We start from the raw sequence: 72,089 nt of genomic DNA, 5'->3' as shown, positions 1-72,089 counted from the left end.
AGACAAACTAACGGCTGTTGAATGTCTGCCTCTCAATCCCACCATCAAGAAGATCAAATCTCTCTTGGGAAACGCTTTGAACGGCATCGATCTGGTCCGAGTCTGGGTCACTTGGCGAGTACTTCCATTAAGCCGTTGTTCCGGCTTAATGTGTACCTATACAGACGAAAAGGATGACCCGTTACGCCATAGTCCTGAGGACTTACCAGATGATGTGGTGGAGGCTACGACCCAGTCACTGCTGAAGGAGGGCACTGTGACAAGTAACACCTTCGGCTTACTTCCCTTTTGCCAGAAAAACCCGGCCCCTGCAGTAAGTTATCAATCTTAATAAATACTCTTTGCTATGTTATACCTTCTTTGGTACTCATAATTCCTTATCCTTTCTCACAGGCCGATGATAACTTCTGGAAGGTCAAATATGACTATGAAGCTGCAAAACAAGCCAGGGCGACCAAGAAGGCCGAAAGAAAAGCCGCCAAGACGGGAACCTCAAAGAAGAAAAGACCCAGCGCCTCCGACTTATTCAAATTGGAGGATAGTTCTTCGGATGATGAAGAGGTAATCTTTAAATTTTCTTAATTCCCTTGTTATTACCTATCTGACATTCTATCCCTTCAGGAGGATACGGGGAACAGTCAAGAAGCCAATGAAGAGGTAACTATAATCTCCTCCGACTCAGAGCCTTTGCCAAAGCAAAAGATCCGAAGGGTGACCCGGAAAGTAAGATTTTCACATGCTCTTGCTTATCAAGATCCTCAATTTCTTTTGAAGCAACAACAACTTGAGAACCGGAGGCAGACCCGGAACAACAATGATGCGGAACTCTCCTCCGGCTTACCTGACGTAACCAGGAAGCGTCAGACTGAGGTTATCTCCGATTTACGTTCTGTTTTACCTTTAGCGGGCTTAATTCGTCATCCTCTCAATTCTTCTGACTCCAATTATCAGGATACCTCTCCTTCTTCCGGTGAATCCATGCAGTCAAACATGCCGGCTTTCAAAACTGCTCCTGGGTAATGTAACCTTATGTACCTTGAACTTTACTTTACCCATGCTTGCGTATTCATCCTCTTGCCTTTGTTAACAGCATGCAAGTGAAACCCAGCAAGAGGGCGAAGAAGAATAAGCCATCCCAAGACCCGATTGTAACTGAATCAGTGATTAATGCGTCTGCTCCAGACGGCTCTACCCATCAGCTGCCGCCTGATCCGGCTTCTGATATTCCAGTGCCAACCTTTGATCCATCTGTTGAGGATACCCTCAACACAAATGGCCCGGAGACTCCTAGCCCGGCCAAGACAAATGAACCTGAAGTTGAGATTGTGAGGTCTCAGTTTGTTAAACCAGGACGGCCTACCGTCCTTGCCAAATGTTCCGCCAAGGAAGAACTTGTTGAACGCCGAAAAGCCAAGCAGGACATTACTGATTAAACTCACTTAAGCATTGGTGATATAGTCTCGGGCTATCTGAATCAAGTGCATAATAGCCGTGACCTAGAAATTGATATGGTAAAACAAATACAACACAAATCTGAGGTATAACTTATACTTTTTACCTGAGTCTTACATACTGTACCAGCCCCCAAGTCTATCGCTTATGAATAAATATGTTGTAGACTTAGAAATCTGCTTTACTTATTAACTGAGCCGGTTCAAATAAAATATATTTAACCTGGTTATAACATGATAGTTGTAAAAGTGAAATATGCATTAGTCCCCAAGTGTCAAGTATGTTTACTTGTAAAGTACTTGGGACTTAATATGTGTGACCCGGTAAGATAAGTTTAAAATTCTTCAGCATACATTAGCCCCCAAGTGCCAAGTACCTTTACTTGTAAAGTGCTTGGGACTTAAATGTTACCTTACTATAATCCTTACCATAACCTTATGTCAATGCAGGCCATCATAAGTCAGTTTGAATCGGAACTTGCTGTCCTGAAGGGTCGTCTGGAAACTCAAGAACTTGATACTCAAAAGGCTAACTCCAAATTTTAATTCAGTGTCTCTGAAAATGAGAAGCTGAAGAAGAATTTTGAGTCGGAGAAGAAAGCTTGGGCTAATGAGAAGGCTTCACTGGTGACTCGGGCCGAGACAGCAGAAGCATCTCTTGCAGAGGCAACAACCGAGCTGTCTGACTTAAAACAGCAGATATCTCAAATGGTCTCAGCCATCTTCGGTAAGTTACTGTGCAAAACCTCAAACATTGTAACCTTTCAATGACTATTGTATTAATTACTTCCGGTTGACTATTATATTGGTATACATATAGGCCCCAGGAGTACCAACCTTAAACAAAACATGCCGATCAAGCTTAAAGCAGTTTATACTTTAGTGGAACAGTTGTACTCTGGGTCACAACGTGCCTTGTCCGTTGTAGCCTTATCAAGCCCTCCTCCCTGCCTTCTGCAAGACGTACTGAAGAGCCTCACTTTCCTGCCTCAGCGGCTCCAAGACTTAAGGTGGGCGTCCTCAAGAGCTGGGGCCGTAGCCGCATTGAGCCGGGCTAAAGCATGGCTCCCAGAACTAGTCCTGGCCGACCTTGCCCTTGGATACCCAAGTCTAAAGGAAGACAACACTGCGTTTGACGACCATGATTTCACCGCCTGTGTCAAAGCCATACGTCCCGTGGCGACCCTTGTTGGAAACGACACCGACCTTAGCAAGTATGCGCCGGCTTATGACAGTGAAAACCGGAGAATTCCAAACACTCCATATGATCAAATCAGCCTGATCCCTCCAATTCGTAAGCATAATTTTTCCCCTGAGGTGGACCCAGCCGGTTTAATAGATGATGAAGCTGAGTTTGAAGCTTTGAGCGGCATTGATTGGGCCTCGTCAACTTTCCAGGAGGAAACAGCCGACGGAGAAGCGGAGAAGGATAACCCGGAGACTTCAAGCCCGCCGAAGGAATGATCGCCAAGTGCTTTGCAAAAAACAATGCTTCATTTATTCAGACTCGGGGAGTCTTGTAATAGGGTAGAAAAAACTTTCCAATGTTTGTCATGCCTTCGCGCATGTTCCTAGCGCCTTAACACTTTCGTAAGCCGCCACTGCTATATATTTCTGACTTTGATGTCCTTGGCATGTTAATTTTGCTTGCCTGATCCTTGGATAATTTTTCCTGCTGATTTGATGCTCACCTAATACTTAACAACCTGGTGTGACCAATATTAAACCGGAAAGACAAAAAACATCTCATAATGTTTTCACAAGGTCTCAGGATAGTCAAAATAATTCACATGCTTCAGATTCGAATACGATCAGTAAACCGTTCCAAAGGGGTTAAGCTAAGATTCGGATACGATCATATAGCCCCAGTGGCTTGGCGATGCCGATCAAATGGGTATCGACAGCTATGTTCTCTTTGGTTCGAATACGACCTATGTTTGAACAGGAAGCCCCCAAGTGACCATAAGATTTGTTTAATGACGCTGATTCGTATACGATCCACGTCAGACCCAAAGGGGTTAAGCTATGATTCAAATATGATCAAGAAGCCCCCAAGTGGGTTTGGCAGTATGCCGATCAAGCGGGTATCGATAGCTATGTTCTCTTTGGTTCGAAGACGACCTATGTTTGAACAGGAAGCCCCCAAGTGATCATGAGATTTGTTTAATGATGCTGATTCGTATACGATCCACGTCAGACCCAAAGGGGTTAAGCTATGATTCAAATATGATCAAGAAGCCCCCAAGTGGGTTTGGCAGTATGCCGATCAAGCGGGTATCGACAACTATGTTCTCTTTGGTTCGAATACGACCTATGTTTGAACAGGAAGCCCCCAAGTGATCATGGCTAGATTCAGATATGATCATAAGCCGGTCCAAAGAGAAAGCCGGATTCAGATATGATCCGCTCCCTGTTGGTAGTGTCCATCACCTGATAAAGAAGACATAGAAACATTTGTTGTGGGAAAAAAGGACAGAGGTCCTGCTTTATTGCTTTATATAATATATACATCGTCAAAAGTATATACATCCTAAGAGCCGGTGGCTTAAGTATAATAAGGCCGAAGGTGGGCTATGTTCCACGGCCGGTGGGTCTCTTCCTCTGACTTACGTGAGTCTTTGTGTTCTCGGATATCAATGAGGTAATATGACCCGTTGTTCAGATTCTTGCTGACCACAAAGGGTCCTTCCCAAGGCGGAGATAGCTTGTGCATGTCAGATTGATCCTGGATGAGCCGGAGCACCAAATCACCTTCCTGAAAGGTTCTGCTCTTGACCCGGCGGCTGTGATAACGGCGCAGGTCTTGCTGGTAAATCGCCGAGCAGGCCATTGCCAAGTCTCGCTCCTCATCCAACAAGTCTAGTGCCTCCTGATGAGCCTTTTCGTTGTCCGCCTCAACATAAGCCGCCACACGGGGTGAGTCGTGTCGGATGTCACTTGGTAGAACTGCCTCTGCTCCGTAGACCATGAAAAAAGGTGTATAACCCATAGATCTGTTAGGCGTAGTATTGATGCTCCATAGTACAGAGGGTAACTCCTCTACCCAGCAACCCAGTGTCCGTTTTAAGGGGACTAAGAGCCGGGGTTTAATACCCTTCAGTATCTCTTGATTAGCTCTTTCTGCTTGACCATTGGATTGAGGATGAGCAACGGCTGAAACATCAAGCCGGATATGTTCTCGCTAACAGAACTCTTCCATGGCTCCCTTGGAAAGGTTAGTACCATTATTAGTTATAATGTTGTGTGGGAAACCAAAGCAAAAGATCACCTTTTTCATGAACTGAACCGCTGTGGCCGCATCACACTTACTGACTGGCTCCGCCTCCACCCACTTTGTAAACTTATCCACTGCCACCCGGAGATGTGTCTTTTTATCCTTAGACCTTTTGAAAGGTCCAACCATGTCAAGCCCCCAGACTGCGAACGGCCAGGTAATCGGGATCATCCTCAATTCCTGAGCTGACACATGAGTTCGTCGTGAGAACTTCTGACAACCGTCACATTTACTGACCAGATCCTCCGCATCGGCATGAGCCGTGAGCCAGTAGAAACCATGACGGAAAGCCTTGGCCACAAGAGATTTTGAGCCGGCATGATGACCACAATCTCCTTCATGAATCTCACGAAGTATTTCTTGTCCCTCTCCAGGTGACACCCAGCATTGAAACGCCCCTATCACATTGCAATGATGCAACTCACCATTAACAATCGTCATGGATTTAGATCGTCTGACAATTTGTCTTGCCAAAGTTTCATCCTCCGGTAACTCTCCCTGGGTCATATAGGCCAAATATGGCACGGTCCAATCCGGGATGACATGAAGAGCCACCACCAGCTGTGCCTTCCGGTCTGGCACCGCTAGTTCTTCCTCGGTAGGCACCTTGACAGAAAGGTTATGCAAAACATCAAGAAAGGTGTTAGGTGGCACCGACTTACGTTGAGATCCCAGCCGGCTTAAAGCATCAGCCGCCTCATTGTTCCTTCGATCAATGTGCTCCACTTGATAACCCTTGAAATGTCCAGCCACAGCGTCTACTTCCCGACGGTAAGCTGCCATAAGGGGATCTTTAGAATCCCACTTGCCTGAAACCTATTGAGCCACGAGATCTGAGTTGCCCAAACACCTTACCCGGCTCAAATTCATCTCTTTGGCCATCCGAAGACCATGGAGCAAGGCCTCGTATTCAGCTGCATTGTTAGTACAAGGAAACATGAGCCGGAGCACATAATGAAATTTGTCACCTCGAGGGGAAGTTAAAACAATGCCAGCCCCTGAGCCTTCTAACTGTCTGGACCCATCAAAGTGAATAGTCCAATACGTATTATCCGGCTTCTCCTCAGGTGCCTGCAGCTCTGTCCAATCATTGATAAAATCGACCAAGGCTTGAGATTTGATAGCAGTACGGGGCATATACTTCAAACCATAGGGCCCAAGCTCAATAGCCCACTTAGCGATCCGCCTTGTGGCCTCCCTGTTTTGAATGATGTCTCGCAGAGGGGCTGAACTTACCACCGTTATAGGATGACTTTGGAAGTATTGCTTCAGCTTCCGGTTTGCCATGAACACACCATAAACAAGTTTCTGCCAATGTGGATACCTTTGCTTAGACTCAATGAGCACCTCACTAATATAATAAACTGGTCGTTGAACCGGATGCTCCTTGCCAGCTTGTTTACGCTCCACCACGATGGCAACACTGACCGCTCATGAGTTAGCAGCCACGTACAACAACAACGGCTCTCTGTCAATGGGAGCCGCAAGAACCGGTGGCTCAGACAATTGTCTCTTCAAATCTTCAAAGGCAGTGTTAGCAACATCACTCCAGACGAAGGTGTCTGTTTTCTTCATCATCTGGTATAGCGGTAAGGCCTTCTCCCCGAACCGGCTTATGAACTGGCTTAAAGCGGCAACACGACCCGCCAGGCGCTGAACATCATTGATACACACCGGCTTAGCCAGAGAGGTAATCGCCATGATTTTCTCCGGATTAGCTTCAATGCCTCTGTTTGATACCAGAAAACCCAAGAGCTTGCACGCAGGTACACCAAACACACACTTGGCCGGGTTAAGCATCATCTTGTAAACCCGGAGATTGTCAAAGGTCTCTCTCAAGTTAGATATCAAGGTTTCCTTTTCTCTAGATTTCACCATGATGTCATCCACATAAGCATGAATATTACGCCCAATTTGATCGTGCAAACAGTTCTGTACACATCGCTGATAAGTCGCCTGGGCACTCTTGAGTCCAAACGGCATAGATACATAACAGAAGGCCCCAAACGGAGTGATGAAAGTTGTCTTCTCCTGGTCCTTATCTGTCATCTTTATCTGATGATAACCAGAGTAAGCATCCAAGAAGCTCAAACGTTCACAACCCGCCGTAGCATCAATTATTTGATCAATACGGGGGAGAGCAAAGGGATCAGCCAGACAAGCCTTGTTTAAGTCCGTGTAATCCACACACATCCGCCAAGTGTCATTCTTCTTGAGCACTAACACCGGGTTAGCCAACCACTCTGGGTGAAAAACTTCAACAATAATCGCGGCCGCCAAGAGCCGGGCGACCTCCTCCCCAATAGCTTTCCGTCTCTCTTCGTTGAACCGTCGGAGAAATTTCCTGACCGGCTTATACTTTGGATCAATATTGAGAGTGTGCTCAGCGAGTTCCCTCGGTACACCCCGCATGTCAGAAGGTTTCCATGCAAAGATGTCCCGGTTCTCACGGATGAACTCGATGAGCGCGCTTTCCTATTTGGGATCCAAGTTGGCACTGATACTGAACTGCTTAGAGGCGTCTCCTGGGGTAAAGTCAACAAGCTTTGTCTCATCGGCCGATTTAAACTTCAACGCCGGGTCATGCTCAGTAGTTGGTTTCTTAAGGGAGGTCATATCCGCCGGGTCAACATTGTCTTGATAAAATTTAAGCTCCTCCGCGGCACAGGCAGTCTCAGTGTAAGCCGCGTCGCCTTCTTCACATTCCAAGGCCACCTTCCGACTCCCATGCACAGTGATGGTGCCCTTGTAACCCGGCATCTTGAGTTGTAAGTAAACGTAACACGGTCGTGCCATGAACTTAGAATATCCTAAAGTACCTGAAAAGGACAAAGGACATGTTTCTCGTCTATGGAGGTGACAAAGAGCTCATCGTAAAGGGTTACATCGACGCTATCTTTGACACAGATCTGGATGACTCGAAGTCACAAACCGGATACGTGTATATTCTGAATGGTGGGGCAGTAAGCTGGTGCAGTTGCAAGCAAAGCGTCGTGGTGGGATGTACATGTGAAGCGGAGTACATGGCAACCTCGGAGGCAGCGCATGAAGCAATCTGGGTGAAGGAGTTCATCACCGACCTAGGAGTCATACCCAATGCGTCGGGGCCGATCAAACTCTTCTGTGAAAACACTAGAGCTATTGCACTTGCCAAGGAGCCCAGGTTTCACAAGAAGACCAAGCACATCAAGCGTCGCTTCAACTCCATTCGTGAAAATGTTCAAGATGGAGACATAGATATTTGTAAAGTACGTACGGACCTGAATGTGGCAGATCCGTTGACTAAACCTCTCCCTAGGGCAAAACATGATCAACACCAGAATTCCATGGGTGTTCGATTCATCACAATGTAACTAGATTATTGAACTCTAGTGCAAGTGGGAGACTGTTGGAAATATGCCCTAGAGGCAATAATAAAATGGTTATTATTATATTTCTTTGTTCATGATAATAGTCTATTATTCATGCTATAATTGTGTTATCCGGAAATCGTAATACACGTGTGAATACATAGACCACAACGTGTCCCTAGTGAGCCTCTAGTTGACTAGCTCGTTGATCAACAGATAGTCATGGTTTCCTGACTATGCACATTGGATGTCATTGATAACAGGATCACATCATTACGAGAATGATGTGATGGACAAGACCCAATCCTAAGCATAGTTCAAAGATCGTGTAGTTCATTTAGCTAGAGCTTTTTCCAAATGTCAAGTATCATTTCCTTAGACCATGAGATTGTGAAACTCCCGGATACCTTAGGAGTGCTTTGGGTGTACCAAACGTCACAACGTAACTGGGTGACTATAAAGGTGCACTACGGGTATCTCCGAAAGTGTCTGTTGGGTTGGCACGAATCGAGACTGGGATTTGTCACTCCGTATGACGGAGAGGTATCTCTGGGCCCACTCGGTAATGCATCATCATAATGAGCTCAATGTGACCAAGTGTCTGGTCACGGGATCATGCATTACGGTACGAGTAAAGTGAATTGCCGGTAACGAGATTAAACGAGGTATTGGGATATCGACGATCGAGTCTCGGGCAAGTAATGTACCGATTGACAAAGGGAATTGTATACGGGGTTGCTTAAATCCTCGACATCGTGGTTCATCCCATGAGATCATCGAGGAGCATGTGGGAGCCAACATGGGTATCCAGATCCCGCTGTTGGTTATTGACCGGAGAGGCGTCTCGGTCATGTCTGCGTGTCTCCCGAACCCGTAGGGTCTACACACTTAAGGTTTGGTGACGCTAGGGTTGTAGAGATATGAGTATGCAGTAAACCGAAAGTTGTTCGGAGTCCCGGATGAGATCCCGGACATCACGAGGAGTTCCGGAATGGTCCGGAGGTAAAGAATTATATATAGGAAGTGAAGTTTCGGCCATCGGGAAAGTTTTGGGGGTTATCGGTATTGTACCGGGACCACCGGAAGGGTCCCGGGGGTCCACCAGGTGGGGCCACCTGTCCCGGAGGGCCCCATGGGCTGAAGTGGGAGGGGAACCAGCCCCTGGTGGGCTGGTGCGCCCCCCCTTGGGTCCCCCCCTGCGCCTAGGGTTTGAAACCCTAGGGGTGGGGGCGCATCCACTTGCCTTGGGGGGCAAGGCACCCCCTTGGCCGCCGCCCCCCTAGGAGATCCCATCTCCTAGGGCTGGCGCCCCCCCCTAGGGGCCCTACATAAAGATGGGGGAGGGAGGGCAGCCGCACCCTTGCACTTGGCGCCTCTCTTCCCCCTTGCTACACCTCTCCCTCTCGCAGACGCTTGGCGAAGCCCTGCCATGATCCCTGCTGCATCCACCACCACGCCGTTGTGCTGCTGGATCTTCATCAACCTCTCCTTCCCCCTTGCTGGAACAAGAAGGAGGAGACGTCTCCCTGACCGTACGTGTGTTGAACGCGGAGGTGCCGTCCATTTGGCGCTAGGATCTCCGGTGATTTGGATCACGACGAGTACGACTCCCTCAACCCCGTTCTCTTGAATGCTTCCGCTCGATCTACAAGGGTATGTAGATGCACTCCTCTCTCTCGTTGCTAGATGAACTCATAGATTGATCTTGGTGAAACCGTAGGAAATTTTTTATTTTCTGCAACGTTCCCCAACATAATTCTCATATGGCTAATTGCTTGTGGAGTGACACTGATGGTGCCCACAAAATCCACCTAGCTAACTGGCCTTCTATCTGTATGAAGAAGGAGTTTGGGGGCATGGGGATGCCAAATCTCCAGGATATGAACCTTTGCCTCATTGGGTCTTGGGTTAAAAGGTACATAGCTGGAGAGGAGTCCATGTGGAGGAAGATTGTTGATAACAAATATAATACTAAAAGCCCAAATATCCTTTGCTGTCATGATCCAGATACTTCCCAGTTTTGGAAAAGCTTTATGTGGACTTTGCAAGCTGTGAAGGTGGGATTTAAATGGCAGATAGGTGATGGCAGTCTAGTTAGATTTTGGGAAGATACCTGGTATGTGAATGCTCCTTTAGCCACCCAATATTGGGATCTGTATGTTCTAGTGAACGAGAAGAACAAAACCATTGCAGAAATCTGGGATGGCCAGGAGCTCAAATGCACCTTTAGAAGGACCTTCTCAGATGAACTGATGTCACAATGGTTTGAGTTAGTGGATATTCTCTCTATGACTAAGTTTAGCCAGGAGAAAGACTCCTTGATCTAGAAGTATGAGTCTAATGGGATTTACTCTTCTAAATCTCTTTATGCTATTGTTAACTTTAGAGGTGTTCAACCAATTTATTTGCCTGTTGTCTGGAGTGTGAAAATACCACCTAGGGTGCAAGGCTTTCTTTGGCTTCTCTCTCAAAACAAGATTATGACTTGTGATAATCTTAGGAGAAGAGGCATTGCAAAGCCCCTCGAATGTGTCCTCTGTAAAGGAGATTGAAATTGTACATCATTTGTTTTTTGACTGTTTGGTAGCTAGGCTTATTTGGAATGAGGTGAAGACTATTTTCGATATTTCGGTTACTGGTTTTGAGTCTGTAGCTAAGTTCTGGCTATGTGCTAAAAAACACAAGCTGTTAAATATTGTGAGCTCTGCAGTCCTGTGGGGGCTATGGAACTTTAGAAATTCCATTGTCTTTAATAGATGTTCTTGGATTTCTCTGAAATAGGTGTTGGGGCTGGTGTATCGTTATCTCAGGGACTGGACCAAGCTGTTTCAAGATCTCCAGGGAGGAAAAATGCAAGAGTCTCAAGACCTGATTTGGGGACGACTGAGGAAACCCTTGATGCTGGAGCTGGGCTGATCTGTCACAAATGGTTTGAAGACTCATATGGAGAGGAAGGGCTATGGAGGAAGGCGGTGGGACAGGTTGCTCATGGAGGGAAGACTACCCTCGAATACCAACTGCGACACCCGGAGGAAGCTGACAGCATTCACGTGGTCAACGTCGGGTGGCAACCTCTTTCATGCTAGAGCAGTCATGCTGGTGTGCAGATGTGCCCCTGTGCTTCTCGCTTGTCATGAGTCCTTTCGAGCTGTCCTAATCAGCGGGCCTGAGTCTCTTTTTAGCTGGGTTGTAATAACTTGGAGTAGTAGTAGCTGGATAGGTGTTTCTCTTCTTGAACCTGGTTTGGGTTTTACTTTGGACCTGTTCGAACTTGTATGCTGATGGTTTCTTTCTATATGAAATGGAACCGGGGGAATCCCCTGATTATCGAAAAAACAGTTTGCCAAGGTAAAAAATGGACTCGGTCGACGAGTTCTTTTTTCACAATTTCCTTTGCGACTCTCACGATTAGCCGTCCAATGACAAGGAGGATTATTGGCTGTAGTGGTCCATCGCCACCTCAATAGCTAGCGGCTGTTGTCCCGTGGATCCATTCCGGGCCACCTTCCGGCGTTGAATCGCAATCGAGAGAGCAGGCATTTCCTTCTTTGGAAGAACTACTTTGATACAACAAATCCATTGTTCAAACATCAAAAATTCTGCCGTCGTTTCCGTATGAGTAGGCATCTTTTCAACCATATTAGAGAGGGGGTGGTTGGCTATGATGACTACTTCGAGTGCAAAGAGGATGCCGTTTGCAAGATTGGTTTTTCCTCCTATCAGAAATGCACTGCCGTCATCTGAATGCTTGCATGCGGAGTGCCCAGTGATCTCATTGACGAGTACGTCCGTATGAGCGAGTCTACTTGCCTAGAGTCCCTGTATAAGTTCTGCAAGGTTGTTATTGCCGTGTTTGGCCCTGAGTACTTGAGAGAGCCGACTGCTGAAGATACAACCCGTTTGTTGGCGATGAATGCCAGCAGGGGCTTCCTAGGGATGCTTGGTAGCATAGACTGCATGCATTGGGAGTGGAAGATCTGCCCTTCTGCTTGGCAAGGGCAATATAAGGGTCATGTCATGGTTTGCACTGTCATACTAGAGGTCGTGGCATCTCAAGATCTCTGGATCTGGCACTCTTTGTTTGGCATAATATGATCCTAGAAGACGAGTGCCCAAAACGTTTGTACGATCAAGGGTTTCGTTTCAGGGTGAGAATGTTGTGCCTGAGCATGGAGGAGCGGCAACGTTTGAACAGTTCACCTAATTTCATCAGGACATGCGTGATTGGGAAACTCACGTGCAACTGCAAAATGATTTGGTTGAGTATATGTGGGCTCATGTTGGCAACCAATAGATGTATCTTCTTTTATTCGTTTGAAAAACTATGTGAGACATTTTTATTTTTGTTCGGCTTGTAATAACTAGCTATTTTATTTGGTCCAAACTATGTTATTTGATTCAAACTATGCAAATTCATGCAAAATAGAGGGGCCAGCCGGCCACGCCGGCACATATGGGTCGGCGCGTTGGGCGCCCTGCCGACCCATATCTAAAACATGGCGGACACCGGGCGGACGGCTGACCCAAACGGACAAAAAGCGGACGAAATCGCCGTCCGTTTTGGTCGCCCCATTGGAGTTGCTCTAAATGTAACCAACATGGACGACTGCAGGAGCATGACTGATACATTTGAATTCGTATTCGAAAGAAGTTTTCAAAGGCATAATTTTTCAGGGAAATGATTTATGTATTATTGGTCTAATTTATGGTCAAAGTTAGATCTTGAAAAATGTGGACGCAGTACATTATGAAATGAAGGGTGTAAGGTACGGCTGTGTGCAAAAGAAATGTGTCTTAGGGAAGTTTGGTAAAAAACATAGCTCCTGCGCAGGATTTGTAAGAGCATCTCCACTCACTCCCCCTTCCCCCCTCCCCCCCAACAGGCCCTCCAAGGCCCTTTTTTATCGCCGGTGCTAAAAAAGGCCTAGTCGCCCCCCTCCAGAAGCCCACTTTTCGCCGGTTAGAGTTGAATTTGGTGCCGGCGGACCCAAGCCGAACCCGGCATGCTGGTCGGCGCCTGGGGACATCAGGGGAAACATTTTTGGCGCGAAAGCCTGGTGGACCCGTCGAGTCAGTGACCAGGCGCGCTCGTCGTCCTCATCGCCTCGGTTTCCCGTGGGGAATCAATGCCAAGGCTGTCGCCGGTCAGCCTTCCATAGATTACTCATGGGCGGCATAGTGAAGCCGCGCCAACGCACGTCCCACCCCCTCCCGCCACGCGTAAACACGCATGCCGCCCGCTCGCCACCCACCGGCCGCTATAAAAGCCGCCCTCCTCGCCGGTGGCCTCACACTCCCTCGCCATAGCCCATGATAGAGGCGGAGGGTCCCGATCTTTCAATGAGATGATAACTATCGATTTGGTGAAGATGACTTTGACGATCCGACTACAAACGTGCACGATGTTGCGCCTTAGCAATCGCTAAACCAACTCCGAGATGTTTTTTTTTTGACCGTGCCAACTCCGAGATGTTATTGACCACGCCGGAGCACAATCAACCTGACCACGAAGGTCTATTCGTGCAAGCAATCGAAGAACAAGCAAGAATATGATAAAAGCAATCTGAATATTGCGAGTATATATGAAGTATTGATAAAGGTGGGATCCGTAAGCGGTCTTGGTCTGGTCGTTGGACACAAACAAAGTACACGAAGTTGTAATGGCTAACTTTTAACTAAACACATCCCAAGGAAAAAGCTACTAGATGGATCTACTTACATAGGAGCAAGGGGTAGCGGCCAAGGAGGTGGGAGGACGTCCCAAGGCAGCCTAAAACCAACCCTAGGTCGTACAAGGCTCATGGGCCCAAGTGGAGGTGATGCAACACCTTTGGACTTGTTGTTTGACTCGGATTCTGCTGCAACGTCAGATTGTTTCGTTGATATCTCAATGCTCCGGATGAATTTGAAGGTGAATCCACTTGGGTTGGAAAGAGCACGAAATCTACTTTCCAACAAAAAAATAATCACCCAGTTTGGAGTCCGTATGAAAAAGTTGTTGGAGTTTTGAGTTAGGTATGTCTGTGCAGTCCGAATCTGAATCCAGAAGGTGAGAAACTTGGACTCTATCTTCTCTTGGCCCAAAGGTGACGTGAGAGGTCTTTTTGAACAGAACCTAAACTTCTCCTTTTCCCTTCATATGTGGATTGTACAAATGTCCCATACACCTGCAATTAGACAAAACACAAAAGTGTGTGAAGTATTTTTGTTCAAGATAACATAAATAGATTATTGAATAGTTTGCACTAGAAATCACCTGACAAATATGCATGTATGCAATGGTCATATCCAAGATAGTCATGTCCTCATCATCCTCCCCTTCTTGAAAACAAAGCCATCCTCGGCGTTGCTTTAATCTGAAATGTGGCTAACAAAAGAGACAAGGTGTACATGTTGTATATGTATATGTCATCCATTTTTACTTTCCTTGATTTTTGCACATATGACACATGTATACATGAGTAACTTTCATAGATCATAAAATATAAAGCCAAAATATTATCATAAGTAGAAGGCATGAAAATATTGCAACTCAGTTTGCACATATAAGAGAAGCTCTTATTCATATCAAAACATTGACAATATTCATCATTAAATCATCCCAACATTGATGAATAAACCTTACGTGCATCAAATTTACATGCTACAACATGCTTAAATAAGAAAACATACAATAAGTCATTTAACACATAATGATCACCAAGATTAGAGGTCATATCAAAATGATTAAACATTGGCACAATTATTTTAAAATGTATTTGATACAAATCTGATTTATTTCCTGATTCACATGGTTCTTTGACATCAACAGTTAATTCAATGGGCGCACTCAAAATTGTTGGTATTTCAGTTGTTTGATCACATGATGCATTCATGATAGTAACATGATTCTCTAAAATAGGTGGCGCGCTCAAATCAACAGGTAACTCAACACATGATGTATTTAAGTTAATTAGGCATGCATCATTCTCATCTGAAGTTATATCATCAATACCTTTATTGTTACCTTGTCTCAAAGATGTAGCTGATGTAGGTATGGACAATGATAATGTACCATACACTTGAGATAATGTCGCACGCACAATCTGAGGTGAGGCTGCTCTAGTAGGTTCAACAGTGGAGGAATCAACCGATGGTAGTGAGCATGAATTGGAATAATAGTTGTTGTAGTCACCCAATGCATCCTCCTACAACTGTCTCTCAAAGGTACAAGCACGCACATGATGCAGCGGAAGGGATAATGGTGCAGCGGCAGCATGACTAATGTAAACAGAACTCAAAACTCTAAAGGAACTAGACACTAAGACCAGCAACTCGACACGGTGATGCAACCGATAATTCAATAATGCAAACAATGAAAAGAAAATTAGAAAAGCTCAGACTAGCTAGGACAAAGGAGGAATAGATCTAACTTTTTTTTGTGGTTTTTTCTTGGACAATAGGTAAGAAAATAAATCGAATCTAGGGATAACTGGAAATTCTCACCGAGCAACGTGAAAACTGATACCACTTGATAGAGGCGGAGGGTCCCGATCTTTCGATGAGATGATAACTATCGATTTGGTGAAGATGACTTTAACGATCCGACTACAAACGTGCACGACGTTGCGCCTTAGCAATCGCTAAACCAACTCCGATAGGTTATTGACCACGCCGGAGCACAATCAACCTGACCACGAAGGTCTATTCGTGCAAGCAATCGAAGAACAAGCAAGAATATGATAAAAGCAATCTGGATATTGCGAGTATATATGAAGTATTGATAAAGGTGGGGATCCGTAAGCGGTCTTGGTCTGGTCGTTGGACACAAACGAAGTACACGAAGTTGCAATGGCTAACTTTTAACTAAACAAATCTCAAGGAAAAAAGCTACTAGATGGATCTACTTATATAGGATCAAGGGGTGGTGGCCAAGGAGGTGGGAGGACGTCCCAAGGCAGCCTAAAACCAACCCTAGGTCGTACAAGGCTCATGGGCCCAAGTGGAGGTGATGCAATACCTTTGGACTTGTTGTTTGACTCGGATCCTGCTGCAGCGTCAGATTGTTTCGTCGATATCTCAATGTTCCGGACGAATTTGAAGGTGAATCCACCTGGGTTGGAAAGAGCACGAAACCTACTTTCCAGCAAAAAATGAATCACACAATTTGGAGTCTGTATGAAAAAGTTGTTGAAGTTTTGAGTCAGGTATGTATGTGCAGTCCAAAACTGAATCCAGAACGTGAGAGACTTGGATTCTATCTTCTCTTGGCCCAAAAGTGACATGAGAGGACTTTTTGAACAGAACCTAAACTTCTCTTTTCCCTTGTCTTCATATGTGGATTGTACAAATGTCTCATACATCTGCAATTAGACAAAACACAAAAGCATGTGAAGTATTTTTGTTCAGGATAACATAAATAGATTATTGAATAGTTTGCACTAGAAATCACCTAACAAATATGCATGTATGCAATATTTTTGATCATATGCAAGGTAGTCATGTCCTCATAAGCCCATCTTTCCTTCTCGCCGCCGACGACCCTTTCCCCCTCTCCCCATGGCCGAGCGCTACCCCGACGACGGAGTGACATCCAACGGCTTCGACCGCTGCCACCTGCACGAGGATGAGGCCCGCCTCCTCTACGAGGCGAACTACCCGGCGCCACCGAACATGCGGGTGCGGGGCTCGTGGAAGCTAGGCGCCGCCCTCTGGAGAGGACTGGCGCGCCGAGATCACGGGTATTTGCTACGTCTAGAGCTTGCATTGGTTTTCCTTGAATAGGAAAGGGTGATGCAGCACAATACCATAAGTATTTTCCTCAGTTTTTGGTATCAATCCAGTAGGAGGCTCCTCACAAGTCCCATGCACCTACACAAACAAACAAAAAACTCGCAACCAAAGCGATAAAGGGGTTGTCAATCCCTTCACGGCCACTTGCGAAAGTGAGATCTGATAGAGATAATATGATAAGATAAATATATTTTTGGTATTTTATGATATAGATTGGAAAAGTAAAGATGCAAATAAAAGTAGATTGAAAGCTTAGATGATAAAAGATAGACCCGGGGGCCATAGGTTTTACTAGAGGCTTCTCTCAAGATAGCATAAGTATTACGGTGGGTGAACAAATTACTGTCGAGCAATTGATAGAAAAGTGAATAATTATGAGATTATCTAGGCATGATCATGTATATAGGCATCACGCCCGTGACAAGTAGACCAACTCCTGCATGCATCTACTACTATTACTCCACACATCGACCGCTATCCAGCATGCATCTAGAGTATTAAGTTCATAAGAACAGAGTAACGCTTTAAGAAAGATGACATGATGTAGAGGGATAAACTAATGCAATATGATATAAACCCCATCTTTTAATCCTCGATGGCAACAATACAATACGTGCCTTGCTGCCCCTGCTGTCACTGGGAAAGGACACCGCAAGATTAAACCCAAAGCTAAGCACTTCTCCCATGGCAAGAAAGATCAATCTAGTAGGCCAAACCAAACCGATAATTCGAAGAGACTTGCAAAGATAACTCAATCATACATAAAAGAGTTCAGAGGAGATTCAAATATTTCTCATAGAAAAACTTGATCATAAACCCACAATTCATTGGATCTCGACAAACACACCGCAAAAAGAGTTACATCGAATAGATCTCCAAGAAGAGGAAGGATAACATGGTATTGAGATCCAAAAAGAGAGAAGAAGCCATCTAGCTAATAACTATGGACCCGAAGGTCTATGGTAAACTACTCACAACTCATCGGAGAGGCCTTGGGGTTCATGTAGAGGCCCTCCATGGTGGATTCCCCCTCCGGTAGAGCGCCGGTGATGGCTCCAAGATGGGATCTCGCGAATACAGAAGGTTACAGTGGCGGAAATAGTTTTTCTGTTGCTCCCTTGATGGTTTCGGGGTATATGGGTATATATAGGAGGAAGAAGTACGTTGGTGGACGCCCGAGGGGCCCACGAGATAGGGGGTGTGCCCTGTGGGGGGGGCGCCCTCCACCTTCGTGGCCACCTCGGGAGCTTCTTGACTTGCACTCTAAGTCCTCTGGATCACGTTTGTTCCAAAAATCATGTTCCCGAAGGTTTCATTCCGTTTGGACTCCGTTTGATATTCCTTTTCTTCGAAACACTAAAATAGGCGAAAAAACAGCAATACGGGCTGGGCCTCCGGTTAGTAGGTTAGTCCCAAAAATGATACAAAAGTGTAAAGTAAAGCCCATAGACATCCAAAATAGGTAATATAATAGCATGGAACAATCAAAAATTATAGATACGTTGGAGACGTATCAAGCATCCCCAAGCTTAATTCCCGCTCATCCTCGAGTAGGTAAATGATAAAAACAGAATGTTTAATGTGGAATGCTACCTAGCATAATTCTCAATGTATTTCTCTTTATTGTGGCATGAATGTTCAAATCCAAATGATTCAAAATAAATGTTCATATTGACATAAGAAACAGTAATACTTTAAGCATACTAATCAAAGCAATCATGTCTTCTCAAAATAACATGGCTAAAGAAAGTTCATCCCTACAAAATCATATAGTTAGGCTATGCTTCATTTTTGTCGCACAAAAATGCTCCCATCTTATACACCCCCGATGACAAGCCAAGCAATTGTTTCGTACTTAAATAATCTCAAACTTTTCTAACTTTCATGCAATACATGAGAGTGAGCCATGGATATAGCACTATGGGTGGAATAGAATAATGATGGGGATTGTGTGGAGAAGACACAAAAAAGGAGAAAGTCTCACATTGACGAGGATAATCAACAGGCTATGAAGATGCCCATCGATTGATGTCAACATGAGGAGTAGGGATTGCCATGCAACGGATGCACTAGAGCTATAAATGTATGAAAGCTCAAAAAAAGAAACTAGTGGGTGTGCATCCAACTTGCTTGCTCACGAAGACATAGGGCATTTGAGGAAGCCCATCGTAGGAATATACAAGCCAAGTTATATAATGAAAAATTCCCACTAGTATATGAAAGTGACAACATATGAGACTCGCTATATGAAGAACATGGTGCTACTTTGAAGCACAAGTGTGGAAAAGCGATAGTAACATTGCCCCCTTTTTGTTTTTTTTCTTTGGCCTTTTTTTTGCCTTTCTTCTTTTTTTTGGCCTTTCTTTTTTTTCTTTGGCATTTCCTTTTTTTTCTTTTTTTAGGGACAATGCTCTAATAATGATGATCATCACACTTCTATATATTTACAACTCATGAATTACAACTCGAAACTAGAACAAGATATGACTCTATATGAATGCCTCCGGCGGTGTACCAGAATGGGCAATGAATCAAGAGTGACATGTATGAAAATTTATGCATGGTGGCTTTGCCACAAATACGATATATACTACATGATCATGCAAGGCAATATGACAATAGTAATGCATGTCATGATGAAAAACAGAACGGTGGAAAAGTTGCATGGCAATATATCTCGGAATGGCTATGGAAATTCCATAAATAGGTAGGTATGGTGGCTGTTTTGAGAAAGATATAAGGAGGTTTATGTGTGATAAAGTGTATCGTATCACGGGGTTTGGATGCACCGGTGAAGTTTGCACCAACTCTCAAGGTGAGAAAGGGCAATGCACGGTACCGAAGAGGCTAGCAATGATGGAAGGTGAGAGTGTGAATAATCCATGGACTCAACATTAGTCAAAAGAATTCATATACTTATTGCAAAAATCTACAAGTCATCAAAAACCAAGCACTACACGCATGCTCCTAGAGGGATAGATTGGTAGGAAAAGACCATCGCTCGTCCCTGACCGCCACTCATAAGGATGCACAATCTAAGAACACCTCATGTTTCAAATTTGTTACACAACTTTAACCATACGTGCATGCTAGGGGACTTTCTAACTTCAACACAAGCATTCTTTAAATTCATAATCACCCAACTAGCATGACTCTAATATCACTACCTCCATATCTCAACACAATTATCAAGTATCAAACTGATCATAGCATCCAATTCACTTCCTATGATAGTTTTTATTATACCCAACTTGGATGCCTACCATTCTAGGACCAATTTTATAACCATAGAAAATACCATGTTGTTCTAAGAGACTCTCAAAATAATATAAGTGAAGCATGAGAGATCAACAATTTCTTCAAAATTAAACCACCGCCATGCTCTAAAAGATATAAGTGAAGCACTAGAGCAAAAATTATCTAGCTCAAAAGATATAAATGAAGCACATAGAGTATTCTAATAAATTCCAATCAAGTGGGCTTCTCCCAAAAGGTGTATACAGCAAGGATGATTGTGGTAAACTAAAATGCAAAGACTAATATCATACACGACGCTCCAAGCAAAACACATATCATGTGGCGAATAAAATATAGCTCCAAGTAAAGTTACTAATGAACGAAGACGAAAGAGGGGATGCCTTCCCGGGGCATCCCCAAGCTTAGGACTTTGGCTATTCTTGAATATCCTGGGGTGACATGGGAATCCCCAAGCTTAGGCTCTTGCCACTCCTTATTCCATAGTCCATCAAATCTTTACCCAGAACTTGAAAACTTCACAACACAAAACTCAACAGGAAATCTCATAAGCTCCGTTAGTACAAAAAGAAAAACCACCACATAAGGTACTGTAATAAACTCATTCTTTGTTTATATTGGTGTTAAACCTACTGTATTCCAAGTTCTCTATGGTTCATACCCTTATATACTAGCCATAGATGCAGCAAAATAAGCAAACAACACACGAAAGGCAGAATCTGTCAAAAATAGAACAGTCTGTAGCAATCTGTAACTTTCGGTTACTTATGGAACTCCAAAAATCCTACCAAAATAGGACGTCATAGGAAATTTGTCTATTGATATACAGCAAAAACAATCAACACAAAAGCACGTTTCTGTGATTTATTGAATTTTTTCTCTTGAGCTCAAAGTTTTTGTTTTTCAGCAGAATCAAATTAGCTCATACCATAGGTTATCCTATAGGTTCTACTTGGCACAAATACTAAATAAAACATGAAAACAAAACTAAACAGAAAGTATATGCAAATTTTATTACTAAATAGGAACAAAAACAAAGAACACAAAGAAAATTGGGTTGCCTCCCAACTAGCGCTATCGTTTAACGCCCCTAGCTAGGCATAAAAGCGAAGATAGATCTAAGTAGTGCCATCTTTGATACTTGATTCATAAGTAGCTCGCATGATAGATTCATAAGGTAATTTAATCTTCTTTCTTGGAAAGTGCTTCATGCCTTTCCTTAATGGAAATTGGAACCTAATATTCCCTTCCTTCATATCAATAATCGCGCCGATAGTTCTAAGGAAAGGTCTACCAAGAATAATAGGGCAAGAACAATTGCAATCTATATCAAGAACGATAAAATCAATGGGCACCAAATTTATATTTTCAACAATGAGGACATCATTGATTCTTCCCATTGGCTTTTTAATGGTGTAATCCGCAAGGTGCAAATTTAAAGAGCAATCATCAAGATCATGGAAACCTAGAATATCACATAAAGTTTTCGGATCGTGGAAACACTAGCACCCAAATCACATAAAGCAAAACACTCACAATCTTTAATTTTAATCTTTATAGTAGGTTCCCACTCATCATTAAGTTTTTTAGGTATAGAAACTTCCAAATTAAGTTTTTCATCAAATGATTGCATCAAGGCATCAACAATATGTTTGGTAAAGGCTTTATTTTGACAATAAGCATGAGGAGAATTCAACACGGATTGCAACAAGGAAATACAATCTACTAAAGAACAATTATCATAATTAAATTCCTTGAAATCCAAGATAGTGGGTTCAATGCTATTTAAAGTCTTGACCTCTCCAATCCCACTTTTACCAATTTTAGCATCAAGATCTAAAAACTCCAAATTATTGGGACGCCTTTTAACTAAAGTTGACTCATCTCCAGTCCCATCATTATCAAGATTCCTATTGAAAAACAAAGATCTAATAGGGGACACATCAATAACTTTAAGATCTTCATCATTATTTTCATGGAAACTAGAAGAACACGCTTTAACAAAGTAATCTTTCTTAGCACGCAATCTAGCGGTTTTTTCTTTGCATTCGTTGGAACTTCTCATAGCTTTGAGAGACTCATTGATATCATGCTTAGGAGGAGTAGATCTAAGTTTCAAAGAATCAATTTCAAGAGAAAGTCTATCAACATTCCTAGCCAAATCATCAACTTTAAGCAATTTTTCTTCAAGCAAGGCATTAAAATTCTTTTGAGAGACCATAAATTCTTCACACTATTTTCAAAATCAGAGGGAATCTTATTAAAATTACCATAAGAATTATTGTAGGAATTTCCATAATTATTAGAGGAATTACTAGGGAACGGTCTAGGATTAAAGTTTCCTCTCTAAGCATTGTTGCCAAAATTATTCCTACCAACAAAGTTTACATCCATAGATTCATTATTATTCTCAATCAAGGTAGATAAAGGCATATCATTGGGATCAATAATAGCACTTTTAGTAGCGAACAATCTCATAAGCTCATCCATCTTTTCACTCAAAACATTAATTTCTTCTATAGCATGCACTTTTTTACTAGTAGATCGTTCGGTGTGCCATTGAGAATAATTAGCCAGGATATTATCAAGAAGTTTTGTAGCTTCTCCTAAGGTGATTTCCATGAACGTGCCTCCGGCGGCCGAATCTAAAAGATTTCTGGAAGCAAAATTCAAACCGGCATAAAAGTTTTGTATGATCATCCATAAATTCAAACCATGAGTAGGGCAATTGCGAATCATTAATTTCATTCTTTCCCAAGATTGGGCAACATGCTCATGATCAAGTTGTTTAAAATTCATAATATCGTTCCTAAGGGAGATGATCTCAGCGGGAGGAAAATACTTAGAGATAAAAGCATCTTTGCACTTGTTCCAAGAATCAATACTATTTTTAGGCAAAGACGAAAACCAAACTTTAGCACGATCTCTAAGTGAAAACGGAAATAACTTCAATTAACAATATTGTTATCCGTATCTTTTTTCTTTTGCATCTCACACAAATCAACAAAGTTGTTTAGATGGGTAGCGGCATCTTCACTAGGAAGGCCGGAGAATTGATCTTTCATAACAAGATTCAGCAAAGCAGCATTGATTTCACAAGACTCAACATCATTAAGAGGAGCAATCGGAGTACTAAGGAAATCATTATTATTGGTATTGGAGAAATCACACAATTTGGTATTATCTTGCGCCATGGCGACAAGTAATCCAACACACAAGCAAACAGAAAAAGGCAAGCGAAAGAGAGAGGAAGAAGAAGGCAAGCGGAAAAGAGAGGAGATTTGGAAAGAGAGGGCGAATAAAACGGCAAGGGTGAAGTGGGGGAGAGGAAAACGAGAGGCAAATGGCAAATAATGTAAATGTGAGGGAGATGAGTTTGTGATGGGTACTTGGTATGTCTTGACTTGAGCGAAGACCTCACCGGCAACGGCGCCAGAAATCCTTCTTGCTACGTCTTGAGCTTGCGTTGGTTTTCCTTGAAGAGGAAAGGGTGATGCAGCACAATAGCGTAAGTATTTCCCTCGGTTTTTGAGAACCAAGGTATCAATCCAGTAGGAGGCTCCTCACAAGTCCCACACACCTACACAAACAAACAAAGAACTCGCAACCAACGCGATAAAGGGGTTGTCAATCCCTTCACGGCCACTTGCGAAAGTGAGATCTGGTAGAGATAATATGATAAGATAAATATATTTTTGGTATTTTATGATATAGATTGGAAAAGTAAAGATGCAAATAAAAGTAGATTGAAAGCTTAGATGATAAAAGATAGACCCGGGGGCCATAGGTTTCACTAGAGGCTTCTCTCAAGATAGCATAAGTATTACGGTGGGTGAACAAATTACTGTCGAGCAATTGATAGAAAAACGAATAATTATGAGATTATCTAGGCATGATCATGTATATAGGCATCACGCCCGTGACAAGTAGACCGACTCCTGCCTGCATCTACTACTATTACTCCACACATCGACCGCTATCCAGCATGCATCTAGAGTATTAAGTTCATAAGAACAGAGTAACGCCTTAAGAAAGATGACATGATGTAGAGGGATAAACTAAAGCAATATGATATAAACCCCATCTTTTTATCCTCGATGGAAACAATACAATACGTGCCTTGCTGCCCCTGCTGTCACTGGGAAAGGACACCGCAAGATTGAACCCAAAGCTAAGCACTTCTCCCATGGCAAGAAAGATCAATCTAGTAGGCCAAACCAAACCGATAATTCAAAGAGACTTGCAAAGATAACTCAATCATACATAAAAGAATTCAGAGGAGATTCAAATATTTCTCATAGAAAACTTGATCATAAAACCACAATTCATTGGATCTCGACAAACACACCGCAAAAAGAGTTACATCGAATAGATCTCCAAGAAGAGGAAGGAGAACATGGTATTGAGATCCAAAAAGAGAGAAGAAGTCATCTAGCTAATAACTATGGACCCGAAGGTCTGTGGTAAACTACTCACAACTCATCAGAGAGGCCTTAGGGTTGATGTAGAGGCCCTCCATGGTGGATTCCCCCTCCGGCAGAGCGCCGGCGCCGGCTCCAAGATGGGATCTCACGGATACAGAAGGTTACGGTGGCGGAAATAGTTTTTCGGTTACTCCCTTGATGGTTTCGGGGTATATGGGTATATATATAGGAGGAAGAAGTACGTCGATGGACGCCCGAGGGGCCCACGAGATAGTGGGGCGCACCCTGTAGGGGGGGCACCCTCCACCCTCCTGGCCGCCTCGGGAGCTTCTTGACTTGCACTCCAAGTCCTCTGGATCACGTTTGTTTCAAAAACCACGTTCCCGAAGGTTTCCAAAAATCACGTTCCCGAAGGTTTCATTTCGTTTGGACTCCGTTTGATATTCCTTTTTTTCGAAACACTGAAATAGGCAAAAAAAACAGCAATACGGGCTGGGCCTTCGGTTAGTAGGTTAGTCCCAAAAATGATATAAAAGTATAAAGTAAAGCTCATAAACATCCAAAACAGGTAATATAATAGCATGGAACAATAAAAAATTATAGATACATTGAAGACGTATCAGTATCCACTCGCCGCTGCCGGAGAGCGCGTGGAATCAGCTGAGGTACGCCCCGACAGCAACACGTTGTGGACGACGTACTTCGTCCCCGCCACAAACAGCGTCGAGCCGCGCGGCCGCCTCAACTCCAACGGGTGTCGCCATTGGTGGGGCGTCCCCAGGCGCATGCTGGAAGCAATTCTCGAGCACATCGAAGCCGGCAACACGCCGTGTCTGGTGTACCCGGCGCCCCCCTCCTTCTCTCGCCGACGTGGCAGTTTTTGGACGCCGAGGCGCATGGAGACGGCCTCCTCCTCCTCGGGCTCCCGCTCCTCCTGGTCGCCGGCGCTCCTCCCCGTCAAGCCGGAGCCCCGAGAGACGCCGCTTGGGCGACGCACGCACGGTGGCGCCCTCGTCATCAACGAGGGTGGCGTCCCTTTTTCGCCGGCCTCCTCCTCTCGCCTCGTCAAGCCGAAGACCGAGCCGGGGCTCCTCGCCGTGAAGAAGGAGCACCTCGACATGGCCGCCGACGAGGAGACCGGCCTGAAATGGGCGCGGGACGACTACGTCCGACAGGAGATGGAGCGTCAGCGCCGCACCCTCGAGGAGATCGGCGCCCGGTGCCGAGGAGGTACCCGGGCCGTGCAGCCCCCCCCCCCCCCCCCCCCACGCATCGGCGACGCAGATCAGGGGTACAGCAAGGACGGCGGCGGTGACCACACCAACTTCTACAGGCTCCTCGACATGTAAAAGACGGCGCGGCGGGCGACAGCGGCAGCGGCGTCGGCGTAGTAGTAGTTTTTTAGTTTGTTTTTCAGTTATGTTTTTAATTTGTGCAAATATCAATGAACCGCCTAAACTTCCTTCAAATTTGTGTCGTGTTTGGCTGAACTTTGGTTTTTAAAAAAGGCATCTGGGGCGACCTTAGGGCGGCAGTTGGGAAAGCGACACCCCTATGCCGTTTTTTTTCGCCAGCGCTATTCCAAGCCCTGTGTGGTGTGTGTGGGGGTGGGGGGGGGGGGGGGCGAACGAGTGGAGATGTTGAAGAAACTGCCGAAGAGGGAGGGGGGGTGGGGGCGAAGGAGGTGGAGATGCTGAAGAAACTGCCGAAGAGGCTGAAGCAGACCTAGAATGCTCCAGCGATGGCGAACAGAGTGCACGCCTCAAGAGCACCACGCCAGACAATCCGCCGGCAGACAGACAAGGAGAGCAGAGCATAGCATACCATCAACCACGATCTTATTTACGCACGGAGTAACACGGTATAGCATCATCAAACTATTTATTTTCTGCTGTATTATTTCTAGGCATAGCACAAGCAACTGAAACAAATAAAACATATGCTACCACGGTTATTCAGCCAGTGGGGTGGGGTGAAGGATATGCGTAAAGTGAACATCAACAGGCTAACAGCAAGCAAAGCCGGCTGCTTAAACATGAAACCATGTAAACCAAGTGTAGTTTCTGACCACAGATCTATCAACATAGTATTACACAGCAAATCAGGGAAGTGTCTTCTTGAGTTTTTTCTTACAAATGAGCTGCTGTGCACCCGAATCAGATAGACTGAACCACCAACATGCGACGAAAACACTTGCACCGGGCATCTTGTCAGCATCTCCTTTTTTCTTACTTTCGCTTGATTCTCGTAACAGCGAATCTGACGGCCCAAAATTGGAACATAAAAGAGTCTAGCCGATGCTGAACTATAGACTAATCCGCAAGTGAACAGCGAAAGCCAATAACTATGACAGATTCTTGATTGATGTTACTAAGAGCGCAGCATTTTAACTTTGGGCGCCCCCTTCTTCATCTGCCGATTCCGCTCTTTCTCCTCTTTCTTCCGGAGTACCTCGGCGCTCAGTTTGGCCTCTGCCTCTTCCATGAGTTTTTTCTTTTCGGCCTTTTTCCTCAGCAGGGTTTCCTGCCTGACACCCTGAAGCTCCCTGAAGGCCTCCTGGGCAGCCTTTGTCCTAGCAGCATCAGTTTTCGAGCGCGCCTGCAGTTCAGCATGGATAGCAAGATTTAGAAAATATAACTGGAAATCCTGTGAACCAAGAGGAAGAAACAAAGTTGGTGCTTACATGTGAGCTCAGCTTGTAGCGTCCAACCAAATCAATGTAGAATGGCACAAGAGCAACTAATTTTGTCATATCAGCCATGTTGTTTGCATCTGGCAGCACAAACTTGAACGAGAGGACTTTCTTGTAAGAGCCTGCCAGTTGATCTGAAAAATGAAGTGAGATGAACCACTTCCCCATTTTCTCAAATGCTTTCTCACCAAGCACCTGAGGAAAAAAAAATTGTGAGAACATCAAATAGATGTAGGGCACTGTGTAACTTGCTCAATCATCATAAAGTCACACTAAATTCAATAACCTCGTAGTAGATTCCATTGATAATTTTCAGATTTTATGGCAGATCATTTAGGCAGGCTTATGCTCATGGCTAGGTGCTTACAACCAATATCAGGGGCCAAAAACTAGCTTGCTTTTTATAGTACCTGCTGTTTGAGATCAAATCTACTTTCTCAATAAAGCTGATCATACCAAGGCCAGCTTATACACACAAAAAACCCACACTAAGCTAAGCAAACTACAAAAACATCTGTTTCTCAAGCAGAATGGCTACAAAATGCACATAATTTTGTTCATGTATTAAAACTGAGGAGTTACTTCAGTCACAAAAGTTATGGTGTCTGGGGTACAGTTTTAGGCTTTAAGGCTCCAGCTATCCCCTTCCATATCCAAATGAGGCTTTATCATGCAGCACGACATCTGCATATGTGCAAAAGCTGCTCGAAAAAACCATTCCCAAGACAAATATGGCATGTCCAAAATAAATAAAACCTTACGTAAAAGACATTGCCATGATAGGCCAATACTTGCTAGCTTAAAAACCGGCAGTTTTTGTCATTACTTGATAATATAGCATCAATATAATATCTTACAAGATGCTACCCACGTGGAATATTAGTTGTAAACATGGGGAATTGTTTTATTCTAATTCTCTCTGGAAGTTAAAGCTCGATTCAGTAATTTATAAGTTATCTCACGCATAATCCAATATCTGTGATTAAGACATCACAATTCAAGAGAGTGTGTTGGGTTCTCAAATCAACCTTTCTCCTTCTGGGCTGTTCTTAAACAATTCAAAAGTTATACTAGCTCAATCCTAATTGAGATTACCTATGATGCTTTCATAAGGAAAGTCTAAATCAGCAGGACATCTGTTTCTGTTTAAACTATGTTACCACCAGTTACCCAATTCAGCCGTATCTATAAGATGCAAATTCTGAATGGAGGTAAGCAATTAAAGTCTCACCTGATCTAGCACAGCCTCAGTGATCATATCCCCAGCAACCTCCTTTGATTCGGCCACCACTGCAAGCTCATCTGCAATCCACTTCTTCCCAGCGGGTGCAGAAGCAAGAACAGAGGCAAACTTCTGCAGATCTCTCTCTTCCTTCTGCATCGCCTTGGCCGCCTTCTTCCTAGCCACAGCAACCATCACGTGGTCCATGGCATCCTCGTTCATCACCACCTCGAACGTGATGGTGTCCTTCCTGGGGAAGACCAGCTCCAGCAGCTTGGACAGCAGGTCGTGCCGCGCACGCATCTCCATGGTGGCGAGCACCCCCTGGCAGAAGCGCCTGCCGCTGGCGTAGAACTTGAACACGTCCTGCCCTTCCTTGAGCAGGAGTGGCGTATCCTTCCCGTCGCCGGTGCCAAGGAGGCTGAAGTTCTTGTCGAAGATGGAGTCTCTGGTGGCGAACTTGGTGGCCCAGGCCAGCGCGATCGCCTCGTTCTGCCGCTTCCCAGTGAAGTAGTTGAGCACGAAGCAGATCAGGAAGCTGACGCACGCGATCTCGACGGCGAACGCGCGGATGAGCTCCGCGGGGCCCCTTGGCGTGGCCGGCGCCGCCTCGGCCGCTTCCTCGGCGGAGGGATCTGACGGGGCGGACTCGGCCGGCGCGGAGGAGTCGCCGGAGGCTGCCGCTTCTGGAACGGGGATGCCCTCGAACTCGTCCTCGTCCCAGAAGTCGAGCGAGGGAGTGGGATTCGGGGGCGTGACCGTGGGGTTGGGGGTGAGGTTAGGGTTTGCGGCAGTGGTGGTGGTCACGGGAGGGGAAGGAGCGGAGACGGAGACGGTGATGGGCGGAGGGGGCGGGAGGTCGATGTCGAGGCCCTCGTCGTCATCGTCGGAGGACGCGACGCCGGCGGCGGCGGCGGAGGGCAGTTCGTCGGAGTCGAACCCCTCGAACTGGGCGGCGAGGGAGAGGGAGAGGTGGATGGCGAGCAGGAGCAGGATTATGGTGGCGCGCGGCAGCCGGATCCAGCTCGGCGCCGCCATGGATGGGGATGGGGAGGCGGAGGGAGAGATCCCTCTCCTCTCCTCTGCTGGTAGGTGTGACGGAGAAGATGATGGGGAGACCCCGGATGTGTTGCTGGCGCTGCTGCCGGCGTGTGAAAGATCGGGAGATAAAGGTCAGAGATCCGTGGAGCCGTGGGAGTTGTTGATCGTTGGATCTTGGATGCTTGGATCTGATCTGATAAACTGTGAATTGAACTAGACAATTATGCCCTCGTATCGTGAATCGCATTGCCCATCAAAAAAGAAGAGTGAAATGCATTGTATTTATATGTCCCTAAAGTATTTCAAGTGTCTCTCACATTATAACTTTGAAAAAACGCCGCAACGCCATTTCAATGTCTCATCTGACGCATTGATGTTGACACGGTGACACACCGTACATGGGTGGCTTGGCAACAAAAATGCTGCCAAATTCAGTTGATTTATATTTTGTAATAACCCCTTAGCTATATTATGCCCCCCTTAAATGAAGTCTCAGAATCATTTGTCTATGTTTCTTAGTTCTCCTACTCTTTGTTTTCTTTCTCCTCGAGGAATCGAGCTCGTGATTGGATTTGCTTTTTAGTTTGGAGTTTTAAAATTACGAGGATGGCGCAAACGACGAGTGGCACATGCGAGGAAGGACTACATCCTTGTCATAGCTTGAGTTTTAAAGCAAGGCGTTTTCCGGGCAACGCACGTTGTGGCGTCATCATCAAATGTGTTGCTCTGGAGCATGATAGGCTCGTTGGTGGGGAGCTTTTTTTGTGTCTACTCAAAGTGTAAAGCGTCATTGTGGTGGGGCTAGGCTATCGAGCTCGCGGACAATTTCAGGTGGATTCAAGCATGAGGGAGCAGGAGTTGAAGGGGGGGGGGCGTAGAACGACTAGTAGAGAGGTCGATGTAGTTGTGGCCGGAGCCTTGGAGTACAAGTAGGCCACCATGACGAGAATCAAGAACGCACCAAAGAGCGCAAGAGGCGTGCATCATCTTCAAGGACAAGGGTCGAGTAGCGGGTAATGGAGGTTGGAATCGCACCACACGACATTGGCCACCTCGAATTACAATATGCCCACATCTTACTCCAACCTCCAGACATCGCGTCTTTGTCTCCACAACCAAGCCAAAGAAGGAGCCACCTCTCATTGCTGCACACACCATCCTCTCCATCCTGACCAACTGGTACAGTCAAATTGCACCGGGTAGATCTGGACTTAAATGAGCTGGCTCACTATTTACACTTTCGTGCCATGAATGGCAATTATCAAAGTTCCAAGACCTACACGAGTCAACTCAAAATAGTTTTGGAACCTATGGTGCATTTCACTCTCATGTTAATCATATTATCACCAATGCACTTAACGTCATGATTATTTTCACTAGGTGAGGTGTGACCATAGAGAATTCTCGAGGAATATGTCTCAACATTTTGACATGTTGAGATTATATAACTCTCCCCTTCTTACCGTATATCATGGTCTTGTCTTCTCCCTCTCTCTCTCTCTCTCTCCTGACACATATCCTTATTCTCTTTGTTGAGTTTTGTAAGAGGAGGAGGAGTGGGGCTGGAACACCTTCACATTCATACAACCTACTTGCCTACTACTAGATCTTTGTTTGACAACTTGAAAGGATCGAGAAGAGGTGTCTAGGGGGGTGATTAGGCCCTCAACAAGCAAAGATAGCAGTTTTTAGGTTTTTCAAGTTGAGGTTGGAAATTAGCACAATTTCAAGCATTCACAATACAATTCAAGGAAGCATGCAAAGAGTATATGAGCAGTGGAAAGTAAAGCATGCAACTTGCAAGAAAATAAAGGGATGGCATTGGAGTGTGCAAACACAATTGAAGACACGGATATTTTTGGCGTGGTTCCGATAGGTGGTGCTATCGTACATCCACGTTGCTGGATACTTCAACCCACAAAGAGTAACGGTTGCGCGAGTCCACGAAGGGCTCCACCCATGAAGAAGCAACCTTGTCTATCCCACCATGGTCATCGCCCATGAAGGACTTGCCTCACTTGGGTAGATCTTCACAAAGTAGGCGATCTCCTTACCCTTGCAAACTCCTTGGTTCAACTCCATAATCTTGACGGAGGCTCCCAAGTGACACCTAACCAATCTAGGAGACACCACTCTCCAAAAGGTAATAGATGGTGTGTTGATGATGAACTCCTTGCTCTTGTGCTTCAAATCATAGTCTCCCCAACACTCAACTCTCTCTCACAGATTTGGCTATGGTTGAAAGATGATTTGAGTGGAAAGCAACTTGGGGAAAGTTAGAGATCAAGATTCTTGTGGTTGGATTGGAATGTCTTGGTCCCAACACATGAGCAGGTGGTTCTCTCTTAGAAAATGAGTAGTGAAAGTTTAGGCATGTTCTGATGTCTCTCTCACAAATGGAGAAGGGGGTGGAGGGGTATATATAGCCTCCACACAAAATCTAGCCGTTACACACAATCTTCCAAACTCGGTGGGACCGAATAGTGCAACTCGGTCAGACCGATACGGTTGAAAATATGAACGTTAGAGTTTTCGGTGGGACTGACAAGGTCAACTCGGTGAGACTGATGTGCTAGGGTTAGGGAAAAACCTCATCTCGGTGATACCGATTGCGTGAACTCGTTGAGACCGGTTTCAGCAATAAGCAAACAGAGACTTTGTCAAGCAAAATCGGTGGGACCGACTGCGTATCTCAGTGAGACCGAAATAACTGCAATAGGTGACATAGAGTTTGCAAGGCCATCTCGGTGAGACCGAGATCCCATCGGTGAGACCGAACTAATTAGGGTTTTTGGTAGTGGTTATGTCAGGTGAACTCGGTGGCGCCGGATGAATAAAATTGGTGGGGCCGAGTTTGACTTTAGGTTTACAACATATGTGGAAATGAGAAAGTGGTTGAGGGCTCTGGAGCATATCACTAAGAACTTTGAGCAAGCAAGCCATTAAGTAGCACCTCATCACCTTTTAATAGTATTGGCTTTCCTATGGACTCAATGTGATCTTGGATCACTAAAATGAAAATGTAGAGTCTTGAGCTTTTGCCAATGTTTGTCCTTAGCATCTTGAAGAAGTTCCACATCCTCTTGCCCTGCCACTCCAATGTTGAACTCATGTGAAATATGCTAGGTAGAAGTATTAGTCCAACAAGAGATATGTTGTCATTAATTAACAAAATCACCCGGGGAGCTCTTGTGCTTTCAATCTCCCCCTTTTTGGTAATTGATGACAACATACATCAAAGCTTTAGATAAAGATATGAAGTGAAACAAGTAAAGCTTTGGAAGGACATGCAACATGCATCAGCTCCCCCTACATGTATGCAATCATGTGAAGATAGATCATAAGAGTATGTGAAAGCATAAGCATGTAAGAGCAAGCAATGAGTTACATGTATCTTGTCTATATGCATCAGAGCAAATGATGTAAAATGCATAAAATGTACCTACATGTTCATGAGTCCTTCTTGCAAACAATATATATATACACCAGCAAGAGATCCTCATGCACATGAGTGAGATGCATATACTTACCTCGTGGTCTTGAGCTAACTTTGGAAGAGATGAACCTGAGAAAATAGGGTTAGATAACACAGGAACATCTACTGAACAGAGGAAGAATGAGAAACCACAAGAGTACCAAGATTGGGATGACATGTAGAGAGTGAATACTTAGTACTCTAGTTGGATATTGACATGTCCCCAAGAATAAAGATATGCAATGAATTCCAAAGATTTTCTTCCCTTAGATGTCTTTCTCCCCTTGAATCTGACATTGGATAATGGGAGAAGATAGGGTAATAGAAAATCAGAACAAAAGACACAAAGAAATATCTTCAACTAACATGTCTTTCCCCTCTTAAAGACATGTGGCTTCTCTCCTCTTTGTTTACCAAGCATCTGGGAAGATTAAGAAATCTTTCTCTCCCATAGGGTCTCTTTGGCCCATAGGATAAGCTTTGATGAGATCTCTCTCGCCCCCTTTGACATCAATTTCCAAGAAGGGATCTTCTGGAGTATAAGCCAAATAGGTTTGGTCCTTGAGTCACATGACAAAGCAATACGTGGAATGTGATGCAGATAGAGGAAAAGAATTATTGAGTGGAGCTGGAACAGATATGCAGGGTGCAAATGGCAAAATGTTTCCATAGTAGTGAAATCGGTAACACCGAGTCCTTTTCTTCGGTAACACCGAGTTATTTCGTTCTGGCCGAAAAGAAAAGATCGGTGAGGCCGAGTTCATCATAGAGAAAGGATTTTTTCATCTCAGCTCACTTGGCAAATAGGTTCTCACAAAGATTTGCAGGGAATTAAGTAAAGGATTTGCAATGAATTAAATGCAGGGAATGCAGAAAATAGCAGAGAAAAGAAACAAAATCTAGATGAAGTTTTTTTTGAAAGGGAAAAAACAAGCAAGAGACAAATGCAAGAACATAGAGAAACACTAGAGGATTTCATCTAGAATTGGTCGGTGACAAAGTCACCTATGTTAGAGCATATTGACTTAGGAGTCAAGTGAAGACACTTGATCATAGGTCATACTCATTGTTTAAGCTCAAAATGGGGTTGCCATTTTTTGTTTAAGCATTTGATGTGTTCACATCTTGTTGAGTTGCTTTGACCCATGTCTTGGAGTAAAGCTTCTCTAAGATGGAATGACATACCTTGGTGGTGGTGATCTTGATCATGTAGTTGAACTTGTGTAGGGTGCTCAAAGTTGATATAGTTCATTAAGAGTTGGGAGCACCGCTTGTAGTTGGAGTTCATCTTCCTACATGGGTTAGTTTTGCAAGGAAGAGCACTTGCGTATCCAAATTGACAATCATGAAGTTTGATACCAAATGAAATTTGATATATAGAAATTGTCAAAGGATATATAGAAAGGATTCATGCTTCCTTGTCTTTAACCACCATATTGTAGAGACTTGGAGATGTAGGGATTGCTTAGAATGTGATTGAGTTGCAATCTCATAGAATTGGGCTTATCTAAGTACCTACAAGGGTTAGATAGCATGCAAGAGTACAAGTATATCCAAGATATATGACCATCATCATAAGAGAAATATCAAGGGTTAGTCATAGAAAGGCTCATGGCGTTTCTACTCCAAGTTTAGATAACATGGTGTTTAGAGAAATATCAAGGTTAGATAACATGGCGTTTCTACTCCAAGTTTGATGCATCAATGATGTTCTATTCACCTCTTAAACGGCAAAACACTTTATCATCAAGTAGTATGGTGAATATATCTGCCAATTGCTTATCGGTACGAGCATGCTTAAGATTGATATCTCCCTTAGCAACATGATCTCGAATGAAATGCTGACGAACTTCAATATGCTTAGTTCGAGAATGTTGCACGGGATTATGAGCAATCTTAATAGCACTTTCATTGTCACAAAGCAATGGAACATGTTTCACATATATCCCATAATCTTTAAGAGTTTAGGTCATCCAAAGTAGTTGAGCACAACATGACCCGGCGGTAATGTATTCCGCTTTGGCGGTGTATAAGGATACCGAGTTTTGTTTCTTGGAGGACCAAGACACAATAGATCTACCAAGAAATTAACAAGTACCCGAAGTGGACTTCCTATCAACCTTGTCTCTGGCATAGTCCGAATCGGAGTAGCCAACAAGATCAAAAGCAGACCCCTTAGGATACCAAATGCCAAAGTTTGGTGTGTGAATTAAGTATCTCACTATCCTTTTCACAGCCTTAAGATGACATTCTTTGGGAGCCGCTTGATATCGTGCACACATGCACACACTTAGCATAATATCGGGACGGGAGGCACATAGATATAACAATGAACCAATCATAGAGCGGTAAACCTTTTGGTCAACCGGTTCGCCATCCTTTGTCAAGTCAAGATGTCCACTAGTAGGTATGGGGGTACTCATTGAGGGATTCCTGGATAGGTTGGTATCCGGACAGCCGGACTATGTACTTTGGCCGGACTGTTGGACTATGAAGATAAAAGATTGAAGAGTTCGTACCGTGTCCGGATGGGACTCTCCTTTGTGTGGAAGGCAAGCTTGGCGATTCGGATGATAGATCTCCTTCTCTGTAACCGACTCTGTGTAACCCTAATCCCCTCCGGTGTCTATATAAACCGGAGGGTTTAGTCCGTAGGACAAGACCAACAATCATACCATAGGCTAGCTTCTAGGGTTAGCCTCTACGATCGCGTGGTAGATCAACTCTTGTAATACTCATATCATCAAGATCAATCAAGCAGGAAGTAGGGTATTACCTCCATCGAGAGGGCCCGAACCTAGGTAAAACATCGTGGCCCCAGTCTCCTGTTACCATTAGCCTTAGACTCACAGTTCGGGACCCCCTACCCGAGATCCGCCGGTTTTGACACCGACATTGGTGCTTTCATTGAGAGTTCCTCTGTGCCATCGCTATAAGGCTTGATGGCTCCCCCAACCTTCAACAACGCCATCCAGGGCGAGACTTTCCTCCCCGGACAAATCTTCGTGTTCAGCGGCTTCGCACTGCGGGCCAACTCGCTTGGCCATCTGGAGCAGATCGACAGCTACGCCCCTGACCAGCAGGTCAGGTTCAGAAACTTGAATTACACAGCCGATATCCACGGATACTCGATCTTCGATGGATTCGGGCCTATGTCAAGAGAGCCAGACAGTCATGACGAGCATGACTTAAATCTGCTATCGGACAGTATTCGGGATATCGCCCTTGCTGCGGCTCCAGACCTAAATCCGGGGCAGATCGCGTCATCCAAGGACGGGTGGATAGACCCCACCATGGAGGCCGCATACTCTTCGGCGGTAGAGCCAAACACAGACTCCGCCGTTAAGGAGATCTGCATCATCGGACCCCGAGACTTGTGTCCGGATGAGGGTTCCGAACCGTGCGCGCCCGGACCCATCGAGTCCGATTGGGCTCCAGTAATGGAGTTCACCACCGCGGACATCTTTCAGCACTCCCCCTTGGGTGAAGCACTTAATTCATTAAAGTCTTTCTCTTTGATAGAAGACTCTTGGCCGAACTATGTCCGGCCCGAGTGGGACACGGATGACGAAGAAAATCGCCTCCCACCCACCACCCACTTCATAGCCACTATCGATGACCTAACAGACACGCTTGATTTCGACTCTGACGACATCGACGGTACGGATGTCGATGCAGGGGACGATCTGGAACCACCGCCCACGGGGCGCTGGACCGCCACCTCATCATATGACATCTACATGGTGGACACGCCTAAGGAAGACAACGGTGACAAAAAGGACACAACGGAGGATAAACCTCCCGAACAAAAACAAAAATGACAGCGCAGGCGCCGCTCTAAGTCCAGTCACAGTAAAAATAGCGATAACAGTGCAAGGAAAAATGACACTCCGACTGACTCCGAAGGCTACAATATGAACCCAGCAATGGAGCAAGAAGAGTCAGGCCACGCCGAACAAACGCCCGATCACAGCGATCCTGAGGGTCGAACTCATCAAACTGCCCACGGAGGGGTGGATAGTCCGGTTGACGATGCATTTATCATGCCGGAAAAACGTTTGGAACAAGATAACCTTCGCAGAAGGCTTATGGCCACGGCAAGGAGCCTAAAGAAGCAGAAGCAAAGGCTTAAAGCCGCACAGGATACGCTCAACCGAAGATGGAATAAGGTGCTAGACATTGAAGGAAAATGTGGCGACGATCGCCACACAGAGAGCTACCCAAAGCGCAAGCTACTGCCCAAGTTTGACGACGGAGCCGCAGCACCCATTCCGCCAAAGAACAATACGACCACTCGGCCGGACCAGCCACTTCATGGCCGCGATAGAGCAGCCACTGATACTGCACACGATTTACATGAGCTCCTGGACAAAAAGGTCGGTGCGGCCATGTCCATCTACGAATCCAGAGGACATGCTCCGACGCGGGATTATGGTCACCACAACAATCACACTGATCAAATACCAGTTTGGAATCAACACCGGATGCAATAACAGCCAACAGCATGCCGCGACAGGTCCAGATACATAGGGGCTACGCACCCTTTGTGCTTCATCGATGAGGTGCTGGATCATGAATTTCCACAGGGATTCAAACCCGTGAACATAGAGGCATATGAAGTAACGACAGACCCTGGGGTCTGGATTGAGGATTTTATCCTCCACATACACATGGCTCGTGGGGACGACCTCCACGCCATCAAATACCTTCCCCTCAAGTTGAAAGGACCAGCTCGGCATTGGCTGAAGAGCCTCCCCGAAAACTCAATTGGAAGTTGGGAGGAACTTGAGGATGCTTTCCGGGCCAATTTTCAAGGGACCTATGTCCGACCTCCGGATGCAAACGATTTAAGTCACATAACACAACAGCCCGGAGAGTCAGCCCGTAAGCTTTGGAACAGATTTCTCACTAAGAAGAATCAAATTGTCAACTGTCCGGATGTCGAAGCCTTAGAGGCCTTCAAACATAGTATCCGGGATGAGTGGCTTGCCAGACACCTCGGCCAAGAAAAGCCAAGGACGATGGCGGCCTTAACAAGCCTTATGACCCGCTTTTGTGCGGGCGAAGACAACTAGTTGGCCCGTAGAGGCACCAGTGACCCAGGCACATCTGAAATTCGAGATGGCAACGGGAAGCCACGACGCACCAAGCACAAGCGTCGGAACAATGATGATAGTCCGGACAACACGGCGGTCAATGCCGGATTCAGGGACTCTCGACCCGGTCAAGGAAAGAAGCCATTTAAGTGCAGTAAAGAGGGACCGTCCGGCCTGGATAAAGTCTTGGACAGATTGTGCCAAATCCATGGCACCTCCGACAAACCTGCAAATCATACTCACAGAGAATGTTGGGTCTTAAAGCAGGCCGGCAAGTTAAATGCCAAACACAAGGGAAGGGAAATGCCAAGTGAAGACGAGGATGAGCCTCGCCAACCGAACACGGGGGGACAGAAAAAATTCCCACTAGAAGTCAAAACAGTAAACATGGTCCACGCAACTCACACAGAGTTTGTTGCCCCCAAATTCAACCCCTGGGTGGCCTACTCGATCACTTTTGATCACAGGGACCACCCGGCCAGTATCTGGCACGGAGGATTGGCTGCCTTGGTGCTCGACCCAATAATTGATGGATACCATCTCACTCAAGTCCTAATGGACGGCGGTAGTAGTCTTAATCTAATATATCAGGACACCGTCCGCAAGATGGGGATAGACCCATCCAGAATAAGCCAAAGTAGCACCACCTTTAACGGAGTGATACCAGGCGTTGAGGCCCACTGCTGGGGCTCCCTCATATTAGATGTGACACTTGGTTCTCCCGACAACTTTAGAAGTGAGGAACTACTCTTCGACATCGCTCCCTTCAGCAACGGTTATCATGCATTACCCGAAAGAACGACCTTCGCTGGCTTTATCGCACCGAACTATGCCTGCCTTAAACTTAAGATGCCCGGTCCACGTGGCGTCATAACCGTTAGTGGAAACACAGAGCAGTATGCAGCGGCTCTTGTAGCCGGACATTAAGCGGCCTCTCCCACCAGAACGCATGATCGGTCATCAAGACCATGGACACGGTTAGACGAGTCCAGTGCACCATCTTCAACAAACAGCCCAGATAAACCTGAGCTGGGCGCTATACATATATCCCCATAAATGATACCAGTGGCTGCAAGCATGTAATAAAGCCCACAATTTGGCTTGCCTCATCAATAGGCAAATATCTTGCATCTCTAACATCCATTGAGAATAACTAACTTCTCACACGCTTACTCTTTTGCATGAGTTTTCGTTTTTACTGACACTATTCGTGCGGCACCCTTCCAGGATGCGGCATAATGGAGACAAAGGCGCAGACGTGCAGCAGGGCCCCGCTCAAAGGTTTCTCTTTAGATTAAGCCCCTGTGTAAACCTTCTTTACTATCTTTTGTTGCTTGACATCCCGTGGGTATTCAATACACCCACAACGGATACTGGCCTTATAGGCATTTCGCCACGACAGATCAATGCATGTACCTGGAAATACAAGGTTCATAATCAAGGGTGTTGCTCAGCCCAGTATATATTATAAAGCCCGAATACCTTTGGGAGTGTTCGGCGTCGCGAGTTTGGCCTTATATGCATCAGCTCCGAATCATGTCTTTGGTCAAATGTTGGGTTTGCCCGGCTCCTGCGTTTGCTGCCTTACGTTTCGTTCTATCGGCTAAGGCGGCCAAAGGAGAACTACTGCGATTGTGCCCTGGTTATTCCAGATGAGCACCTTAGTAGAGAAAGTCGAAAACTGACTGTCATGATACAGCGAGAGACTGGTCAACCACTCAAAGACTCATCGGAATCTATAGGATTCCTCCTCATTAACGAAGGACCATTTCCCGGCCACGTACATACGCGCCCCTATACGGATGCATGCGGATGTACTAGGGGCTACTTAGTAGCCCCACCATTAAACTCCTATGGCTAAGTGAAAGTGTTACAACTATATAGTCCGGTTGTCTGGTTCGACGTGCGATCACCTCCTTAATGGACCAAGACGTTGGATCAAGTGTGATTACGCATATTTTTTTTCAAACACCCCCGCTTATATGCATGGGGGCTAAAGCCAACGACTGCTAACTTTCAGGTTATATGAATACATAAACCGCCACACAGGAGGCATTACAACACTTTCGGGCAAAAGTATAAACACAACCTCTATATTCCACACATAATTGTTTACAATTAATCAATTTGTCACTCGAACATGACATTCTTCGAGCACTGAGCCTCTATTCTACGGGCACCTTCTATGACCTGCTCAAAATAGTGCTCGGCTGGGTCTTGGCTTCCTGCCGAACCCTGGGTCGCAATGCTGGTGGCCTCCATATCTTCCCAATATGTCTTAACACGGGCAAGAGCCATCCGCGCACCCTCTATGCACACCGACCTCTTCACGGCATCGATTCACGATCTGGCGCCAAACAATTGCTGCACTAAACCAAAGTAACTGTCCGGCCTCGGTCCCTTCGGCCATAGATGGTCTATTACAGACCTCATTGCAAGACCGGACAACCTATGGAGCTCGGCTATAGCGGCCATCTTCTCACTTAATGGCAACGAGTGCGTTGGAGCGCTAAATTGCGACCAAAATAGCCTTTCTATTTCATTATCTTTATGATCCTTGAATAATTTGGTCGCATCAGCTGTACTTTTTGCCAAGTCCGCATACTCATCTGCAGCGCTCCAAAGTTGATCCAAAGGAGCATACTTTGGATCTAAGAACTTCATCCGCAACAAATAGGGATTTCTAGCCGCGATTTCTCCAGCTTGTCGAAGTTCCTCCCGCGCGTCTCTAATTTCAGAGCGCGTCTCCTTAGCCGAATCCAGCGCCTTCTTCAGGTCAGCCGCCTTTGCCTGATTCTCCTTCTCGAGAAGCTCATAACGGCCGGCGGCGTCCCTCAACTCCACAACCATCTCGGCTATCTTTTCTCCGCTTCGGTGGTGAGCAGCCTGTGCGGCTCTCAAGTCTTCGGCTGCCTTTGGGGCAGCCACATTGCTAACCCGGGCTTGCTCCTTGGCTAGGGCAAGTTCCACCCTCAGGGCCTTAATGGCAGTAGCTCCGCCTGCAGCCACATCATATCATGTTAATATTACGATCCTTCTTCATATTTCCTAAAACAAATGAGAAAAAACGAGCGCATACTCTGTGACTCGTCAAGCCGCTTATTCACAAGCGCGATGTCAGTATCCACCACATCAATCTGTCGCCTCAGTTTGGCGAATTCAGAATTCCGGTCTATCGCCGGACTCTTAGCCACCTATGCATGAATGCAGTACAATCATTACCTGAGAGTGTGATCCTCCTTTGCCGCCTAGGGCTGGCAACCAGAGTCTCAGGGGCTACTATCTATACGGAGCACACCTAGCGCGTGCGGTACAATCAAAAATTACGTATTTTATTGCGTACCTCGAAGCCTTTGAGCAAACTTCCAAAAGCTTCATTTAACCCGCTTGTGGCGGATGAAATCTTCTCCAACACCGTACCCATTAGCGTATGGTGACCCTCTGAGAGAGCAGCTTGCTCCAGGAGGCTCGCCAGCATGTTCGGCCGGGCACTGGACTGTTCTGCACCCTTCTCATCGCCCTCCAAGGGGGTCGAACGTGCTGGGCTCGGGGCGGCCAAGGTGTCAGCTTTCGGCCTCAGCGGGTCTGGGCTCCTCCATGACGACACCTCAGGGTCGCCTGCCCCATGGGGCGGAGAGGCAGGTGGGGTTTCACTCTCCATCATCTCCGGAAGAAGATCCCCCAAAGAAGAACCCTGTTGAGACGAGCTACTAGCTGGACTACAAAAAATAGATCCGGGTTATTGTTCTCAGAGGAAAAAGCAATAGCTTGTTGTTTATCATTAACTTATAGCTCGGTGGAGGGCTGGCCCGTTTGCAGGCACGATGCGGTGAGGACGCCCTTTGGGGCAGGGCCCTCTGGTGAAGCTTTCTTCCCTTGCTTAGGCACCTCCGTCTCCAAATCTTCGGAGGCAGCCCTTTTCTTCCCGCGAGGGGAGGGAACCTTGGAAGAACCTCCCCGATTATCCTCCTTCACGGAGACAGTAATTCCCCCGGTTTGGATGTGCAACGTGTGGAGTTCGGCTCCTCTATTCTTCTCTTCCCCTTTCCTCGAGGGCACTTGGCTCAATGCACGCTTTAGCATCCTGGCTATTGCAGGGCTGGGCAAGCCTTTGGGAAGTGGGGCCGGACACCTGATTCTCTCCGCCTTGATGAGCCAATCCTGGCCGCGGACAAGTTTTCAGAATAATGTTGTATTAAACATATGCGAAGTGTTCAGTTACAAGGTTACTTACTTGGGTATCTGGGCGGTGGCAGCTCAGGCCCGCATCCTCGGTGGTGTCCGGACACCTCACTTGTGGTCCGAAGAATAACTTATACATCCCTTTGAGCGTCATGCCGAAGAAGTGCTGAATGGTTCGCGGACCTTCTGGATTGAACTCCCACATCCGGAGAGGCCGACGCTTGCACGACAGGATCCGCCGAACCAGCATTACTTGGATGATTTTGACAAGATTGATATCCCTCTCAAGAAGCTCTCGAATACGGCTCTGCAATGTCGGTACGTCATTAGCTGGCCCCCAGTCCAGTCCCACATTGGTCCATGACGCCAGTTGAGGCGGAGGGCCCGAGCAGAAGGCAGGGGCAGCCGCCCACATTGTGCCTCGGGGAGCTGTGACGTAGAACCACCTTTGTTGCCACAGATCCGATACCTCCGGGAAGGCACCTTCTGGCCATGGAATATCGGTGTTTCTACTTATTGCGGTGCCTCCGCACTCTGCTTGTCACCCCTCAATCACCTTCGGCTTCACATTGAAGGTCTTGAGCCATAGGCCGAAGTGTGGGGTGATGTGGAGGAAGGCTTCACACACGACAATAAATGACGAGATGTGGAGGATGGAATCCGGAGCTAGATCGTGAAAATCTAGACTGTAGTAGAACATGAGCCCTCTCACGAAGGGATCAAGAGTCAAGCCCAAGCCTCGGAGGAAGTGAGAAACAAATACGGCACTCTCGTTGGGTTCGGGAATGGGGATGATCTGCTCAGGGGCGGGAAGCCTGTGCTTGACATCGGCGGTCAGATATCTGGCCTCCCTGAGCTTCGCAATGTCCTCCTCTGTAACAGAGGAGGCCATCCACCGACCTTGAAGGTTGGATCCGGACATGATTGAAGATCCGAAGTACCTAAGCTTGAGCTTCGGGTGTTTGAACTCGAGAGGCGGAAAGGCGCAAGCATGGTAAGAAAGGGATAGGCCTTGACCCCTCTATAAAGGGGGAGGATATCAAGTGTCCCCAACGTGAACGTTTGGGACTTGCCTAAAAACACGGAGTCACGCCAACAGGCGTGGTGGGGTTACCCATACCCGTATTGATGAGGATCCCACGATAAGAGGGACACGATCTCTGCTTCGACAAGATGTGCCAAAGAAACCGCCTCGTTACATGTGCGGTAGCTGGTTGTAAAAAACAGTTCGAATAAAGGCCGGGCCATGGCGTGATGTCACGCTACGAAGAGTTGTTAGCAGATCAGACTCGTGGATTATTGTTCTCTCTACGATGGTATGTGAAATTTGTCTTGCAGAGCCGAACATGGTCCTTGTGTTCGGAATTTATCTTGAAGTATTCGGAGATGGAACCCGCCTTGCAATGCCGAAGACAATCTACGCGCCGGACTCATCGTCATTGAAGCCCGGTTCAGGGGCTACTGAGGGATTCCTAGATAGGGGGGTATCCGGACAGCCGGACTATGTACTTTGGCCGGACTGTTGGACTATGAAGATAAAAGATTGAAGACTTCGTCCCGTGTCCGGATGGGACTCTCCTTTGTGTAGAAGGCAAGCTTGGCGATTCTGATGATAGATATCCTTCTCTCTAACCGACTCTGTGTAACCCTAATCCCCTCCGATGTCTATATAAACCGGAGGGTTTAGTCCATAGGACAAGAACAACAATCATACCATAGGCTAGCTTCTAGGGTTAGCCTCTACTATCTCGTGGTAGATCAACTCTTGTAATACTCATATCATCAAGATCAATCAAGCAGGAAGTAGGGTATTACCTCCATCAAGAGGGCCCGAACCTAGATAAAACATCGTGTCCCTAGTCTCCTGTTACCATTAGCCTTAGACGCACAGTTCGGGACCCCCTACCCGAGATCCGCTAGTTTTGACATCGACACTCATACCTTTGCATTCTTACATGTTGAACTTCTTGAATAAGTCCTTGGTGTACTTTGTTCGAGAAACAAAAGTACCCTCTTTAGTTTGCTTGATTTGCAAACCAAGAAAGAACTTGAGTTCACTATCATAGACATCTCAAACTTCTCCGACATTAGCCTTTCAAACTTTTCACTAAAATGAGGGTTAGTCGAACCAAATGTGATATCATCCACATAAATTTGGCACACAAAAAATTCACCAAGAACCCTTTTAGTAAAAAGTGTAGAATCAATCTTTCCAATCCCAAAGCCTTGTTCAATAAGGAATTTGGTCAAGCATTTATACCACGCTCTAGGAGCTTGCTTAAGACCATAAAGAGCTTTGTGAAGTTTGTAAACATGATCAGGTTTCTTGGGATTTACAAAGCCGGGAGGTTGTTTAACATAAACTTCCCCCTCAATTTCACCATTAAGAAAAGCACTTTTAATGTCCATTTGTTATAGGGTGATATCAAGATGATTGGCATAAGAAAGTAAGATGTGAATGGACTCAAGTCTAGCAACGAGGGCATATGTCTCACCTAGTCCATACCTTCGACGTGTAGCCTTGAGCAACGAGACGAGCCTTGTTGCGTACAACTTGTCCATCTTCATCTTGCTTGTTCCGAAACACCCATTTGGTTCCAATGGCGTTGTGCTTCTCATCGGGCTTTTCAACCAACGTCCACACTTGGTTCCTCTCGAAATTGTGTAGCTCTTCATGCATAGTGTTCACCCAATCCTGATCATCAAGAGCATCTTCAACCTTCATTGGTTCAATGCTACAAATGAATGAGTAATGTTCACAGAAGTTAGCCAAACGAGTTTTAGAGCAAGTAATTCTCCCGGTTTGAATATCATCATAGATTTGTTCGACGGGATGATCTCTTGAGACTCTTGCTCGAACTTGTGAGAGCTTTTGTTTGGGTTGGGGTGGAACATCCTCTTCGTTGTCTTGTTCTTCTTCTTGTCTTTCTTCGTTGTTGTTGGCGTTGTTGTTCTCTCGTGGAGGTGGAGAAGGAGGTCGTCGAGGTTCATCTTGTTGTACATCCCCGTTTTCATCATCTTGATGTGTCCCACTTGTGGATGCCTCCAAGTCAACTTGTGGTTCACCTTCACGTGAAGTTGAGGCTTCCACTTGGACATACGAGGTACTCTTCTTCACCTCCGTTGGGCGAATCTTGCCAATAGACAAGTCTTGTATAGCTTCCGAAGGATCTTTGTCACCTACATCAATTGGCAATTGCTCTACTTGTGAGCCATTATATTCATCAAACTTCACATCTACCATCTCTTCAACCTTTCGGGTGAAGTTGTTTTAGACACGGTAAGTGTGAGAGTTTGAGCCATAACCGAGTAGAAATCCTTCATGAGATTTAGGAGCAAATTTCGAACGACGATGCTTATCAAGAATGTAACACTTTGAGTCGAATACCTGAAAGTATCCAACTTGGGGTTTGTTACCGGTGAGAAGCTTGTATGCCATCTTGCCGAGTAGCTTGTGAAGATACAGACGATCCGTTGCATGGCAAGCTGTCTCAACCGCTTCCGCCCAAAAGTGTTTTGGCGTCTTGTACTCATCAAGCATCGTTCTCGCCATTTTGACGAGCGTCCGGTTCTTCCTCTCAACAACTCCATTTTGTTGAGACGTGTACGTAGCCGAGAACTCATGTGGAATCCCTTCTTCGTCAAGAAAGGTGTCCACATTGGCGTTCTTGAACTCCGTTCCATTGTTGCTGCGAACCTTCTTGATCTTCACTTCAAATTGATTTTGGGCCTTCTAGCGAAGTTCTTGAGGATCTTTTGGACATGTGATTTATCATCAAGAAAGAACAACCACGTAAATCTTGAAAACTCATCAACAATGACCAATCCAAATGAGTTACCACCGAGACTCTTGTAGGCGTTGGGACCGAAGAGATCCACGTGAAGTAGCTCAAGTGGTCTTCTCGTGGTCATGATGTTATTCATGGGATGACTTCCTCCAACTTGTTTTCCTTCTTGGCAAGCACTACAAAGTCTATCCTTGTCAAATATAACATCTTTAACACCAAGCATATGACCACCTTTAATAAGCTTGTCAAGATTTCGGATGCCCACATGACCTAACCGTCTATGCCATAACCAGCCTTTAGAGGATTTAGTTAAGCAAGTTCTAGGTTGAGCCTTTTTAGTGAAATCAATAATGTAAAGATCACCTCTATGTATGTTGGTAAAGACCATATTATGATTATGTCTTCAAAACACTTGGCAGTCTACTTTAGTAAATAGGGCATTGAAACCTAAATCGACTAGTCTAGATACAGAAAGTAAATTATAGCCAAGAGATCCAACGAGCATAACATTTTGTATGGAGCTGTCATGTGAGATGGCCACCTTACTGAGGCCAAACACCTTACCCTTTGAGTTATCACCAAATGTGACATACTTTCGAGGGTCGTCATTTTCATCAAGCTCACGAAACATACCCTTGTCTCCGGTCATGTGATCAGTACATCCACTATCAAGAACCCATTCCTTTCCTCCAACCATGTAGCCGCAAAGGTTAGCCATAAGACCAAAGTGTCTCATAGACTCATCGAGATCATAGTCACTATCATCATCCTCATCATAGTATCCATGTTCAACACCATCTTGTGATTGATCATTTCCTAGAGAGAGTGATTCATTAGTTTTGTAATCATGACAATGTGCATCTCTATGAATTCTAATGACTTCGGAAATGATATTGCTAATGATTCCAACATCTCATTTGGCACGCATAAGGTCACGAAGCTCAAATAGACAATCACCAAACTTAGGGTCATTGGGACTCATCTTATTAAAAGCAATAGACTTGTGAAGAATCTCATCTAAGTTTTTCAAGGAATAGTCTGGATATCTTTCCTCAAGAAATCTCCATATAGTGTAAGCATATTCAAGAGTTGGCAAGCGAGCAATCAAGTTTCTAGGTAATCCTCTAGTTATAAGATCGACAGTTCTAAGATTGCGAATCATATCAAGAGACTCATAAGGGGTAGGATGCAAGGGATCAACAAGGAGCGCACAAGGGGTAGTAATGTACTTGTTCAAGTGATATTCATTGAAAATCTCAAGCATCTCATTTTTCCAAGCAATGAAGAACTCTCCATCAAGCATAGGCACTCTACGTCTAATACTCCTAGTCGTAGACTCATCCATCTTCCTCCAATGGTGTTTAAACCAAAGCAATGGAGACCAATGCTCTGATACTAATTGAAAGGATCGAGAAGAGGTGTCTAGAGGGGGGGGGGTGATTAGACCCTCAACAAGCAAAGATAACAGTTTTTAGGTTTTTAAAGTTGAGGTTGGAAATTAGTACAATTTGAAGCATTCACAATACAATTCAAGCAAGCATGTAAAGATTATATGAGCAGCGGAAAGTAAAGCATGCAACTTGCAAGAAAGTAAAGGGATGGGATTGGAGTGTGCAAACGCAATTGGAGACATAGAGATTTTTGGCGTGGTTCTGATAGGTGGTGCTATCGTACATCCACGTTGGTGGAGACTTCAACCCACGAAGGGTAACAGTTGCGTGAGTCCATGGAGGGCTCCACCCATGACGGGTCCACGAAGAAGCAACCTTGTCTATGCCACCATGGCCATCGCCCACGAAGGACTTGCCTCACTTGGGTAGATCGTCACGAAGTAGGCCATCTCCTTGCCCTTACAAACTCCTTGGTTCAACTCCACAATCTTGACGGAGGCTCCCAAGTGACACCTAACGAATCTAGGAGACACCACTCTCCAAAAGTTAATAGATGGTGTGTTGATGATGAACTCCTTGCTCTTGTGCTTCAAATGATAGTCTCCCCAACACTCACTCTCTCACACAGATTTGGCTATGGTGGAAAGATGATTTGAGTGGAAAGCAACTTGGGGAAGTGTAGAGATCAAGATTCTTGTGGTTGGATTGGAATGTCTTGGTCTCAACACATGAGTAAGTGGTTCTCTCTCATAAAATTAGTAGTGGAAGGGTAGGCACGTTCTAATGGCTCTCTCACAAATGGAGAAGGGGGTGGAGGGGTATATATTGAAGGAAATATGCCCTAGAGGCCATAATAAAGTTGTTATTAATATTTCCTTATATCATGATAAATTTTTATTATTCATGCTAGAATTGTATTAACCGGAAACTTAGTACATGTGTGAATACATAGACAAAACATAGTGTCCCTAGTATGCCTCTACTTAACTAGCTCATTAATCAAAGATGGTTATATTTCCTAACCATAGACATGTGTTGTCATTTGATGAACGGGATCACATCATTAGGAGAATGATGTGATGGACAAGACCCATCCGTTAGCTTAGCATTATGATCGTTACAATTTCATTGCTACTGCTTTCTTCATGACTTATACATGTTCCTCAGACTATGAGATTATGCAACTCCTGGATACCGGAGGAACACCTTGTGTGCTATCAAATGTCACAACGTAACTGGGTGATTATAAAGATGCTCTACAGGTGTCTCTGAAGGTGTTTGTTGGGTTGACATAGATCGACATTGGGATTTGTCACTCCGAGTTTCGGAGAGGTATCTCTGAGCCCTCTCGATAATGCTCATCACTATAAGCCTTGCAAGCAATGTGACTAATGAGTTAGTTGCGGGATGAAGTATTACAGAACGAGTAAGAGACTTGCCGGTAATGATATTGAACTAGGTATGATGATACCGACGATCGAATCTCGGGCAAGTAACATACCGATGACAAAGGGCACAATGTATGTTGTTGTGCGGTTTGATCGATTAAGATCTTCGCAGAATATGTAGGAGCCAATATGAGCATCCAGGTTCCACTCTTGGTTATTGATCAGAGATATGTCTCGATCATGTCTACATACTTCTCGAACCCATAGGGTCCGCACGCTTAACATTTGATGACGATTTGTATTATGAGTTATGTGTTTTTGATGACCGAAGTTTGTTCGGAGTCCTGGATGAGATCACAGACATGACGAGGAGTCTCTAAATGGTCAAGACATAAAGATTGATATATTGGAAGACTATGTTTAGACACCAGAAAGGTTATAGAAGTGTTTGGGCATTTTTCGGGGAACCAAGGGGTTACCGGACCCCCCAGGGAAGTTATGGGCCTAGATAGGGAGCAGGAGAGGGAAGGCCACAAGGTGGCACACGCCCCTCCCCTTAGCAATCCGAATTGGACTAGGGAGAGGGGGCATGGCCCCCTCTTTCCTTCCCCTCTCCCTCTCCTTCCCTCCTTTCCCCTCTTGGACTAGGAAAAGTGGGGGGGGGGGCGAATCCTACTAGGTTTGGAGTCCTAGTAGGACTCCCCCCCTTGGCGCGCCTCCTCCTCCTCCCTCCTTTATATACGAGGGCAGGGGGCACCCAAAGCACAACAGAAGTTCTCTTAACCATGTGCGGTGCCCCCTCCACAGTTACACACCTCGGTCATATCGTCGTAGTTCTTAGGTGAAGCCCTGCGCCAAGTAACATCATCAACACCGTCACCATGCCGTCGTGCTGACAGAACTCTCCCTCGTCCTCAACTGGATCAAGAGCTCAAGGGACATCATCATGCTGAATGTGTGCTGAACACGGAGGTGCCGTACGTTCGATACTTGGATTGGTTGTATCGTGAAGACGTTTGACTACATCAACCGTGTTACTAAACGCTTCTGCTTTCGGTCTACGAGGGTACGTGGACACACTCTCCCCTCTTGTTGCTATGCATCTCCTAGATAGATCTTGCGTGATCGTAGGATTTTTTTTGAATTACTATGTTCCCCAATAGTGGCATCCGAGCCAGGTTTATGCGTAGATGTTTTATGAACGAGTAGAACACAAAGAGTTGTGGGCGATAATAGTCATACTGCTTACCACCAACGTCTTACTTTGATTCGACGGTATTGTTGGATGAAGCGTCCCGGACCGACATTACATGACCGCGTTCATGAGACTGGTTCTACCGACGTGCTTTTGCACATAGGTGGCTAGAGGGTGTCTGTTTCTCCAACTATAGTTGAATCGAGTTTGACTACGGCCGGTCCTTGTTGAAGGTTAAAACATCACACTTGACGAAAAATCGTTGTGGTTTTGTTGCGTAGGTAAGAACGATTCTTGCTAGAAGCCCGTAGCAGCCACGTAAAACTTGCAACAACAAAGTAGAGGACGTCTAACTTGTTTTTGCAGGGCTTGTTGTGATGTGATATGGTCAATACATGATGTGATATAAATTGTTGTATGAGATGATCATGTTTTATAACAGAGTTATCGGCAACTAGCAGGAGCAATATGGTTGTCGCTTTATTGTATGAAATGCAATCGCCATGTATTTGCTTTACTTTATCACTAACCGGTAGCGATAGTCGTAGTAGCAACAGTTGGCGAGACAACTACGATGCTATGATGGAGATCAAGGTGTCAAGACGGTGACGATGGAGATCATGACAATGCTTCGGTGATGGAGATCATGAGCACAAGATGATGATGGCCATATCATGTCACATATTTTGATTGCATGTGATGTTTATCTTTTATGCATCTTATTTTTCTTAGCACGGTGGTAGCATTATAAGATGACCCCTTACTAATTTCAAGGTATAAGTGTTCTCCCTGAGTATGCACCGTTGCTGCAGTTTGTCGTGCCGGGACACCATGCGATGATTGAGTGTGATAAGCTCTACGTTCACATACAACGGGTGCAAGCCAGTTTTGCACATGCAGAATACTCGAGTTAAACTTGACGAGCCTAGCATATGCAGATATGGCCTCGGAACACTGAGACCGAAAGGTCAAATGTGAATCATATAGTAGATATGATCAACATAGTGATGTTCACCATTGAAAACTACTCCATCTCATGTGATGATCGGACATGGTTTAGTTGATTTGGATCACGTGATCATTTAGATGACTAGAGAGATGTCTATCTAAGTGGGAGTTCTTAAGTAATATGATTAATTGAACTTTAATTTATCATGAACTTAGTCCTGATAGTTTTTGCATATTTATGTTGTTGTAGATCAATGGCCCGTGCTACCGTTCCCTTGAATTTTAATGCGTTCCTAGAGAAAGCTAAGTTGAAAGATGATGGTAGCAATTACACGGACTGGGTCCGTAACTTGAGGATTATCCTCATTGCTGCATAGAAGAATTACGTCCTAGAAGCACCGTTAGGTGTACCACCTGCACCAGCAACTACAGACATTGTGAATGCCTGGCAGACGCATGTTGATGACTACTCGATAGTTTAGCGTTCCATGCTTTATGGCTTAGAATCGGGACTTCAAAGACGTTTTGAACGTCATGGAGCATATGAGATGTTCCAAGAGTTGAAATTAATATTTCAAGCAAATGCTTGAGTTGAGAGATATGAAGTCTCCAACAAGTTCTATAGCTGCAAAATGGAGGAGAATAGTTCTGTCACTGAACACATACTCAGAATGTCTGGGTACCATAACCACTTGACTCAGTTGGGAGTTAATCTTCCTGATGATAGTGTCATTGACAAAGTTCTTCAATTACTACCACCAAGCTATAAAGGCTTCATGATGAACTATAATATGCAAGGGATGAAGAAAATGATTCCCGAGCTCTTCGCAATGCTAAAGGCTGCGGAGGTAGAAATCAAGAAGGAGCATCAAGTGTTGATGGTCAACAGACCACTAGTTTCAAGAAAAAGGGCAAAGGGAAGAAGGGGAACTTCAAGAAGAATAGCAAGCAAGTTGCTACTCCCGGGAAGAAGCCCAAGTCTAGACCTAAGCCTGAAACTAAGTGCTTCTACTGCAAAGGGACTGGTCACTAGAAGCGGAACTGCCCCAAGTATTCGGCGGATAAGAAGGATGGCAAAGTGAAATGTATATTTGATATACATGTTATTGATGTGTACCTTACTAATGCTCGTACTAGCTCCTGGGTATTTTATACTGGTTCTGTTGCTCATATTTGCAACTCGAAACAGGGGTTACATATTAAAGGAAGATTGGCTAAGGACGAGGTGACAATGCGCGTCGAGAATGGTTCCAAGGTCGATGTGATCGCCGTTGGCACGCTACCTCTACATCTACCTTAAGATTAGTTTTAGACCTGAATAATTGTTATTTGGTGCCAGCGTTGAGCATGAACATTATATCTGGATCTTGTTTGATGCGAGACGGTTATTCATTTAAATCAGAGAATAATGGTTGTTCTATTTATATGAGTAATATCTTTTATGGTCATGCACCCTTGGTGAGTGGTCTATTTTTGTTGAATCTCTATCACGGAGATACACATGTTCATAATATTGAAGCCAAAAGATGCAAAGTTGATAATGATAGTGCAACTTATTTGTGGCACTGCCGTTTAGGTCATATTGGTGTAAAGCGCATGAAGAAACTCCATGCTGATGGGCTTTTGGAATCACTTGATTATGAATCACTTGGTGCTTGCGAACCATGCCTCATGGGCAAGATGACTAAAACTCCGTTCTTCGGAACAATGGAACGAGCTGCTGACTTATTGGAAATAATACATACTGATGTATGCGGTCCAATGAGTGTTGAGGCTCGTGGCGGGTATCATTATTTTCTTACCTTCACAGATGATTTGAGCAGATATGGGTATATCTACTTAATGAAACATAAGTCTGAAACATTTGAAAAGTTCAAAGAATTTCAGAGCGAAGTGGAAAATCATCGTAACAAGAAAATAAAGTTTCTATGATCTGATCATGGAAGCGAATATTTGAGTTACGAGTTTGGTCTTCATTTGAAACAATGTGGAATAGTTTCGCAACTCACGCCACCTGGAACACCACAGAGTAATGGTGTGTCCGAACGTCGTAACCGTACTTTATTGGATATGGTGTGATCTATGATGTCTCTTACTGATTTACCGCTCTCGTTTTGGGGTTATGCTTTAGAGATGGCTGCATTCACTTTAAACAGGGCACCATCAAAATCCGTTGAGACAATGCCTTATGAACTGTGGTTTGGCAAGAAACCAAAGTTGTCGTTCCTCAGAGTTTGGGGCTGCGATGCTTATGTGAAAAAGCTTCAACCTGATAAGCTCGAACCCAAATCGGAGAAGTGTGTCTTCATAGGATACCCAAAGTAAACTGTTGGGTACACCTTCTATCACAGATCCGAAGGCAAGATATTCGTTGCTAAGAATGGATCCTTTCTAGAGAAGGAGTTTCTCTCGAAAGAAGTGAGTGGGAGGAAAGTAGAACTTGATGAGGTAATTGTACCTTCTCCCGAATTAGAAAGTAGTTCATCACAGAAATAAGTTCCAGTGATTCCTACACCAATTAGTGAGGAAGCTAATGATGATAATCATGTAACTTCAGATCAAGTTACTACCGAACCTCGTAGGTCTTCCAGAGTACGGTCTGCACCAGAGTTGTACGGTAATCCTATTCTGGAAGTCATGTTAATAGACCATGATGAACCTATGAACTATGAGGAAGTGATGATGAGCCCAGATTCCGTGAAATGGCTTGAGGCCATGAAATCTGAGATGGGATCCATGTATGAGAACAAAGTGTGGACTTTGATGGATTTTCCCGTTGACCGGCAAGCCATAGAAAATAAATGGATCTTCAAGAAGAAGATTGACGCTGACGGTAATGTTATTGTCTACAAAGCTCGACTTGTTGCAAAAGGTTTTCGACAAGTTCAAGGAGTTGATTATGATGAGACTTACTCACCTGTAGTGATGCTTAAGTCTGTTCGAATCATGTTAGCAATTGCCGTATTTTATGATTATGAAATTTGGCAGATGGATGTTAAAACTGCATTCCTGAATGGATTTCTGGAAGAAGAGTTGTATATGATGCAACAAGAAGGTTTTGTCGATCCAAAGGGTGCTAACAAAGTGTGCAAGCTCCAGCGATCCATTTATGGACTGGTGCAAGCCTCTCGGAGTTGGAATAAATGCTTTGATAGTGTGATCAAAGCATATGGTTTTATACAGACTTTTGGAGAAGCCTATATTTATAAGAAAGTGAGTGGGAGCTCTGTAGCATTTCTAATATTATATGTGGATGACATATTGTTGATTGAAAATGATATAGAATTTCTGGATAGCATAAAGGGATACTTGAATAAGAGTTTTTCAATCAAAGACCTCGGTGAAGCTGCGGGCATCAAGATCTATAGAGATAGATCAAGACGCTTAATTGGACTTTCACAAATCACATACCTTGATAAAGTTTTGAAGAAGTTCAAAATGGACCAGTCAAAGAAAGGGTTCTTGCCTGTGTTACAAGGCGTGAAGTTGAGTCAGACTCAATGCCCGACCACTGCAGAAGATAGAGAGAAAATGGAAGTCATTCCCTATGCTTCAGCCATAGGATCTATCATGTATGCAATGTTGTGTACGAGACCTTATGTGTGCCTTGCTATTAGTATAGCAGGGAGGTACCAAAGTAATCCAGGAGTGGAGCACTGGACAACGGTCAAGAACATCCCGAAATACCTGAAAAGGACTAAGGATATATTTCTCATTTATGGAGGTGACAAAGAGCTCGTCGTAAATGGTTACATCGATGCAAGCTTTGACACTGATCCGGATGACTCTAAGTCACAACCCGGATACGTATTTATATTGAATGGTGGAGCTGTCAGTTGGTGCAGTTCCAAGCAAAGCGTCATGGCCAGTTCTACATGTGAAGCGGAGTACATAGCTGCTTCTGAAGCAGCAAATGAAGGAGTTTGGATGAATGAGTTCATATCTGATCTAGGTGTCATACCTAGTGCATCAAGTCCAATGAAAATCTTTCGTGACAATACTGGTGCAATTGCCTTGGCAAAGGAATCCGGATTTCACAAGAGAACCAAGCACATCGAGAGACGCTTCAATTCCATCTGTCATCAAGTGTCAGAGGGAGACATAGAGATTTGCAAAATACATACGCATCTGAATGTTGCAGACCCGTTGACTAAGCCTCTTCCACGAGGAAACCATGATCAACACCATGACTCCATGGGTGCTAGAATCATTACTTTGTAGTCTACATTATTGACTCTAGTGCAAGTGGGAGGCTGAAGGAAATACGCCCTAGAGGCAATAATAAATTTGTTATTAATGTTTCCTTATATCATGATAAAAGTTTATTCTTCATGCTAGAATTGTATTAACCGGTAGCTTAGTACATGTGTGAATACATAGACAAAACATAGTGCCCCTAGTATGCCTCTACTTGGCTAGCTCGTTAATCAAAGATGGTTATGTTTCCTAACCATAGACATGTGTTGTCATTTTATGAATGGGATCACATCATTAGGAGAATGATGTGATGGACGAGACCCATCCGTTAGCTTATCATTATGATCGTTACAGTTTCATTGCTACTGCTTTCTTCATGACTTATACATGTTCCTCGGACTATGAGATTATGCAACTCCCGGATACCGGAGGAACACCTTGTGTGCTATAAAACGTCACAACGTAATTGGGTTATTAGAAAGATGCTCTATAGGTGTCTCTGAAGGTGTTTGTTGGGTTGGCATAGATCGAGATTAGGATTTGTCACTCCGAGTTTCGGAGAGGTATCTCTGGGTCCTCTCGGTAATGCTCATGACTATAAGCCTTGCAAGGAATGTGACTAATGAGTTAGTTGTGGGATGAAGTATTACAGAATGAGTAAAGAGACTTGCCGGTAATGAGATTGAACTAGGTATGATGATACCGATGATCGAATCTCGGGCAAGTAACATACCGATGACAAAGGGAACAACGTATGTTGTTGTGCGGTTTGACCGATAAAGATCTTCGTAGAATATGTAGGAGCCAATATGAGCATCTAGGTTCCGCTATTGGTTATTTATCGAAGATATGTCTCGATCATGTCTACATAGTTCTCGAACCCATAGGGCCCGCATGCTTAACATTCGATGATGATTTGTATTATGAGTTATGTGTTTTTGATGACCGAAGTTTGTTCGGAGTCCCGGATGACATCATGGACGCGACGAGGAGTCTCGAAATGGTCAAGGCATAAATATTGATATATTGGAAGACTATGTTTGGACACCGGAAAGGTTTCAGAAGAGTTCGGGCATTTTTCGAGGAACCGAGGGGTTATCGGAACCCCCCGGGAAGTTATGGGCCTAGATGGGCCATAAGGGAGTAGGAGAGGGAAGGCCACAAGGTGGCACGCGCCCCTCCCCTTAGCAGTCCGAATTGGACTAGGGAGAGGGGGCGCGGACCCCTCTTTCCTTCCCCTCCCCCTCTCCTTCCCTCCTTTCCCCTCTTGGACTAGGAAAAGTGGGGGGGGGAGCGAATCCTACTAGGTTTGGAGTCCTAGTAGGACTCCCCCTTGGCACGCCTCCTCCTTGGCCGGCCTCCTCCTCCTCCCTCCTTTATATACGGGGCAGGGGGCATCCCAAATCACAATAAAAGTTCTCTTAACTGTGTGCGATGACCCCTCCACAATTACACACCTCGGTCATATCGTCATAGTGCTTAGGCGAAGCTCTGCGCCGGTAACATCATCAACACCGTCACCACGTTGTCATGCTGACGGAACTCTCCCTCGTCCTCAACTAGATCAAGAGCTCGAGGGACGTTATCATGATGAACGTGTGTTGAACATGGAGGTGCCGTACGTTCGGTACTTGGATCAGTTGGATCGTGAAGACGTTCGACTACATCAACCGCGTTACTAAACGCTTCCGCTTTCGGTCTACGAGGGTACGTGGACACACTCTCCCCTCTCGTTTCTATGCATCTCCTAGATAGATCTTGCATGATCGTAGGATATTTTTTTGAATTACTACGTTCCCCAACATATATAGCCTCCACACAAAATCTAGCCGTTACACACAATCTTCCAAACTCGGTGGGACCGAATAGTGCAACTCAGTCAGACCGATAAAGTTGAAAATATGAATGTTAGAGTTTTCGGTGGGACCAACAAGGTCAACTCGGTGAGACCGATTTGCTAGGGTTAGGGCAAAACCTCATCTCGGTGAGACCGATTGTGTGAACTCAGTGAGACCGGTTTCAGTAATAAGCAAACAGAGACTTGGTCAAGCAAACTCGGTGGGACCGATTGCGTATCTCGGTGAGACTGAAATAACTGCAATAGGTAACAGAGAGTTTGCAAGGCCATTTCGGTGAGATTAAGATCCCATCAGTGAGTCCGAACTGATTAGGGTATCTGGAAGTGGCTATGTCAGGTGAACTCGGTGGCGCTGGATGAGTCAAATTGGTGGGGCCGAGATTGGCATTAGGTTTAGGACATATGTGGAAATGAGGAAGTGGTTGAGGGCTCTGGAGCATACCACTAAGCACTTTGAGCAAGCAAGCCATTAAGCAACACCTCATCCCCTTTTAATAGTATTGACTTTCCTATGGACTCAATGTGATCTTGGATCGCTAAAATGAAAATGTAGAGTCTTGAGCTTTTGCCAATGTTTGTTCTTAGCATCTTGAAGGAGTTCCACATCCTCTTGTCCTGCCACTCAAATGTTGAACTCATCTGAAATATGCTAGGTAGAAGTATTAGTGCAACAAGAGATATGTTGTCATTAATTACCAAAATCACCTAGGGAGCACTTGTGCTTTCACAACTCATGTTTGTCAATAGACGGGAGAATAGATCTGGATCATCCCCTAATATTTCTTATGCCCCTTTCCCTCTAGGCCATGGGGATGGCGACAAGGCGGAGAAAGTAAATGGGCTTGGAGTGGTTATAATGCAATTTCCCCCTTATAAAGTACATGATGATCCTCATATTTGTTTGCCAATCACTACGAAAAGAAGACACATCTGTGATATTTTGGGCCGAACGAATTTTCTTTTGTCAAGCTTATGACACTTCTATGACGATAATTGTGACAAAACTTGGTATCATCATAGATGTGGTGGGCTCCTACTACCATGACAAAAAATCATGACAGAAAATGGGCTTTTCCTCCTGAGCGGGCCGGAGACGCAGCTGCATGACATTCTTTGGGCCATCCATGACGGAAAAAACATGGTAGAAGCGCGGGCGAGGAAAATATCGCGGAGTTCTCGGTTATGGTGGGTGGTCGGGGGCCAAGCGATGCACGTTTCTCTCGTACACGTACGCGCGTGGGTGCGAGGCATTGGGCTCTAACTGAACCTGAGCAAGGTGTTCGCCTACTAAACCCGAGCGATTGCACTAGCTACATTACTGAACCCCGATCGATCCTTTGCTGTTAACTGAACCCGATCGAGCAATTCCTTCGCTACTGCTGCTAACTGAAGCCGATCGAACCTGCTGCCTCTTGATGAACAGTGAGCGTTGTTGGGGGTCAGATGAATAGTTCCTGGTGGGGGTTGGATGAATACGACCCAGTGGGGTGTAGAGGCTGTTGCCGCTAGATGAACAGGACACCGATCGAGTCGGTTGGGGCTGGATGAACAGGACAACCCCGTGGAGTGCTGGTTGAACAATAGCCGGTGGAGGGCTAGATGAACAATATCCCGTGGAGGGGTGGTTGAACAGGACCCCGTGGAGAGGGCTGGTTGAACAGTAGCCGGTGGAGGAGTGGTGGAGGCTGGATGAACAGGAGCCCATGGATGAATAGTCATACGTGGAGACCGGAGGAGGTCGACGGTGGATGAACAGTAGCCCGTGGAGGCTGGAGGAGGTCAATGGTGGAGATGAATAGTAGCCTGTGGAGTCCCGTTTTGCGCTACACCACACCCCTCCCGATGAACAGGACCCCTGTTTCGGTCGTAGTGCTCGAACACAAGTCTGTTTCCTCTGTTTTGCGGTATGCCACACCCCTCCCGATCAATAGGACCCTGTTTCAACCATCGGCACTCGAACACAAGTTTGTTTCCTCTGTTTTGCGGTACACTAGACCCCTCCCGATGAACAGGATCCCGTTTCAACCCTAGGCGGTCGAACACAAGCTTGTTTCCTCCAATCTGCGGTACACCAGGCCTCATTTCAATTGGTTGTTCCGTCCAAGCCGGTTGCCTTCCGATGAACATGGCGATGCAGCTTCTTTGTTCCGACCCAGCCGGTTGGCTGCCCATGAACAAGACGTCGTCGCTGCCTCTCCATGTACACGAGCCCTGGCCGTATGTATGCTCGAGTAGGCATTCGAGACCCTGTCCGTATGTACGTACGTGGCCGTATTTACTTTCTTGCACCCTGGCTATACGTACGTGTACATGCTATGTGCGCGCCTCTGCTACGACACGTGCGCGGCTCTATTACAACATGTGCCCTTCCTTACTCGACCACGGTTCATCGCTGTAGCCTGCAGACAGACCGATCGACCAGTATGTATGTACATATTTGTGACTAGAACATTACGTATGCTTCGACCAGGTGGGTCCCGACTGTTAGGCACTTCCTTGCGTGCGAAGATGTAGCTGGTGGGTCCCAGCAGTCAGGGGGACATTTTTTTTGTGAAATATGGTGGTCCGTCCAGTGGGTCCCTGCTGTCAAGTGGAGGAATCATTATTTTGCGCGTAATAAGGAGGCACTTTCTTGTTGCGGCCATGGACCCAACTGTCAGCCTCTCCACGTACAATACTCTTCGGATGGAAGTCGTTCCTTGACCACATTGACAATGCCGCGCCAAGAGCACCAAGGCGGTGGACGACAGCAAGGCCTAGGAAGGGGATGACACGGAGCCGGGGAAGACGCGACAGTGGATGCCCACACAGAGAGGAGTACGAGGGTTGCCGGGTTCGGCTGCGGTGTGAGGCTGCTGTCGCTGCAGAATAACAGGGGTTGTGGGTGAGTAGAGGGATGGCCTGGCAAGAGGTTGGAGTAGGGTGGGGCGGTCAAGCCTGCGCGATAGAAGAGCCGACCACCGGAGAAAGGAGCAGGTGGCACGACCGACGCTCATTTGGGTGGCTGGAGCAAGAAGACCAGAGGTTGAAGAAGCACTACAGCCGTTGGATGGACATCGTATGGTCACTGGAGCTAGAAACGTTCATATTGACTAAGTTGACAAAGCCCTCTGTCCGCTTCAACTTAGTAGGCCCACAAGTCAGCCCCCCACTATGGTGGGTCCCACCTAGCAGGGGGAGCCTTCATTTTTTTGTGCGTAATATGGAGGCACTTCCTTGCGTGCGAAGATACAACTGGTGGGTCCGAGCTGTCAGCGGGGGGAACATTTTTTTGTGAAATACAGAGGCCCTTCCGGTGGGTCCCAGCTGTCAGGGGGAGGAATAATTTTTTACGCATAATAAGGTTGCACTTCCTTGCTGCGGCCGTGGACCCAGCTGTCAGCCTCTCCACGTACAGTACTCTTCCGATGGAAGTCGTTCCTTGACCACATTGACCATGCCGCACCGAGAGCACCAAGGCGGTGGATGACAGCGAGTCCTAGGAAGGGGAGGACGCGGAGCCGGGGAAGACGCGACAGTGGAGGCCCACGCGGAGAGGAGTACGAGGGTTCACTGGTTCATCCGCGGTGTGTGAGGTTGCTGTTGCCGCAGAATAACAAGGGGTGTGGTGAGTAGAGGGATGGCGTGGGCAACGGTGGGAGTATTAGGGGGTGGTGAGACCTCCGCGATAGCACAGCCGACCATGGGAGGCAGGAGTAGGTGGCACGATCGGCGCTGGTTTGGGCGGCTGGAGCAAGAATACCAGAGGTTGAAGAAGCACTACGACCGTTGGATGGACGTACGATCACTGGAGCTATTACGTTTAATAAAAAAACAGTTGCGATGTAATTAACTACTATACACACGTCCTAGTTTATAAGTAGGATTTAATTAATAAAATACGAATGCATGTCGCCAAAGATTATATCGTCGGATTCGTATTTGAACATAGTTTCCAGTTATATAATTTTTGCAACATGCATTATCATTTTGTTGGTTAAATTTGAGGTTATATACCAGCAAGCATTTGCCCACAACACACACGGTGCCGGCCGCTGCTCGCGTCCCTCGGCAAGCTCTGCTCGCCGTTAGGCGCCACATCGCGATGTGATCGCCATTAGGCGTCGCGGCGCGCTCTGCTCACATGCGTTGGCGCGCTCGGGTTGTGGACAAGTTTTGCCTTGCGTGTTCAACTGCTATATGCATATATATGGTTGCTCACCATTGAGGCGACCACGGAGCGCTCTGCTCGCGTCCCTCCGCGCAGGCTCTGCCAGCGGTTGGGCCTGCGCACGATCACGCTGGGTCCCCATATGCATGCGGTTGCGTCGCGTGCGTTTCCACGTGATGCAGTTACGTGTGGCATGGTGGAGTTATGTACTATGAATTAGAACTGCCATCAGGGCTTGCCGATCGATATCCTAGGCCATCTGGCTTCCCCTTTAATTATTGCGGCCATTATAACCTTAGTCTCTTCAACCTTTCGATCGCGCCCCACAACACAACAAGCACACCCACGACGACACATAGAGAGGGGACGTCTAGCGGCTCTCCAATGGAGTTCGGCGAGCATAAAGTGGAGACCCACGCGAGGGAGACGGATTCTCGGTGGTGTACACCATCGACCCAGCCGTGGTGGATGACTACATCAACACCGTTGAGCAGTTGCTTACTGGAGACAAGTACAAGGTGGTCGGCATCGACCTCCAGTACACCGTCGGTCGTCCCGGCATAGATCAGAAGGTTGTCGTCGCCCAGTTGTGTGTGTACCATCATGTCCTCATCTACCACTACTGCATGGCCAGAGAGCCTTGAGACCGTTTCAACAGGTTTGTCAAGATCACCGACTACAAGTTCACCAATGATGTAAAAGCGCTCAGTGTTACGGGGTTGGCCTGCCAGAACCTTGTCGAAATCCGTGACCACTACACGGTCTAGGGCAGCACGAAGAAGGACTCCCTGGTCGAACTCGCCTCGGCCATCATCAACCCCTACTACCAAAAGATGAAGCAGGATGCCCAAAGAACAAATTCCGTATCCTGGCACAGGGCCTGGATGCGGTGACTGGATGAACCTCACCTCAGGTTCGTGGCCAAGAGTGTGTACACATGGTACGAGATGCACAAGCAGATCGTTGACATGAGGAAGTGCCCCATTACCCAAATCGACGAGCCCGGATCGAGCCACAAGCAGAGTGATACGTCTCCAATGTATCTATAATTTTTGATTGTTCCATGCTATTATATTACCCATTTTGGATGTTTATGGGCTTTACTATACACTTTTATATCATTTTTGGGACTAACCTACTAACCGGAGGCCCAGCCCGAATTGCTATTTTTTGCCTATTTCAGTGTTTCACAGAAAAGGAATATCAAACGAAGTCCAAACGGAATGAAACCTTCGGGAGCGATCTTTTTGGAACAAACGCAATCCAGGAGACTTGGAGTGGACGTCAAGAAGCAGCCGAGGCGGCCACGAGGGTGTAGGGCGTGCCCTAGGGGGGCCCTGCCTCATGGGCCCCTCATGGCTCCCCTGACCAACTTCCTTCGCCTATATATATCTACATACCCCGAGAACATCCAGGAGCGACATGAAAAACTATTTCCACCACCACAACCTTCTGTACCGATGAGATCCCATCCTGGAGCCTTTTCCGGCGCTCCACTGGAGGGGGGATCGATCACGGAGGGCCTCTACATCATCACCAAGGTCCATAGTTATTAGGTAGATGGCTTCTTCTCTCTCTTTGAATCTCAATACAAAGTTCTCCTCGATCTTCTTGGAGGTCTATTCGATGTAACTCTTTTTGCAGTGTGTTTGTCGAGATCCAATGAATTGTGGGTTTATGATCAAGTTTATCTATGAGAAATATTTGAATCTCCTCTGAATTCTTTTATGTATGATTGGTTATCTTTGCAAGTCTCTTCGAATTACCAGTTTGGTTTGGCCTACTAGATTGATCTTCCTTGCAATGGGAGAAGTGCTTAGCTTTGGGTTCAATCTTGCGGTGTCCTTTCCCAGTGACAGTAGGGGCAGCAAGGCACATATTCTATTGTTGCCATCGAGGATAAAAAGATGGGGTTTATATCATATTGCTTGAGTTTATCCCTCTACATCATGTCATCTTGCTTAATGCGTTACTCTGTTCTTATGAACTTAATACTCTAGATGCATGTTGGATAGCGGTTGATGTGTGGAGTAATAGTAGTAGATGCATAATCGTTTCGGTCTACTTGTCGTGGACGTGATGCCTATATACATGATCATGCCTAGGTATTCTCATAACTATGCACTTTTCTATCAATTGCTCAATAATAATTTGTTTACCCACCATAATACTTATGCTATCTTGAGAGAAGCCACTAGTGAAACCTATGGCCCCTAGGTCTATTCTCTATCATATAAGTTTCCAATCTACTTTTTTTTGCAATCTTTACTTTTCAATCTATATCATAAAAATACCAAAAATATTTATCTTATCATATTATCTCTATCAGATCTCACTTTCGCAAGTGGCCGTGAAGGGATTGACAACCCCTTTATCGCGTTGGTTGCGAGGTTCTTGTTTGTTTGTGTAGGTACGAGGGACTTGCGTGGAGTCTCCTACTGGATTGATACCTTGGTTCTCAAAAACTGAGGGAAATACTTACGCTACTTTGCTGCATCACCCTTTCCTCTTCAAGGGAAAAACCAACGCATGCTCAAGAGGTAGCACAGAGCAAGCGTCACAAGAAGTAGATGGTGATCAGATGATCGTTTATGCTAGCTAATCATGCATGTAATATATAGTTTACTTTATTGGTGTGTGGAAGTGTCATGTGTGTAGTAGCCACCTATGAAATTATGCATGTAATAGTTTACTTTGGTGTGTGCAAATGTCATGGTTGTAGTAGCCACCTATGTAATTGGATGTTTAATTTGGTTATGCAACCATGTCCTTATAAGTGTGTGTATATATATGTTGTTGTTCTGTATGCAATCCCATCGCACAACACACACGTCATATTAGCAGCAACTGTTTGTGTTATTATCGGTCTTCGCACACATTTCTAATTATAGACCTGTTTGCCGTGTATCACACACATCTTGTTATATTGAACTATTTATGTTCTCTTATCTCAACACAAACAGTTCATCCGAGTGAACCACATGCTGTATATCGCACACACCTTGATCTGGCTGACCGTTTCTTTTGTGTTGCCTAATCACAAATAGTTCATCTAAGTGAACTATATGTTGTTATCGCACACACCTTCATCTGGCTGCCTGTTTCTTTTGTTACTCCTCATCGTAAATAGTTAATTGAACTGAATCGTATGCCCTACATCGCACACGCAACTAAAATCTGAACCGTGTTTGATGCATCCGTGATCACAAATGTTTTGCACATTTTTGACGGTTATGTTACACCACCATTTGCGATTATTGCATCGCACACAGTTTCTTGAAGGGTCTTTGATCGTAGTGTCGCGTTAGTAGCATCCTGCAGTAGTGTGAAATCCGGCATGTTTATATGAAATTCGGCCGTGTATGAACGAATTTAGTTTGATTAGTTCGAATTCTTGTATCATGGCATTGGATGAACATGCAAAACAATGTGTACTAGCATTATTCCCAGGACGCACGGTGATCACCTTGTTTACAGCAGTTTCACATGTACAAAAGTTTGAGCAGCTTTTTAGCATGCATGTACATTGCAATCAAACTCATAGGCCTGGCAATTCATAGAGAACATTCAAAACAATCGATGATTATGCATCTCAGTGATTCACATGTCAGAGCCAATACCTACTTCACAATTAAAGAGTAAATAAAAATCGATCGATGCTGCTGATAGCAAAGGGCGCCCCATTCGAAAATATCAAACGCATGTCTTCTTGCTAACATCAATGAGCAAATTTGACAATGTTGTCCCATTCCAAAATATCAAATGTGTGTCTTTTTGCGTACATCAATTGGCAAACTTTGACAAGGTTTTCCCATTCCAAAATATCAAATTCCTACGATTGTGGAATGGGCGGGGTTTTCCATCAGTTCGGACATTGACATGGCACCTCATGCTAAATAAACCAGTTGTTATTTTTGTGCAGTTCCACCAAAATCAACCAAATCGTGCGTAGCTTGTATGATTTCGCATTTATATGTTGCAACGCCTTGAACATATCGACACCTCCTTTCTTGTAGCTATTTTTGTGGTTGGAGGTGGAAATGAATTGTTCGAGAACATTCGATGTATTGTGCATGATGAAGTATAATGGGCACGAACCATCAAAACATTTTGTGCAGTTCCCATTGAAATCAAGCTGAGCACCCCTGTTTGCATAAATACAAAAAAAATGATTAGCAAAGCAAATTGTATTATGAATTTACAGTTTAAACAGACACCTACATGGTCCATGCAGAGCACGCATTTAAAAAAATGGAATTCACCAAAAAGAATCCTAGAACAGCATTGTACTTGCCCATCACAACAAAAAAGATGGAAATATGTGAGTCCTTCTAAGATGAAGTTAGTTTGGTCTTGTGGGGAGTAATGTAACCATCCTTTAACTTCTCCTTCTGATGAGAAGATAAACTGGGCTTCATCATCCTGGCATAATCGGAACTAGGCACTTCACGTACTCCATATTCTTCTTCAGAGGAGGATGATCCTGTTGTGCAAAGACAAGAGAACAACTAAATGCTAGCATCCTTGTTTGCTCGAAAAAAGGAAAGGAAATATTTGAAACAACCATTACATTAACAAAGGGAGTAACTGACGAAATGTATAGTCACAAAGAGATGCATCTCCTCATTATCCTCATAGGAAATGATATGATACCAAACACAACAACTCAACTTGAACTGTATTATTAGTTAATTTTATCAGTGGCTATAATGGTGGCAAACCGGTGCATCAATTTATTAGCAGCCTTAGATTAACATGCAAAACAATACCACTTTCTCATGAGAGTAGCTAAACAATAGGACAACACCAATAGAGATGACAAAGCTCAATCATATGGGTGAAATCCGTGGGCCGGTACCAACCTTTGTCAGGAGGCTTATTGTGTAGAGCATGAAGATGAAGCACTTCTCCGGAACCATCCATTATTATCTACTATGGTTGCCATGCTTACTATAAACTCCTCGATTAGATTAACGTTTCCAACATCTTCTTGTGCAGTTCCACTAAAAATATATATTATCTTCAAACAAGATCCCTGTCTGCACAAGTAGAGATAATTACATATTACATTAAGAGTGGCATCAAATCACGTTGGCAAAACAATTGCTCGTTCCAGCCATAGCAATAAATTAAGATGCAAAACTATATCATTACTTGTGTCATCATAGTTCCAGTGCTTCATTACAGCACCGGGAGTTGATTTTTGTTCTTCTTCCCCTTGTTCTTCCCCTTCATCACTTGGTTCAATAACAGACAAGCTTTGCCTTCAATGTAAGATTTGGCATGTTAATTAGGGAGCACAAGTATAGCACTAAACAACAACATTAATTTTCTAATGATAGTAGCAAAATACAAGCAAACAATTGTGAAATATCATTATCTTACCTCAATGGGATATTACAGTGCACATACAAATTGGAAGTCTGGTCTCCTTTTGTGGAGTTCACTAAAATCAAGCAACATTACCATAAAAGTAGCAGAACATATGAAATCACACTACACAATCATGTGGAATAAGGCCATTATTGACCTCTCATGACGTGGAATTCAAACAACTCACAAAAAGAAGATCTGAAACAAATTTGCCGACACAAATAGGAAGTCAGATCTCCTCTTGTGCAGTTCCACTAAGATCAAGCAATCAAGCAACATTGTCGGTGTGACATTTTGGTTGAACTGCACAAAACACTCTTAAAGCAAAAGTGTTTTGTGCAGTGCAACAAAAGGTTGCAATAGCAACGAGGTGAAGTACATAACCCTGTTTACACAGAGGTGGAAAGGAAACAATTACTGGTCAATAACGGTGGATGAGACAGAAGCCCACAAAAAGAAGCATCTTACTTTTCTAAATGGGAAAGAAAGCAAGACAGTAGCATTTCTCAAACAGTGGCATTGATTCATATTAACAGAGAGATTATATTAACAATAAAATTCATTAAGCATGTAATTTGCTTTTAACTATGGCACTGCTTCAATTTTCCAGCGGCATTATTAGATTAACAACGGCTAAAGAGTTGTACGGGACAGTGGATGCACCAGCACCATGTGCATGTACTGATGTATAAAGGGGTGATGCACAGTGTGTTGCAACAAAGAACAAACAACCAAGGAGCATATTTGTGTTGGTCCCAATTTTGTTATCTTTAGACACCTTTCCCTATGCGAGGGCATCAAATCTAGTCCTGCTCAAACTCTACAGCCTTGTCCCCCAGCCACAGAAAGATCAGTTCATTACAGATGTGCGTACTATGATTGTCATTGTTTTCCCTTCTCGACCAACATAGGTGCTGGATAGCCAGTCTGTACTACTTTCCCCTTCCTTTCCTTTTGAACCACGTCCTAGATTCATGCTATACAACTTTCCCCACTACTTTCCTGTTTGATCCAACACCTAGATTCGAGTGCAGAAGCAGAAAAAATCCACATGCAGCTAGAGCAATGCATGTGGATTAAGTAAATTATACCTTAAGGTTCTCAGGGTGTGGCTCAGTGGGCAACCAGAGGCCGATCTGCCCACACTATGTACGACAACAAGGAAGGAGGGGTCGGAGGCCCTCCCGAATCGCCACTGGGTGAAAGAGAATAGCTGCGCCGGTAGTGGATTCCCTTCCTAACCGACACTAATAGTGACATCGTTAAGCTTCCTTCCCTTCCCCGGCAGACGGGATCCTGCCGGCTCTTTGACCAGTAGTGAGGGGAGTGAGAGAGATAGAGAGGCCAACACAGTCTTGTTCAGATCTGGAGAGGGTGAGAGAGTGTGTGAAGAGAGCAACTACAAGCACTGAGGCTCCAACGTGTATGTATATAGTGGAGAGAGAGTGTGAAGAGAGCAAACCCTAGAAAACAAGCGCCGAGGCTGCAGCATATATAGTTGGAGTTGTTTTATTTTTCTCTCCATAAAAATAATTATAAATTGTGCACAAAAAGGAACTCTTTATTTAACGTAGTGAAGAAAAATACTAGGGCAATGCTAATACGTGAAGAAAATTTAACGCTCAAAGGAGTCAACTCACAATTAATGTTGCACGCCTCCCGGCCGTGCTTACTACCGTTCACTTGTGCTACACGACCCTTCAAAGTGAATAACAACTGAACCACACACGGTCAAAATATAGGAAAGGTGGGATGCACCATCCTCCAATGTCAGCATGTGGTGGAAAGAAGTGAAAATAAGACTGTAATAATATGGCAAAACAAAGAAAATGAGATTAGCCGGGAAGTAGTAAACTGCTAATACATGACAACAAAACATAAATATTATTGGCTTCTTTTTTTATGTCTCCTGAACGCTATTTTGCAAGGTAGCGGCTATGTCTCTGATGGATGTGAGTGTACCTCTTCTCTTCTTGTATGTACTCCATTTATCTCACTTCCGCTTCCCACTCCCACGATATTCCTATTCTATGAACATGTGTGTGTGCATGTGTGCACTACAAAAAAATACACTTCTGTGATGATACGTGTTTGTCACAGTAGGTCACGTTTTCTCTCATGCATGTACATCCATGACGATTTTATGACAGAATCAAGATAGTCATACCTGTGCTGTCGTAGAAGTGTTCCATGACATTACCAAAATTATCATCACGGAAGTGTCCACTTCCATGACGATAAATCGCGCATCACAGAAGTGCTTTCATCAAGGGCGACTGACACGTGGCATCCACCGTAACGGAACGCTGTTAAGCTATCGGGTCGGGTTTTGGATCTGATAACCCGTTAACAGCGCCGACCAATGGGGATTTTCCACGTGTAAAATCATCATTGGCTGGAGGAAACACGTCTCGGCTCATCGTTGGGACAGATGTCATCCACTCATTGGACAGAAGGCGCCTATGATACGTCGACACGTGGCACGACCCAATAGAGGCCCATTCCTGTGAAAAGGCCGGCCCGTTTGACTTGGTCAAAAGGTGGCGGGCTGGCCCACCGAAAGCCTCTTAACGGCCTGTTCGCCTATAGCCCATTTACAGCCCGCAAACATAGGGCCCGTTACGGCCTATCCGAATTAGGCCCAGTAGCGTCATCTGGGCCATCCAATATGATTCCAGCCCGTTTTAACTTCTGGCCCATGTATGGCCCATGACGTCTTTCGGCCCATATGAGGCCCTTTGTAACTCTTGGCCCATTAATGGCCCGTGCTGAAAGTGGCCCGTAATGAACAGTGTATCACTTTATACCCATTAACGGCCCATTATTCCATTGGGCCATTTCCAACCCATGTTATCTTTCGGACTTCTCAGGGCCCATTTATTCTTGGGCTCATTTCCAGCATTCAGTTACTTACGGCCCGTTATTGTCATTTTCTGCTTGTGGGCCAAATTCAGCCTGTTGTTACAGTCGGCCCGTTTGTGGCCCATTAATACGTTGGGCCGTTTTCATAGCGTCATCAAATACGGCCTATTAACAACGACCCGTTATGGTCGGCCCATGAACGGACGATTCCAACTCTAGCCCGTTTACGTCCATAATGCGGTCTATTACTGGCCCATGTTTGGCCGATCGATCGTCCGGCCCATATAAGGCCCATTGATGATATGGCCCATAGAAGGCTCATTGTGTCTACGGCCCATAGAAGGCCCATTGTTTCTACAGTCCGTAGAAGGCCCATTGTTTCTACGGCCGGTAGGAGGCCTAGTGCCACTGCAGTAAATATGTAGCCCATGGTTATTGTGGCCTAGTTTTAAAAAATAGGTTATTGCGGCCACTAGCAAAGCGCGGAAAAAGAACTGCACTGACTACAAGCAAACAAATAAACAAGACAACAAGGAAATAAATAAGCAAGCAACTTATGCTAGGATATCACGGCTATTACACATATTACATCCACTGGGCATCAAAGTTCGCCACCAGTGCAAATATAGGGAACAAAGCAGCATATAAATGCCACAACAAAACAAGTCCAGAACTGAAACCACTTTAGAAGAGCTCAAGAAACAATATCCTAGGTACCCATAATGCTGGCAAGATGCTTAGCAAGCTTATTAACTTTCTCTTGTTTGGCGCTTAAATCCTCCAGCGCTTGCTGTTGCACAAGAAAGTACGCATCTGAATTCTGCAGAGACTCCCTCAGTCCTTTGGCTTCTTGCCGCAGCACAGCTGACTGATGCCTTTCATCTTGTAGCTGAGACTGAAGAAGCCGAAGTGATTCAGGCAGCGAGTTCGAAGAGCTTGTGCCAGTGGTACTGGCCAGTAACTCGGACACTACATCAACGTAGGACTGTGGGGTTTTCTCACTGTCTACAAGATCGTTTTATCACCTTTCTTGGAGACTAACAGGGTTGTCTCACTATCTTGAACCTTATCTGCATTACTTTCTCTACCATTGCATAGTGGGGTGCTCTTCTCCAATATTCTGTTTGCATACTACAAGAGAAACAAGCAGACACATCACAGGTTTAGCTTGTAGTATACGAAACTCATTTTGGTAAACCGGTTCAGTAGTAAGGTGGACAGGATAACAACATGAAACAAACATATATCTATGTACTATGGTCACTGTATTGTCCATATCATTCTAGTTTATGTTGCCTAATCAAGATAGAGACACAGTTCAACTCATATATTTTTAAGACACAGCAGCATAGACAAAATATAAGTGTGAGAAACTACACAACATTGGTAGCACTTGTAATGTGCATCACATGAGAACATAACTGTTTATACAACTTAAACTGAAATCAACATAGAGCAATAAGTTAGAACAGCAATCCAGTTAAAGAAATAGGTTTAAAACATACCTGTTGCACCATTGGAGTTTCAATTGGATCCTTCAAATTTGAAAGTAGTTGGTATGAGTAAATACAGTGATGCAACAACAAAGGAGTATGGACCATAGCTACGGAATCTGACCCGAGAACAGTTGCTCTTCTGCTTTAAACATGGAGTTTGGGTTAGCTGTGGTGGTCTTCGTGCTTTGGGCACTGCAGTAGCTTTACAAACTGCTCGTGTGGGGGTACTCTATGGTGGACATGGTGCTTTGTCAACTAGAAGTGGGTTACTATCCGATGGTGTTGCGGTTAGATGGGTTGTAGCTGGTTCTCTGCCCACGTGTAAGTGTGCAATCTGGAAGAGTCTCGATTATGTGTGGTGGGGCTAGTTTGTGGGCCAGTACAACCATGGTTCTATCTGCATCGACGGGTAGCACTGTCTTTTGTGAAGAACGGGTTTTTGCTCCCTTAGATACTGCCATCACCCCCTCCAATTCAAATGGCTGATAAACAAGAAAAGAAATTGAACGTACAGACATTGTACGATAGACAGATGTGGTAATTCACATATATGTTGTCTAACCAAACAGGACAGCATGACACAATTTCACATATATGATGCCTAACTAAACAGGATAGCATGACACAGTTTCAGATATATGATGGATAACTTAACATGATATAATGGCATAATTCAACATATGATGAGTACCTAAACAGGATGACATGACAAAACTATATGATGTCTTTCTAAAATAGGTTGGGATGAAATAATTCACATACATGTTGTCTAAGTATACATGATGGCATGATATAATTGACATAATTGATTCATATACTAACAGCTGGCACTCGCATGTATGATCTCTAAACTAAGCAGATGGAATTCAATATTGTGCATATGATGTCTAAACTAAGCAATGCAAGACACCATATGCATCATATGAGAAATATAAAACATTGCAACTTAGAGCATACACCTCAGGTGGGATATAGGACTGGTCATCTGTCTCTGAATCCTCCTCTGAGGAGCTCCCTGTAACCATCGAGATATATGCTTCAACAGGTACCATTGCCTGCTCTGAAGACCTTGTTTTCACTCTAGATTTTTCCATAATTGGCTCAAATGGCTGATACACATGAAGAGTAGTTCAATATACAAAGATTGTCGACAAATGGAATACGTAATGAAAAAAAGATGGCATGAGATAATTCACATATATGATGCCT

At 45.1% G+C, this 72,089-nt stretch overlaps 1 protein-coding gene across 1 annotated transcript; it reads right to left on the bottom strand.

Annotated features, from left to right (window-relative positions):
• Positions 1-26,572: 26,572 nt before the first annotated feature.
• LOC123134575 (uncharacterized protein At5g49945) lies at positions 26,573-29,601 on the bottom strand. The gene is made up of 3 exons (XM_044553803.1): positions 28,450-29,601; positions 27,210-27,413; positions 26,573-27,124 (listed from the first exon to the last, which is right to left on the bottom strand). The coding sequence occupies exons 1-3, from the start codon at positions 29,476-29,478 to the stop codon at positions 26,897-26,899; spliced, it is 1,461 nt and encodes a 486-aa protein (XP_044409738.1). The 5' UTR covers positions 29,479-29,601; the 3' UTR covers positions 26,573-26,896.
• Between the last annotated feature and the right edge of the window lie 42,488 nt (positions 29,602-72,089).

Source organism: Triticum aestivum, chromosome 1B (assembly GCF_018294505.1).
Source record: "Triticum aestivum cultivar Chinese Spring chromosome 1B, IWGSC CS RefSeq v2.1, whole genome shotgun sequence".
NCBI lineage: Eukaryota > Viridiplantae > Streptophyta > Magnoliopsida > Poales > Poaceae > Triticum > Triticum aestivum.
Note: the sequence above shows the minus strand (reverse complement) of the source record. Positions and strands in the feature narration are given on the sequence as shown.

Excerpts from the sequence above, each read along its gene's own strand:
- LOC123134575 (XM_044553803.1), bottom strand. The coding sequence starts at position 29,478 with ATGGCGGCGCCGAGCTGGATCCGGCTGCCGCGCGCCACCATAATCCTG. Across the intron at positions 27,414-28,449 it reads CTGAGGCTGTGCTAGATCAG|GTGCTTGGTGAGAAAGCATT; the intron begins GTGAGACTTTAA and ends TTTTTTCCTCAG. Across the intron at positions 27,125-27,209 it reads GCTACAAGCTGAGCTCACAT|GCGCGCTCGAAAACTGATGC; the intron begins GTAAGCACCAAC and ends GCTGAACTGCAG.